This window comes from Zingiber officinale, chromosome 3A (genome assembly GCF_018446385.1).
Source record: "Zingiber officinale cultivar Zhangliang chromosome 3A, Zo_v1.1, whole genome shotgun sequence".
Taxonomy (NCBI): Eukaryota; Viridiplantae; Streptophyta; class Magnoliopsida; order Zingiberales; family Zingiberaceae; genus Zingiber; species Zingiber officinale.
Window position 1 is genome coordinate 127689914 of NC_055990.1, and position 72089 is coordinate 127762002.

The 72089-nt window shown below is 40.7% G+C and overlaps 3 protein-coding genes across 3 annotated transcripts in view; all 3 read left to right on the forward strand.

Moving 5' to 3' along the window:
- The first annotated feature begins 2023 nt into the window (after nt 1-2023).
- LOC122052411 (ribosome biogenesis protein NOP53-like) lies at nt 2024-10369 on the forward strand. The gene is made up of 12 exons (XM_042613907.1): nt 2024-2260; nt 3593-3765; nt 3839-3884; nt 3978-4003; nt 5113-5193; nt 5297-5407; nt 6819-6904; nt 8548-8667; nt 8748-8870; nt 9636-9702; nt 9781-9860; nt 10077-10369. The coding sequence occupies exons 1-12, from the start codon at nt 2080-2082 to the stop codon at nt 10087-10089; spliced, it is 1107 nt and encodes a 368-aa protein (XP_042469841.1). The 5' UTR covers nt 2024-2079; the 3' UTR covers nt 10090-10369.
- A 646-nt stretch (nt 10370-11015) lies between these two features.
- On the forward strand, nt 11016-45394 carry LOC122052412 (transport inhibitor response 1-like protein Os05g0150500). Its single transcript, XM_042613908.1, has 3 exons — nt 11016-11616; nt 43591-44083; nt 44435-45394. Exons 1-3 carry the CDS (start codon nt 11144-11146, stop codon nt 45209-45211), a joined length of 1743 nt encoding a protein of 580 aa, XP_042469842.1. The 5' UTR covers nt 11016-11143; the 3' UTR covers nt 45212-45394.
- Nucleotides 45395-70959: 25565 nt separating this feature from the next.
- The window catches only part of LOC122050645, a 13007-nt gene continuing 11877 nt past the window's right edge, over nt 70960-72089 (forward strand). Inside the window, exons 1-3 of the mRNA XM_042611536.1 lie at nt 70960-71499; nt 71576-71986; nt 72086-72089. The exon at nt 72086-72089 is cut by the window's right edge and continues 219 nt beyond it. Coding sequence (XP_042467470.1) covers nt 70960-71499; nt 71576-71986; nt 72086-72089 — 955 coding nt within the window. The remainder of the gene's footprint in view (nt 71500-71575; nt 71987-72085) is intronic.

Sequence of the window (72089 nt, forward strand, 5' to 3'; positions counted from 1 at the left end):
AAGAAGGAGGAGGAGGTCTCTTCACTTTGTATTCTTTAGTGGCCGAAAGCTTGGAAAAGAAGGAGAAGGTCGGGTGTCTTCGTCTTGGTAGATCATCGCCCACACGACGTCCAAAAAGAGGAGAGGAATACAACAGAAGATTAAGAGGTTTTTAAGATATAAAGAAAGGTATAACTAGTTAATTGTTTCCGCAGTGTACTAGTTTAGTTTTTCTTTGTATGGATCCTGAAATACCAACACAAGAGGTTAGCGATTTGTGTTTCGATTTTGTGCTTCGATTTTGTGTTTCGATCTTGTGCTTCGATTGAGGTATCTTTAGTTAAACCTAGGGTTTACTGTAAGGAGTTTAAATATTCAATTTCTTTGAAAGACTTTGTCTAGGAAGTGGTGGATGATCCCATAACCAAGAAGGCCGAGTGCCTCGCCAATGACTTGGAAGTCAATCCTTGAAATAGATATTTAATCAACTTCTGTAATATAGTTTAACTTCTGATGAACACATGGGTTAAACTTGGATTAATAATATTAAGTTTCGTTTGCAATCCAAGTTTAACTTCTGAAGATCACATGGGATGAACTTGGATTAATAATGTTAAGTTTCGTTTGCAATCCAAGTTTAACTTATGAAAAACACATGAGTTGCTAGGAAAAGTTTTGTGCTTGTACAAATTTTTCTACAGGGGAAACAGAACGAAATTCCGAGTAGCACCCAACACTTGTCACTTATAGAGCTATCTTATCTTAACCCAACTAGCTTGGGTTGTCAATAACTTCATCTTCCTAGTTGCTTGGAAGCTGCTCTGATTGCTCGTACACTGCGGTCACTTGGACCCTCCAAATCCAATTGTCGAGAGTTAACATTAGCTAGTCACCCCCAGACTCCACCCAGCTGCCTAAAATTGTCTAACATGCTTCCCTGCAATTGTTACACGTAATAAGTATGATATAGAATATAAAGTTACTTGCACTTACTTGATTAGATTTGACTTATCTAATTTAATTTTACCAAGTAATTAGCTGCCAGCTAATTCCACACACTTGAACTTTTTACCAAGCAACTAACTTTCATCTGATTCCACACACTTGGACTTGATTCACCTAACCTCTAGCAAGAAATTTGTTTGTCAAACCTTAATTATTTGGACTTGATTCACCTAGCATCCAAATAGGAATTTTGTTTGTCAAACCTTAATCACTTGGACTTGATTCACCTAGCATCTACATAGGAATTTTGTTTGTCAAACCTTAATCACTTGGACTTGATTCATCTAGCATCTAGTTAGAATTTTTATCCGCTTGGTATCCAACCAAGACTTAGGTGGCATTTGGTTAAATGATAGGAATAACTATGGGTATGAGTTTGATAGTAAGGTGGAATGAGAATGAGAATGGAAATGAAACTCACCTAGTTATATGAGGTTTGTTGATTCCCATAAATCTAGAAATCATTCTCAAATTGTCATTCTCAAATTGTCATTCTCAAATTCACAATTCAAATACTATCTTTTACTATCGTTTCATTCTCTCATTTCCAAAACCATCAACCAAACACTCCCTTAGCTCATGCCTGATTCCCAATTAGGACTTAGCTACTTAGATCCACTAAGACTTGATCACTGCCTAGTTTGCAATCAGAACTTTAACACCTGTCAAGTATTCTACACCTGCAAACTTAACTCAATTGGTTAGATCACAACTAACCTAACTATAACCTTAGTCATATATCAAAACTCTGGTTACATGTTGTGCACCCAATATTAACCTAAAATATTTTGTTGGGTATCCGACCTTCCTATATAAAAGGTCGCTATACTAGTATAAAATGTCTTCATAATTTATCTATTTATACCTTACCATTAAATTGATGATACTAGATCACTTGAATTGAACAATACAACCTTTTACTCTAACCATAGCCTTTCAAGTTGGTGACCATATTAATAAGTGTTTATTAAATTTAATGAGTTATTTTAAATATATTTATTTAATTAATTTTTATATATTAATTTTGTTTATAGGCCAACATTAGGTCACGCCGCCGCCCAAACCTCTTCGTAGCAGAGGTTGGCGAAGAAGGGAATGGGAAAGGCGGCGAAAGGATCGCGGAAGGGGAAGAAGGCATGGAGGGCCAACATCAGCACCAACGACATCGACGATTACTTCGACAAGTCCACCAAGGACTCCCTCACCGGCAAGGCCTCCGCCATCGCCTCCCTCCCCAGCGACTCCCTCTTCTATGTTGACACGAAATCTACTGACAGTAAGTGTCATCTACTTCTTCCTTTTTTGTTAGGCTAAATCCTGCCCAGTAGTCATGCTCTTGTTTGTCCCGTTTTACGCTCGTTCAAGGTCAATTGCGCTGGTCTTGGAGGAATGTGGACTGTAATGGAGCTGTAGGACATGATAATCATTTAGAAAAACGTGGTTCTGTTATGTGGATTGCTTGCAGAATTGGGCTATTTGAGGATCGAAATGATCTTACATTTAATTTAAATAGGTGGACACCATAGGTCGTTCGATAACGCGTTTTTTTGGGTAATGAGAAATTGTCCAATGCTACCTAAACCGAGTGATTGACTGATAGTGTTGTAACTGCACAGAGAAATAAAAATCCACGATCGCTTCTCACTTGTCAAGCTCAAGTATTTGACATTTTACTGGTGATGGTTGTTTTCACCTAGGGTACTAAACAGGTTTATACAGTACGGATTGTTAGCATCTTTTTTATTGTGAAGATCCAATCACATATATCAGATGATTATTAGGCATTATCGTGTCTATGTAAACTAATATCATTGGCGTCCCACTGGAAATATCAATAATGGTGAACAATCAGGTCTTATGTTGGATTTACTAAATTAACATCGTTTTTGTTTTCATTGTTAACACAGTATCCTATGTTTTTTTTAAGGTCACTAAATAGTCTATACTTCTCAAGATATTTGTCTGTGATATGCCAATAGTTCTCTAACCTCTGAGTAGAACGTGGCATATGTTGCTATTGTATTCCTTTAAATGAATATAATTTTTTTCCAATCAAGAACTAAAACTAATAGTTGTAGTTTGATGAGATGCTATTATAAGAGATGGAGAAGAAAATCTACTTTTCTTTCTTTTAGAATACAACATACAAAGTGTTGAAATTCCATCTCAAGTTTATAAGTTATGCTCCTTCCAAGTGTTTGATGGATAAACAAAAGAAAATTTATGGGATTATTTAAAAGCCAATATTTTACAGAAAGAACATTTATAGTTTCTGTTTTGTTAGCATCAATATAAAACACAAAAATGCATGCCAAACCTTCACATGTAGTTTTCATTGTGCACCATTCTGCCTTTCTAGTAATTAATTTGAGTAGCTTTAGTTGAGGTATGAAACAACTTGGAAAGCAACCCTTGAATGTTGCTTTTTTCTCTCTCTGTTCCATGTGAAATTCACATTCCAATTTGGCAGTAGCTTGGCCACATCTAGTGGATGCAATTGGTTTCTGCAGTCAGTAGCTGCATTTTTTTGGGTATTAGTTCTTTTACTAACTTCACTAGGTAGAATACCACATTATCGAGGTCTATTGATTGTTATTGACTGATGCAGAAATACCTGCTAAAAGAAAAATTGAGAAACACAGGGAAAAAGTTCTCCATTACGAGAGCTTGCTTCAGAAAAATCCTTTTGTCCAAGCTGTTCCATCTTCTTCTTCAAAAAAATCAAAGCGGAAAAAGAAACAAGTGAACACACAAATAATACAGACTGACAAGTCTTCACAGGCGAGCAATTTTTCTGAAGTTTTTTAATATAAAAGTTGACGATATGCATCTCTTATACTGTTTATGTCTTCAGGTAGATGATATGACTTCCACTCTAACTGACATATGGAATAATGAAGGTTCTTTGACTTCTCTACTGCTCATTTGGTCTATTGTATTGCTAAGTTGTAAAAATTGATTTCAACATCATAAGTTATCTTTAAATCTTGCAGGTGAAGCAACTGACAGGCCTAAAAAGGTGAGTTTTTCCATATTTAATCAATTTTTGGTAATAAGTCATTGGTACCCATGTGAATGTGTCTCAGATAATTGTTTGTTTCTTGAATTCATAATCTTGTAATGGATCCCAAGAAAAGTTTGGTAAATTTAAGACACTTGAATTTTCTATTTGTCTATTTGATTTTGTCTTTGGTCTAGTACAAGACATGATAACGTATCACCACTTCTATCTTGATTATTTCATTAGTTGAACCATTAATATTTGAAATGAGCATTTGCTCCTCCATTGAGATTGTAAATTGTGATGCAAAGCTGTATTTTGTGGTTGATATTGTTTAGTAGGACAAGTATGTGCTATCTAATGCCACTAAATTTTATACGAACAATCTTTTTTTTTTCTGCATTAGCCAACTCCACCTTATGGGATAAGGCTTGGTTGTTAGTGTGATGGTTGGTTTCTATATTTAAATGGTCCTATAAAAAATGCTGAATAGCTGCTATAGTATTTACCAACTAAGATAAAAAGTCCTTTTAAGATAATGTATAGAGAGCCAAATTATTCTATTTGATTATTCCAAACTGTTATGCGAATTAAATTAAAATATTTTGAGTGACAGAAGATAAAATCCACAAAATGCCTACCATTGAGCTAATCAATTTTTCATATTGTTCCATAAGCATATGATTGAAGGCAACCTTAGCACAATGGTAAAGTTATTGCCATGTGATTTAGAGGCCACGGGTTTGAGTCGTGGTAACAACCTCTTACAATGCAGGGTAAGACTGCGTACAATAGACCCGGGTCCTGCATTGGTGGGAGATTCGTAAGACTGCGTACAATAGACCCGGGTCCTGCATTCGTGGGAGATTCGTGCACCGGCTGTCTTTTTTTTTTACCATAAGCATATGATTAACAATGTTTTGCTTCATTGACAAGATGGATTATTTATTTATGATGGTGTTGGATCATGTTATGCCATATTTTCATAAGGTTGGACTAGGGGTTTTACTTTTAAGTGTCTGTTCCTTCCTCAATAAGCATATCAGTAGTTGAGAAGTTTCTCATTTCTCAACCACTTGATTTTAACTTATCTTTTTTAAAATTTCTTCGCATTTTCAATCTCGCAGAAACAGAAGTCTTCCATCATTCCAGCTGTTGAAGTGGAGCCACCAGGCTGTTCATTTAACCCTTCATTTGAGGCTCATCAAGTAAATATTCAAATCTTTATGCGCTATTGCTTTGGCATGCATAGTTATTCCCATTCTCCTTTGTAGAATCTCACTTTTGTGTTCTGTCCTACTGTCTATATAGGATTCATTGGCTCTAGCTGTTGCCAGTGAGATGCAGAAAATTTACAAAAAAGAATTGGGTCCTCAGCCTGTACCAGAAACAGTTCCAGGAGAAGCAATTGCGGATGAAGACGTGAGCATTACAAATCTCTCTTAATTGTTCTTATTATCAAAAAAATGATTTGTTGTTGAAGATATTTGATTTGTAGCAAAAAAAACTACTTCTTTGATGAGCCCTTGGTTATCTCTTTGCCATTTTTTTGAAGGGAAATTAGCTGCAGCCAAAACCATTCCGTTATCTTTAAATTAATGCACTGAAGCTGAAGGTTAAACCATCTCACCAAACATAGAAAGAAAGCAACATATATGCTTTTTTGTTTGCACTATAATAGATGAATTACATTATCAGAAACCAATAATTGGTGGCATTTGATAATACTAGTGTTGCTGCATCAAGTCAAAATAGCTATATATATATATATAAAGGTTGAAAAAAATGAAGAGAAGGAACATGCATACATTTGTTTAAGACTAAATACACAAATTGACATTGCTACCTAACAGTTATAAAGGTTGAATGTTTGCTAATCAATATATAAAAGGGCTATATATATATATATATACAAATGTATGCATGTTCCTCCGCTTCATTTTTTTTTAACTTTTAAAGAAACTTAAAAGGGTAAAGATATTAATCTGCTCCAAACTAAATAGCAGCATAAGACTAAAATAGACCACATTGGTATCTCACAAATTTTTAGAAAAAAATTAGGTGTTGGTTGTGTCAGTTAAAGTACAATCACCATTAAGAAAGAACTAAGATGGAAATCATCTGTAAGCTAGATTGCCTGGTTTTATGTCTTCCTTTGCTTCTCTCAAATATTACTCTTAGACATCAATATTAAGACTTCACCATGTGCAATTTTTATAATGTCAAACTAATCAGTTGGGCTCAAGTGTTAATTAAATTCGGCATTTTATAGTGTCAACAATCAGCTGGACGTAAGTGTTAACTAAAGTCAGGACACTGCATTCTATAACTCCAACCAATTAGTTGGGGCCTAAGTGTTATTTAAATTCAGTACACTGCATCTTTTAGCAGAACCAACCTAGGGCTGCATTCTGCCTTGCTGTATTTATAAAAACTAGCACTTTCTAAGACTTGGAGCCTAGGATTCATGCTAAGGCAAAAGGAACTTACTGAAATTCCGCTGGAAATGGAAGGCATTGTTTGAATTTTATTTAGTTGCCCTCAATTACACACGTTTCTTGATTTTTTTTTTCTAAAAACCTTCAAGAATTGTTGCTTTTTAAAAACAAAAAGGTATTTTACATTTGCTAGAGAATGAATTGTATTTGCCATGCATTTTCAGCTGTGTTTAAAATGTGCAAACTCAAGATGACTATATTTTTCTTCTTTTGTGCCTTTTGCAGTTATCGAGGTAGACAAAAATAGTTTATGAAAGTTTGCCTTTGATAAGGAAAATGTGTTAAAGGAAACTGGAAAATATTTTGCTCTAAAAAATGAATATTTTTTTTTTCAGAAATATTTTCTTGAGGCAGACAATGGAAGTGAAAGTGATATAGAAGAGGAAACAGATAATATTACTGATCAACAACCTCTGCCAAGGTAAGCCTTCTGGCATTCCCTCTTCTCCATTGCAAAAGCAAAACGTGGAACACTCCAAAACATGTTGATGTGAAGTTCAAGTTTGTATCTTGCTTCATTGCAGTTTGCTGTTTGCATAAGATGGTTACAAAGTTATAGTTCCTTGGAAACTATGATATGTTTGGTTTTTGAAGGATTTAACTGCTTATTATTACTTCTATCATGACATTTTCATTTGTCTGTTTACCACATCAAGTGAAGTCATTGACTGAAATACTTTCTTTATAGCAAATGATTACTTAGTATTGTAACTATAGTTTACTTAAATCTTTGTCTTTTAGTTCCTATCTTTTCCATTACTAGATGCATTTCTCATTCATATACACGATAAACCTTCTTGGTTGATGTTATTTGTCAACCATATCGTCCTAATTGATGAGAATTGATAAAGGGTAATTGATGAGGGTGTACATAGCTTAAAATTGGGCGAAAGACTTGAAAAACCAACACATCAAGGTAAGTAGAACTAAAATAAATAATATGAAAGAATGCCTAATAGCTCGTTCATTTATTGCCAATTGATATTTAAAATGGTGTGCTTGGAGTTAAAGAATTCAAATTTACCAGTCAAGTTGATCACTGTTTGATATGTTTCTATGTCTCATATGTTTGTACCATGAAAATTTAAGTTAAATGTTTATAGAATGTACCATGGTTTAAAAAATTGTATGCAAGTGGTATATACAAATTAATGTATTCCATCGAGCTTACTGCATATGCAGTATGTGTGTGTATATTCACTCAATACAAAAAATTTAAATTTATATATTGATAAAAATGGCTGGCCGACATACATACCAAAAAGTATATTTATCAACACATCCAATTCATTCTTCAACATAGAGAATTGTTAATCATAGGGATTCATTGTTACTTTGTTAGAAAATGTAATCTGATGAAATTGTTTACTTATTTGTCATTTGTTAACTCCAAAGAGCAGTCCCTTCACCCTTGAGTTCAACTACTAGATTTGCTAACCAAATCCTCATGGGGTCTTAAAATTGAATATATCGGAAAAGCTCTAGCTCCTGGTTTGTCGTATCTAAAAAAAAGGTGAAATAAAATTCAGTGAGTAAGAGAATGAGTTCAAGACTTGTTTCGAGTGAAGAGCTTGAAACATGTCTAAGCTCTTACTCAATTGACATCTACCCTGCCTTATCCAATCAATGATGCTGACTTTTCTTCTATTCTCTTCTTGCAACTAACAGGCCTATCAACCTAAATGTAAATATCCTATAATACTAGGGATTTACATGTAATTTTTTTACACAGTTGAATAATAAATATATTTATAGGGGAATATAATTTTTCCATTTCAAATGCTACTTTGGGGAAATAACCCTAGTAATTTTTTGATTTGTCTAAGTAGAATCTATTTTTGTTCAATAAGGTTGGTATGTTTGTCTATAATTTCTTTCCGGTAGGAAATCCTTTAATACTTCCATGTAATACAGTATTTTCTTTAATATTATCATAGTTATCGTTACCAATTCTTAAGACCTTGGCAAAAGGCTCTGATGAAGATTGTTGCCCAATTAACTTTCATGAAATCTGCAGTGTTAATCGTCTCAATTAGGAGCTTCGTTTTCTTTATTTTGCAACAGAAAGTCAAAAACAAAGAGGGTAACTCGTGTGGAATTAAATCGACGAGCCAGGCGCAAGGAGCAGCTAAAAACAGAACTACAAGCTGAGAAGATAAGCAAACTTTCCAAGGAAATTGATAGGTAACTAAAAGCATTCTCATTGACAAATGATCCTCTGGTTCCTTTCATGTTCAAGCTTAACGGCTGCATTTGCTCAACAGTTTACCAGATATAATGAAGGAAATAACTAAAGAGGATGAAGAGAAAAATAGAAGACTGATAAGGCGCACTGTGGCTAAGCAGGAGAGACTGAAATCTGCACCACCTCGTCTAGGAAAGTACAAGTAATGTCCTAAAACTTGTTTCTTGTCTCTGAATTTACTTCACCAGAATCATTATTGTTGATCAAAGAACATGATGTTCTGGTATGCATTCAGTGGCTGTTGGTAGTTTTAATCTGTCCAGCATTATTCAGACTATCAATAGTTCTAGATGGGTATTTCCAACAGGAAAATATATTTTTGTCCTAAATCCAAATGATCTATTGTTATTTTTGTTTAGGTAAAATATTAAAACTCTTATTTGCAGTCACTGTAAACTTTGTAGAATCTTTAGGACAAAATAAGCTCGTTCAAGCAACTTCTTTTTCCATCCGTTCAACCATGGCCTTATGAGCAGGTTTTATCTGAAATTATGTCGTGATGTGATTGTCTAGCTAAGCACGAAATGTTTTTCTATCGATATATCTAGGATTGAATTTTAATGATACCTCTTATGGAACATACACATTTAATTGTTGATATATATATCATACCCATGAGGAATTCACCACTAGAGCATCTTGTTTTATGTTGGGGATTTCAGCAGTTTTTGGCTTTTTAAGTTTGTGAAGGCATTGATGTTTTAATTATTGAGTAAACCAGCATTGAAGTAGCAATCAGTCATTTGACGATGTTATATAACCTTGTTTGGTATATCAGACCAAGATGCATATATTTGACCCAAAGAACAAAAATGGTTTGTTGTGTTTACGAAGCATCAATTCATTATAATTTTTGTCTGTTGGGATTTGGGAAATCTAATTACTCGTCTTTTCTGCCATATTATAGATTTGAGCCTGCCCCTGTGCAAGTTCTTTTAACAGAGGAGATTTCTGGATCCCTTAGGAAGCTGAAGGTGAGCAGCTTCAGTTTGAAGCTTGTTTAAATCAAACCTTTGTATCATATTTAATGTAATCTGAAATTTCGGTTACAGGGCTGTTGTACTCTTGTGAAGGATCGATACAAAAGTCTGGAGAAAAGGGGTCTGCTTGCTCCAAGAGCTAAAGGGAGCAGGTTACTTTAGATTGCTGAGCTATTGCTTTTTATTAGCTTATAAATGTTCTTGACATAAGTCTTCCTATTAAAGTGGAAGGGTATATAGAGACCTAGGATCTTATGCTTATTTATCTGCTATGAATATGGCCTGTGTGCAAGCCAAATCATAAAATTGCTTCAACTTTTCTTCCTCAAGCATCTTGGTCTAATATTGGGTTTCTCGCTTTTGATCAGGAAGAGGAAATAATATAACATCAATGATGGGTAGATCAAGATGAACGTCAGACTCCTCAGGAATGATTTTGTTGATCACTCCAAAAAATTTCTCCTTTTAAGTATGTTAATGATTCATAACTCCCAAGTTGTGGTCGTCAGACAGTTGTAGTTAGCTATACCTTGTTGAAGATGGATAAATATGATTTGTATCCTTTATATATCGAGAAGTATCGACATAAAAAATTTTATAATTTTGTATTATTTCTTTTGTCATCTTTTTCATAAAGGATTATGATATCTCCATTTCATTATCCTCTTGATTTAGGAATCATTGATTTATTGCTTCTTTTTCAGTCATTGTTTTCCAATTAGCAAGGATTTATTGGTGAGTAAAATAGAAACGTTTCCTTTTTAACGGAGTTTATGGGTAAATTATAATTATTTATTGTACATAACACAACAAATTATCTCTATGCACTTCTCAAGTTAAATAACAATTTTGAGATTGGCAATGTTCTGTGGAAGAAGGAAATTGATTCCATCGAATTTAAAATTTTAGTTTAGTTATTTTAAAATTTTGATTATTTTTAAATATCGTTTAATGGTTCGGTTTTAATTTTTTTTATTTGATTAACTTGAAAAAAATAAAATAAAAAATTAATTAGTAAAAAATTATTAGTATTATTTTTAATTAGAAAATTTTGATTTCTTCTCCGAATTATCTTTTTAATGATACTAATAAAAACAAGAAGTGACCTTTTGGTAATTCCGAAAGAGAAACAAAAGGTTCATGTTTCCAGTTTCCTGTTTCCCGTAACGTTCCCCTTGACGGATCTGAGATTCTGCGCATACGGACGCCGTCTCGTCGAGTCGAGGGGCCCATGGCATGTGGATAAGGACTCGGGACGCATCCGACGGTCCGCATCTCTCCCTGGCCGTGGTACCGCAGGCACTGGGTCTCTGCATCTCCAGATCCGAGCTCGCGTCAAATCCCAATCACGCTTCTCTTACTCTCCGCCCCTTTCCCCATCATGCTCTTCTCCCTCTGACGGCACCGGTGGCTCGTCTCAGATCTGGCGCCGGGGATGGACAGGGCCTTCTCTTGGGCGGCCTCCTTCCCCGACGAGGTGTGGGAGCACACTTTCTCTTTCCTCCCTACTGGCGCCGACCGCAATGCCGTTGCCCTGGTCTGCCGCTCCTGGCACCGGATAGAACGGCTGTCGAGGCGGAAGATCTTCGTGGGGAACTGCTACGCGGTGGCTCCGGCAACGGCGGTGCGGCGATTCCCGGAGGTCAGGTCGGCGACCATCAAGGGGAAGCCGCATTTCGCGGATTTCAACCTAGTGCCCGCCGACTGGGGCGGCGGGGCGGGGACGTGGATCCAGTCGATGGCTGAGGGGTGGCCGCTTCTCGAGGAGCTTCGCCTCAAGAGAATGGTGGTCTCTGATGATTGCCTCGAGCTTGTTGCCCGGTCCTTTAAGAACTTTAGGGTTCTGTCACTAGTCTCCTGCGAAGGGTTCAGCACTGCCGGGCTGGCCGCCATTGCGGCCAACTGCAGGTCGGAGTCTCTATTTTCTTTTCCTGTTGCCTGCCTACTTCTCTTTATTTTCACTTTCATTTTCATTTCTGGCCTTGGAGTTATAATTTGGTATTCTAATTCTAGAAAGATCAGTTGGTGTTACACCAAATTTGACCCTTCTTATTTTTAGTTCCCAATTTAAATTTTTAGTTCTATCTACTTTTTAACTGACCATTAACTGACGTCTAATGTTCTGGTTATTCGGATCCATTAACTTGATTACCTGAAACGAGTCAACTCCACATTGTTACTATGAGTTGCTTTGTACAGAGATATTTTCCCTTGATTTGAAGGGGAAAACCATTCATTCTCCCATTTCAGATTTAATTTGTCCTTTTATAAGCATCTTTTCTACTCCTTAAATTCAAGGAGCTTTTTGTTGGTTTGTATTGACTCTGATGGATAGGTAGCCTCACTTGTGTGTTAATTTGTGTATTTTATCCGCCAAAACTTAGTATTATTTACATATCCTCAGTTTAGCTGTTTGGTGCTTGATTAAGAGACTAGAGGTTTTGATTCTTTATGGATTTTTTTTTTCATGAAAAACATGTTACTATCACTATTATTATTATAGTGCTTCTCAATCAACAGTAGAACTCTCTTTTAATCCCATCATAATCCTATGTAACTAGTATATTTATGAGAGAGTTTTTTGTTGTCAACTTCGTAGCTTTTCATGATTGAAACATGTTAAAATCAAAGGCATGAAATACATGTGCACTCTGTAGTTAAATTTAATGAAACAGCAAGGGAATTCATATCAACCTCACTTTAAGAAAAATTGTCAGTATTATAAAAATTAGTTATGCGTTTTATCAGTGTTTTCAATTGTAATGATTCAGATAATGATGATCATTATAGAAATGCCACGAACAAGGTGTTAAACCAGCATTTGTTAGAATACTGGATCCCTACCTTCTTGCTTCATCTAGTCTAGACCATGGTTTAAAATCTCGACTCGTGTCAAGGTTTCGGTCCCAAATCTAAATGATATAGTTTTTAGGCCTGTTCAACCGGTCGGTTAACCGGTTTATCGGTTTATCGGTTCCGGTTAATTCCGGTTCATCATGATTTATTTAAAACCGGTTAACCGACCGGTATCTTATCGGTTCTACCGGTTTCGGTTGAACCGGTTCCGGTCGGTTAACCGGTTCCAACCGAGAACCGGTAAAGAAATTGTTACACAGTGACTCCCGTGTACGGCAAGGGCACCATGGAGTCCGCCACGAGCCGAACTCCTTGCGTCCACGCAACGTTTTGTCTCTACGCCTCCGGCGACGGACGCCGGGAGACTCCTTGGCGGACTTACGAGCTCGCCCTCGTTCGCCAGATGCGTGCCGCCCCGCAGCAAGGCGGAGCTATGGCGGAGCCTGCGCCAGGCAAGCACGGGTCCGACCTTCAACCATCAGCCCTGCCCCACGCTTCTTCATTCTTCTTGATGCCTTCCACTTCTCGTGAAAGCTACGGATTCACCAAGTCCCGCCTCGATTTGTCTCCACCTCGAATTTTTTTTTGTGTGTGTATTTCTTCCTTTTTTTCTTTCAAGTTTTGCTCGTGTTTATAAATCGAAGTCAACAGAATGGAAATTTCAAGGCCTCATGATTCATGAAAGCCTAAAATCAAATATTGGGGAAAAATAGAAGAATAAAAAAACTCTTTTTTTTTTAAGGCGATGGAGAAAAGAAAATTGGAGAAGTGAAAAAAATAAGAACTTTGCACGTCACCGGCTTCACTTCGTTTGTAGCCGGATGGCCCAGTAGCTCGCACCTATGCACTCTGTCTTGGTCCTCGAATTCCTCAAGTTGTCGGTCCCAGTTTTACCGGTTTACTGGTTAAACCGGTAAAAAAAATTCAAAACCGGGATCCAACCGGTAAACCGGTAAAAACCGGTTAACCGGAACCGGTTAACCGGAACCGGTTAAAACCGGTTAACCGGTTAAAACCGGTTAACCGGTAAACCGGAACCAGTAAACTATCGGTTCCGGTTCGATTTTCGGTTTCCCGGTTTTTTTGCACAGCCCTAATAGTTTTGGTACTATATTGTGCCATGTAGACATGGTATTGGTATTTTTTAAATCTAAAATATATTAATTAATTTTTTTTTTTTTTTGAAAATGGGATAATTTTATTAGACTTTAATAAAGTCTATTTAAATTATCTCAATCATAACTAGGAGTTGATTAAAATTATTAACCTAAAGTTTTTAATTAAACATAAGTCATGCTCCCATGTTCCCTTGTTTTGTGCTGCGTGCGGCCTCCCTCTAGGCCAACACAACGCCTCCAAAGGGGTTGTCGGACCCGCGCGACACCTCCAGAAGAGTCGCTGGACCTGCGCGACGCTTTCGGATGCGTCGCCGAGCCCACGTGATGCCTCTAGACACTTCGTCGGGCCCGCTTGATGCCTCCGGATGCGTCGCCGAACCTGCGTGACGTCTTTGGGCCTGGCGATGCGTCTGTGGGGCTTGGGGCGTGCCGGCACCAGCGCCAGTCCACGGGCAGAACGAAATGTTTCACCCATATAGGGCGAAACGAAATGAGATTTGAAATCATGGTCTATACAATAACATTGCCAATGATTTGACTGCTTTGATGTGCTCTCGTACGGAGAAAAGTGCTTGTTTGTTGAGATGATTTATGAAAACTAGAAAAGCTTTCTGATCCGGTGATAAGGACGGGGGACCCTCGTTGGCGGAGGGTCAACGGCACGTGGAGGTCAAAGGTCAAGGTAGTCAACCCGGAGACCGGCCGACCGGACGGAGCAGGCCTACCGACAGGGCCCCGCAGGCCGACCGACCGTGAATCCTCCGAACCGAACGAAAGACAACCCGACTGGGGGTCGGGTTTCCGATGCTCAAGGTAAAAAGGTTTCAAGGGTCGAGCGGGCTGTCTGTTCGGCCGGTGCACAAGGCAACACAGGCAGGAGCAGTCTCATCCGAGCATATGACCGATGCAGAAGTAATATGCCTGTCGAGCAACCTATCCGCTCGGCTCTTGAACAGACAAGGAATGCAAGAGGACAAAGGAGACAGGGGATAACATCATCCTCGAGACACCTGCCGCCGACAAGCAGCAGAGTTGGCGGTCGAGCCGTACACTGAATCATACGGTGGAAGCTTCCACCGTCACATCCGGGATATGCTCGGACGATTGCGGAATGGCGCTAGAGGTACTTTTCTGACACAGGCTCGTTAAGGTATGTTTGGGGAAGCGTGCATGCATCGGGAAGCGTGCTCGCGCTCCCCCGGGGTCCTATATAAAGACCCCCAGACGTCGACGAAGGTATGCACACATCTCTACTGTAGCCTCGTTACTCTGCCTCTCTCGTTGCCTGACTTGAGCGTCGGAGGGCCGTCGCCGGGAAACCCCTCCCGGCTCGGCTTCCTTGCAGGTTCGTCGTAGGGCTACACCACCAGTCGGAGACAGCTGAGCGTGCCACGTCCCCAGCCTCCGTCGACTCGGCGCTCGGACAGGATCAAATTGGTGGGCCGTGGAGCGTGCACAGATCCGAGCCTAGGAGATGGAAGAAGGCGGGCGTCGAGCGCCGCCGCGTCGGTGCTGCCGCTCCGCTTGATGAAGGCCGCGACGATCCGGCCCCAGCGCTCGTCGGGCAGGCCGACGACGGCGACTTCGGACACCGCCGGATGCAGGGACAGGCGGCTCTCGATATGGGGGTAGAACAAGGGCGTGACAGGGGGGCACCGCCCGCCCCAATACCTTTTCATCGGGGTCTATTCCAGACGCCCTCGGAAGTAGCACAGGCTAACCAAGACAAGGGATCTTCTTCGGACGAAGCACCCATCCGGGACGTCAGAAAAGGAAAGTCGCCCCGATCGGACGCGTCTCCCGAGCGGACCAGCCGGCAATTCTCAGATGCCATCCTTCGCGATCCCCTGCCGAGGCATTATGTGCCCCCTGCGATCGGGGAGTACAACGGGACAACCGACCCAGACGACCACCTGGGTAAATTCGACAGCACCGTCACTCTGCATCAGTACACAGATGGTGTGAAATGCCGAGTGTTCCTCACCACGCTTTCGAGATCGGCGCATCGGTGGTTTCGAAGACTGCCGGACGACTCCATCACAAGTTTCAAGGAATTCCGAACGATGTTCCTCCATCATTTTGCAAGCAGTAGGCGCCACCAGAAGACGAGCGTCAGCTTGTTTGCCATCAAGCAAGGCGCGAGGGAGCCGCTCCGAGCGTACATTCAGCGCTTCAATCAGGTGGCCATGGACATTCCAACGGTCACCTCGGAAACAATGGTGAATGCGTTCACGCAAGGGCTCGTGGACGGTGACTTCTTCCGCTCGCTCATCCGGAAGCCGCCCCGGGACTACGACCACATGCTGCATAAAGCTAACGAATACATCAATGTGGAGGAAACCCAGGCGGCGAGAAGAAAAGAAGCCCAGAGCGACCAACCAGCTCCCGCCGAGCGGAAGCAGCCCATCAGTCACCAACCACCTAGAGGACCGCGAGGCGAAGTCGCCCGTCCTCATCAACACACTCGGCCGCACGCCGTCCAGCAAGTCGCGGCTGATCGGCCCAAGCCCAAGGGGAAGGTATGGACCCCGATATTTTGTTCACTACATCAGTCGGCCACTCACAATACCCGCGACTGTCGGAGTCTGCCCCCCATCGCTCATCCTGCGCCAAGGAGCTATCGTCGCCGATCGCCTTCACCAGACCGGCAACATCAACAATGGAGCCCCGCGCTAAGGATAGAAAGGCGATCCCCCGAACGACATCATCGTTAGCAGCACGGAGCCCACCACCGAGCGTCAAATGAACGGCCTCGACCTTCCGCTCGGGAGGAGGAAAACAGGGGCAAAGCATCGCGGGGAGAGATCAACATCATCGTCGGGGGCCCAACCGGCGGAGATTCCAATAGAGCCAGAAAGGCACATGCAAGGCAGCTGAGGGTCCACGCGGTCGGCTGCAGCCAGGAAAGGGCGAGCGGACCCGAGATCAGCTTCGGGCCCAGGGACCTCCAAGGAGTTGAAGTCCCACACGATGACACCCTGATCATTCGAGCGGTAATAGCCAATTATACTATTCACCGCATTTTCATTGACACAGGCAGCTCGGTCAACATAATCTTCAAGAAGGCCTTCGACCAACTACAAATTGACCGAGCCGAGCTACTATCAATGACGACCCCCCTCTACGGATTCACGGGGAACGAAGTCTTGTCGGTCAGTCAAGTCCGACTAGCTATCTCGTTGGGCGAGGAGCCGCTCAGAAGGACAAGGACCACCACCTTCATCGTGGTTGATGCTCCTTCTGCATACAACGTCATCTTGGGGCGACCGACTCTCAACGAGTTCCGGGCGGTCGTCTCTACCTTCTGCCAGAAGATCAAATTGCCGGTGGAGGATCAAGTGGGGGAGGTGCGGGGAGACCAGCTGGCCGCTCGAAGATGCTACGTGGAGATGGTCCGAGCCGAAGCCAAGTCCGCTCGGAAAGTGCCGCGGGTCGAGGTACATACTATTACTGAAAAGCCACCTTCTTTAATTTATGAAGAAAAGGAGGAGGTGCAGATTGACCCTTCCCGACCGGAGGCCACCATCTTCATAGCATCCGATCTGGAGAAGCAGAAGGAGAAGTTGATCAAATGCTTGCGGCGAAATTGCGACGTCTTCGCCTGGTCGACCCATGAGCTGCCTGGGGTCTCGCCGAGCGTAGCGCAACATGAACTTCATATCCGGTCGGACGCTCGTCCGGTGAAGCAAAGGAAGAGGGAATTCAGCGCGGAGCAAAATGTAATCATCTGGGCGGAGATAGAGAAGCTTCTGGAAGCCGGCCACATAAGGGAAGTACAATTCCCGAGTTGGCTTGCAAATGTGGTCCTGATTTCCAAGCCGGGCAATAAGTGGAGACTTGAGATTTGAACAAGGCGTGCAGAAGGACTTCTACCCCTTCCGGATCGATCGGTGGTGGACTCCGGGTCGGGTCGGTGATATCATCTTTGGATCGTACGAGGCTACCATCAAGTGCCGCTCGCCCGAGAAGACCAAGAGAAGGTCACCTTCATCACGGCGGACGACACCTACTGCTACAATGTAATGTCGTTCAGGCTGAAAAACGCGGGAGCCACCTACCAGCGTCTGATGAACAAGGTCTTCCGGAAGTAGATCGGACGTAACTTGGAAGTGTACGTGGACGACATACTTATTAAGTCCTTCCGGGCGACATATCTCTACGCGGACATGGAGGAGACCTTCCAAACGTTGAGAAGGTATGACGTCAAACTTAACCCTCAGAAGTGCCTGTTCGGGGCAATAGGCGGGCGCTTCCTGGGCTACATTGTGACCGAGCAGGGTATAGAGGCGAACCCCAGCAAGATAAAGGCATTGCAGGACATGCCGCCTCCCAGAAATCTCCGAGAGGTACAACGTCTCACCGATCGGATAACGGCGCTGTCAAGGTTCATTTCTAAGACCGCCGACCGGAGCTTGTCATTTTTCAAGATTCTCTGTAAAGCCACCAAGTTCCAATGGGACGAGGAGTGCGATCGGGCATTCGAGGAATTGAAGACTTATCTGAATTCCTTACCCGTGTTGGCGAAACCAGCCGAAGGTGAGTCGCTCCGCATATATTTATCTTCAACTGAGCATGCTGTGGGCTCAGCATTAGTAAGACCGAGCGGTGAGGAACAACCAGTGTACTTTTTAAGCCATATCTTAAAAGATGCTGAGTCTCGCTATACCGGTCTTGAGAAGTTGGCTTTTGCCTTGGTACTCGCCGCTCGGAGGTTGCGCCCTTACTTTTTGGCGCACACCATTATTGTGATGACAAATAGCCCGCTCGCAAGAGTACTCCTGAACCCTGAAGTATCTGGACTGCTCATCAAGTGGACAACGGAACTTAGCGAATTCGACATCCAATACCAACCCCGCTCGGCGATCAAAGCGCAGTCCTTGGCAGATTTCGTGACCGAAGTACAAAAGCCCGAGCCCGAAGCTACATGGAAAATATATGTGGACGGATCGTCCACTCGGCTCGGAAGCGGAATTGGGATCATGCTATTGTCGCTTCAGGGAGAGCGGATGCATTTATCCGTCCGGCTAGATTATCGAGCAACCAATAATGAGGCGGAATACGAAGCCCTCATAGCCGGATTACAAGCCGCACGGCATGTTGGAGCCAGTCGGGTCGTGATCCACTCGGATTCCTAGCTTGCCGCTCAGCAACTCATGGGCGCTTTTGAGATAAACAATGCAAGACTCAGATTGTACGCAGAGGCCTTTGAGAAACTCAAGACCGGCTTCATCGAGGTAGTGGTCCAGAAGATACCCCGAGCGGAGAACCAGGCGGCAGATGAATTAGCCAAGCTCGCAAGCTCGATATCGCCGGTCGTCATCCAGCAACCAGTCGAACAGGTATCCTTGGTAGCGCATATAGACCGGATGGAAGGCCTCACATTCCCAAGCGATTGGAGAACAGTCATCATGGAGTTTCTGCGCTTAGGGGCCTCACTGTCCGATCGGAATGAATTTCAGCTACTAAGGAGGAGGGTCGGCCAATTCACTCTCATCGGAGATCAACTTTACAAAAAGGCTTTCTCCCGACCGCTGCTAAAATGCGTCAGCTCAGAAGACGCAGAGTACATTCTCCAGGAGGTACACCAAGGATCTTGCGGAGGTCATCCGAGCGGCCGATCTTTGGCAGGAAAAGGGCTAGGAAGATCCTGCTGGCCGGATACTTTTGGCCGACGCTACATGAGGACGCCGCTCGGACCGTCGCAACGTGTCTCTCCTGTCAGAAGTACCATTATTTCTCGCATAAGCCGACGGAGGAAATGAAAGCGTCCACCGTGTCTTGCCCGTTCGATCAGTGGGGCATAGACATCGTAGGACCCTTCCCTATGGCGACCGGACAAAGGAAGTTTCTATTGGTGGCAGTAGATTACTTCTCCAAGTGGATAGGGGTGGGCATCATCCGGTTTTGTCCGGTTTTACCCTACTACGATTTTATTTTTCCGATTTCAGTTTTAAAGATTTTTGATCCAAAACCAAACCATTTTATTACGGTTCGGTTCGGTTTTTATGTAATACGATCCGATTTATACGGTCGGTTATATACGGTTTATACAATGAATTAAATTGATTTTGTGCTACTACAAATATTAGTTTAGAGACAAAGAAAAAGTATCAATTTATTAAAATAATTATGAATTTAAAGTAATATTAAAATTTTGTTATCCGGTAACAATAAGTAAATATAAATATATAATTTGATTATGCTATTATATTATAAATAATTAGAAATTAATCCACTTGTATGATCAAATATCTATAAAAATAATGTTTTAAGTATAATACGGTCGGTTTGGTTTTTTCGGTTTTTTGGGAGTCAAAACCGGAAACCGAACCGAATAACCGAATTTTAAAAAACTTAAACCGAAACCGGCCGAAACACCGAAAAAACCGAACAAAAAAAACCGAAATTTTTCGGTTCGGTCGGTTTTTCCGGTTTGAACCGAATTATGCCCACCCCTACAAGTGGGTAGAGGCTGAGCCATTGGCCAAGATAACTGAGCACATGGTCAAAAAATTCATCTGGCAAAACATCATCTGTCGGTTCGGCATTTCGCATCGGCTCGTGTCGGACAACGGGCGACAGTTCGTCGGAAATCAGCTTGAGGAATGGTGCAAGGGATATGGCATTGAGCAACACTTCACGTCGGTGGTGTATCCCCAAAGCAATGATCAAGCCGAAGTAGCCAACCGGTAGATACTCCGAATTCTTCGGGCTCGGCTCGACAACATGGGAGGAAGCGGGTAGACGAGTTGCCGGGAGTCTTATGGGTCATCCGCACGACTCCTAAAGAGGGAACGGGAGTAACACCTTTCCATCTGGTGTATGGAGGCGAGGCGGTCGTCCCAGTCGAAGTCGGCGTAGAGTCTGCCCGGATCCAGAACTACGACGAAGGTAATACCGATCGGTAGCAGCTAGAATTGGACTTGATCGACGAAGAGCGAGCCAAGGCGTCCGTCCGGCTGATGGCCTACAGGCAGAGAATGAAGCAGAACTACAACCGTCGCGTGATTCCTCGAGCATTCCAGGTGGGCGACTTGGTCTGGAAGAAAGTCAAGCTGGTCGGGGACGTAGGCAAGTTGGAGGCTCCCTGGGCGGGACCGTTCAAAGTCATCGAGAAGCTCCGATTGGGAGCCTACTACTTGGAAGATGAGGATGGACGAAGGCTAGAAAGGCCATGGAGCGCAAACCACCTCCAGCCCTATCGGGCTGGATGACAGGTGCGCTGATGTAATATATTTTAAATATTTTGTTCGGATGTATTATTTGGTTGCAGGAATGAAAGCTATAAGAACAAAGCAAAGGCATGATTCGGGCGCACAAAGCGGGTAGCAGAATGATGTCGTGGTAGAGACCCCGTGCCGTTCGGCCGGAGGTATATTATCCGAGCCGTAGGCTCGATGGCGAAGACCCCGTGCCGTTCGGACGTGCGTATATTATCTGAACTAAAAACTCCTTCTTGAAGACCGTCGAGCTCCGACGTTAAACACTAGAGTCGGATCGGCGACTATAAACCCCCCGGCTTGAAGACCGTCGAGCGGCGATGTTAAACTCTAGAGTCGGACCGACGATTATAAATCCCCCGGCTTGAAGACCGTCGAGCTCCGACGTTAAACCTTAGAGTCGGACCGGCGACTATAAACCCCCCGGCTTGAAGACCGTCGAGTGGCGACGTTAAACTCTAGAGTCGGACCGGCGCCGCTTGAAGACCGTCGAGCTTCGACGTTAAACCCTAGAGTCGGACCGGTGACTATAAACCCCCCGGCTTGAAGACCGTCGAGCGGCGACGTTAAACTCTAGAGTCGAACCGGCGACTATAAACCCCCCGGCTTGAAGACCGTCGAGCGGCGACGTTAAACTCTAGAGTCGAACCGGCGACTATAAACCCCCCCGGCTTGAAGACCGTCGAGCGGCGACGTTAAACTCTAGAGTCGGACCGGCGACTATAAACCCCTCGGCTTGAAGACCGTCGAGCGGCGACGTTAAACCTTGGAGTCGAACCGGCGACTATAAACCCTCCGGCCGGGAAAAGATAATAAAAAGGTCGACCCATGAGGTGAATGGCCGATCGGTCGAGTTACCAAAGGTACTTCGCGACCATCTAACGAGAATTCTATTATAAGTGGGGGTGTCCAGTCGAGCGTCCTAGTTATAAAGAATACTTCGTTAAAAATTCCTTGGGAAGGCCGGGCAAGACGAGAAACGATTAACGAAAAAGAGGGAGGAGACGTGAACGATTGTAGTTCACGGTCTGATCGGAGGACACAAGTATTGACAAAGTAAGTTAATAACAAGACGGGATATATCCATTAAAAGTTCGGCCCTTAGAGCCGGTCGGAAGAGTTACAAAAAACACTACAAGAAAATCATAAACGCTCCTCACTCCAGGGGCTCGAAGATGGGTTCCGGAACGGATTCCAGTAGGCCGGCCATGTCTCGGGGAGGGATGGAGGTATCCTCTGGGAGATGGCCTTTGGCCTTCAAGTAAGCAGTGGTCGCCCGGATAGCCTCTTCGAAGGACAGAACTAACCGATCGCTAAACTTTTCACCAAATGCGTCCGATCGAAGGTAGTTCTGTCTCATCACCTTGAAGCGGTCAGCTTCTCCGTCCTGGTATTCCTTGAGCGCCGCTCGAGAGGAGTCGAGAGCTCCTTGGAGCTCTTCCTTATCTGCCTGCAGTTTAGCTTCAAGGGCAGCGCGGCTCTCTTTCTCAGTAGATAGCAGGTCGGTCAATTCTGTAACGCGTTGATCCAGCGCTCGGACCTGCACCTTCATTGTATCCAGATCGGCAACGACCCTATTTTTTCTGTTGGTGGCCATGGTGGTCGTGGGACTTGACTTGGACTTCGAGTCCAGCTACCCTGGTTTCCAGGCCGGAAGACTTGTGCCGTTCGGCCGTTAGCAGTTTTTCTGCTTGGGTCAGCTCGGACCTCAGCGTAGCATACGAGGGCCCTTCAGCCGGCGCCCCTCCAGAAATTTAGAGTTTCTTCAACTCCTCCTCCAGTTCGGTCAAACGATTGCTGACCGCGATGTTCTCCACCCATTGCTGCGTTCGGATGGGATAATGTTAGGAACCTGGTGAAGTCGTCATAATAGCATGTTAAGAAACATACCTCGGTGGCTTGCTGCATATGGCTGTCCGCCAGCTGACCGGGAGTTAATAATACTGAACAGGTTACAAGCCTTGTCAAGCAGCTGGAAGGGTTAACCTTGGGAAAAACAAGGGCAACAAAGAAGGAGCCTTTTTACGTATATCAAGATCCTTTGAAGATATACAAAAAGGAGAAAGAAAAATTGAATGGCAACAAGGAATAGACCGATAATTTCTGAACGATCTATTACTGAAACAACTGAACCTGTAACATCAACACAGGAAGATCAAATACGGAGTTACAGAAGAATGGCAAGACTCCGATATGAAGCACAACGAAGGCTGAGTAACTCAAGGGGAACAAGGACTCTGGAAAGTCAGTTAAACCCAGAAGCAGAACTGGAGTTATCCCAGAGACAACGAGCCTCATTAGTACTAGCTGAAACCTTGTATTCAACAAACTGGTCTGAACCAAGACACAGGGTATATCAGCACTATTCAGAAACTAGAGTATTAGTCACCGGTGGACAACAGAATCTTCCCCTAATCAACCAGGAAAGCTATACAAGACTGCGGCAGGAAGGTATGCAATTAATCCACCTTGGATTAGTTATGATTCGAATACATGCCTTGCACTGCAAGAATGCTGGAGTAAATGCTCTTGTAGTCCTTCGGGATACAAGATGGAGAGATGACAGGTCTATCATCGGTACCATGGAAGTTGATCTTTCAGGAGGTACGCAATTAGTCTATATAGCCCCAAATATGCTAATCAGCATAGAAGATTTCTACCATCATATTGAATTAGCCATTCAAACACATGGCTATGAAGAATGGAATTATGCATAATCAAACTTATTAATTACCAGGGGGCTTATTGGTAGACTAACTAATACAAGTTATGCTGGCTTTAGATATAATGTGCAGAATGTGGCAGATTATTTAGCTAGCACAGGAATACATGCTGTGGCAGCATCCCCCAGAACAATTACTGAGTTGCAAGGGATGAGATGGATTTTACAACCACCTGCTAACTCACAAATCAGAAATCCACAAGAGGTAAGAACCTCAATCTTAATGGATGGTTCAATTGCATTAGCATTCCAGGGATATCAATCAGCTAAAAAACCAGAAGCAAGGAGAATGAGCAACTTTGATATTGAAAGAATTGATAACGAGGGAGAAGAAAATTCGCTGGGGTATTTATAGATAATGACAACAGATGGGAAGATTTAGGACAGCCTGATACGAATCCCAGATGGGATACTTTAGGAGAACCCAGTGGAAGGTATAATTTCTATGTTAATTATGCTGCACCTCCTCCTGCTCCTTTTATCCCTCCTACCAGGCCCTGCTGGGATGATGATGATGATGATGAAGATAAGAAGGATGATGAAGCTGTTTTTCCCAGTATCTGGGAAGATACGCCTTGGGAGGATGATCCATATTTTAACCTGGAAGACTTACCAGTACCACCAGAGGAGGAATATCTAGAAGAAGATGAAGAGGAACGTGAAGCTTATTTTCTTGGGTTAGAAAACTTAGAAAATGATTACCGGAGTAAGCAACCGATTATATAATATGGAGGTTATTCTACAAATACCAGGAGTAAGCAACACCAAAATTCAGGCAATTCTGGATACAGGGGCAACAACTTGCTGTATATGTAAAAATGCGATGCCAAAAGAAGCATTTGAGGAAATTAATTATAAGGTCTTATTCTCCGGTATAAATTCTCAACAAGAGTCCTCAAAGAAGCTGAAGAATGGATACATGACTATTGATATTCACAAGTTCAGAATCCCCTTTATATATCAGTTGGAAATGAACTTAAAGGATGGTATTCAAATGCTTATCGGGTGTAATTTTATTAAATCCATGGCAGGAGGCCTTAGGATTGAAGGAACTGAGGTAACATTTTACAAGGAGATTACTACAATTAATACATCACCCGATGTCTTTATTTCAACTAAAGCTATACCTGAACTGGAATTAAATGAAGATGAATACCTGAATATTTATGAAGAATGTGCACCACAGCATGCTATGATGAATATTGATTTTAAATCTCGGTATTTCTCTACATCTCAAAGACTCAAGGAAGCAGGTTATATTGGGGATGATCCGCTCAAATATTGGTCCAAAAATAAGGTATTTTGTACCTTAGAAATTATTAATCCTGATTTAACAATACAGGGCAAACCTTTAAAACATATTACTCCTGCAATGGAGTCATCATTCAAATTTCATGTAGATTCTTTACTCAAATTAAAGGTTATTCGTCCTAGTACCAGTAGACATAGAACTATGGCTTTTATTGTTCAATCAGGAACAACTGTTGATCCAGTAACAGGACGAGAAAAGAAAGGAAAGGAGCGTCTGGTTTTTAATTATAAGTCCTTAAATGACAACACTTATAAAGACCAATATTCTTTACCTGGGATTAACCTTATTCTGAAAAAGATCGGCAATAGCAAAATCATTTCAAAATTTGATTTAAAATCTGGATTTCATCAAGTAATGATGGCAGAAGAGTCAATACCATGGACGACGTTTCTCGTTCCACAAGGATTATACGAATGGCTTGTAATGCCATTCGGTTTGAAAAATGCACCAGCTATCTTTCAGAGGAAGATGGACGAATGTTTTAAAGGCTGTGAAGATTTTTTAGTAGTTTATATTGATGATATTTTAATTTTCTCTGAAACTGAGGAACAACATTGCACCCATCTGAACAAGTTGATCAACATTTGTCAAAAGGAAGGGTTAATTCTTTCTCCTACAAAAATGAAGGTGGCGCAACCTGAGATAGAATTTTTGGGAATCATTATTGGTAATCGAAAGATCAGGGAACATATTATTAAAAAAATCATTGATTTTGATGAGAAATCCCTAAGAACCCTAAAAGGGTTACGGTGTTTCTTAGGGATTCTAAACTATGCCAGATCACACATACCAAACTTAAGCAAGATTCTTGGGCCACTCTACTCAAAGACATCGCCGCATGGAGATAGGCGATTCAAAGCTTCAGACTGGAAGATAATAAGGGGGATTAAGTCCCTAGTACAAACTCTCCCAGATCTTGAATTACCCCCTGAACATGCTTACATAGTTATTGAAACAGATGGAAGCATGGAGGGATGGGGAGGGGTTTGTAAATGGAAGATGGCGAAGTATGATTCTCGAAGAACAGAAAAGGTATGCGCTTATTCTAGTGGTAAATTTGCTGTAATCAAATCCACTATTGATGCAGAAATATACGCATGCATGCAGGCTTTGTCCGCTATGAAAATCCACTACCTAGACAAGAAGGAGATAACTTTGAGAACTGATTGCCACGCTATTATCAAATTCTTCAATAAATCAGCAAGCAATAAGCCCTCGCGTGTCAGGTGGATAGCATTCACTGATTATATTACAGGAACTGGGGTCAATATTGAATTTGAACATATTGAAGGAGCCAATAATGAATTGGCGGATGCCTTATCAAGAATAGTTCATCACGTTGTGGATAAAGTAACTTTGCCAAAGCACCAACTTCAATTATTGAGTCAAGTCTGTGACTCAATAGAAGAGACACAAGATGCCAATGACAGCACTAAAGATATTCTGGGAAGGACAATCAAAATCTTATTTTCAAAAGCGTTACTCACTAACGAAAGGAATTGAGCCTCGGGGAGCCGTTCCTTTTAAAAGTTTGGAATCTCTATAATGGAGTCTGTCTTGTCTATGTCAATAATGGAGTCTGTCTTAATGGAGTCTGTTTTGTAAAAAGGTTTGTAATGGCCGACAAAGGCCAATAATGGGGCAAGTAGATAGAAAAGACAATCAAGTGATAAGATTCGAAGGGAAAATGAATACCCAGCTTCGATCTTATCCCTTAGATTCATTTTCTATAAATAGCACCCTCTCGGCAGCTTAGAAGCACAAGCGAGCATCACTCGAAGTACTACTAAGCCTTAAGCCTTTCAGTCCGGTCCAGTGTGTAAGAGTGTATTGTAATTCCATCTATAAATATTTCCTAGGTTCAAGTACCCTTTGGGGTCTAGACTCAGGTTTTCCTCTTGTTAAAACTATGTTTCCCTTAAGCCTTTCAGTCCGATCCAGTGTGTAAGAGTGTATTGTAATTCCATCTATAAAAATTTCCTGGGTTCAAGTACCCTTTGGGATCTAAACTCAGGTGATACCAAAAGGGAAACGTAGTTTTAACAAGAGGAAAACCTGAGTCTAGACCCCATTGGGTACTTGAACCTAGGAAATTTTTATGTATGAAATTACAATACACTCTTACACACTGGACTGGACTGGACTGAAAGGCTTAAGGCTTAGTAGTACTTCGAGTGATGCTCGCTTGCGCTTCTAAGTTGCTAAGCGGGTGCTATTTATAGAAAATGAATCTAAGGGATAAGATCGAAGCTGGGTATTCATTTTCCCTTCGAATCTTATCACTTGATCGTCTTTTCTATCTACTTGCCCCATTATTGGCCTTTGTCGGCCATTACAACCTTTTTACAAGACAGACTTTATTACAGACAAGACGGACTCCATTATAAAGATTCCGAACTTTTAAAAGGAACGGCTCCCCGAGGCTCAATTCCTTTCGTTGATGAGTAATGCTTTTGAAAATAAGATTTTTTTTGTTCTTTCTTTATATCTTTAGTGTCAGTCATCATCTCTCTTTCTTCTATTTCTATCGAGTGCATCAATCAAAAGTCAGCTAATTTGCTTATTTGCTTATAAACGCGATGAACTATTCTTGATATGCAGGCCTGAAGCAATTCATTATATTCTCAAATCATATATTCTTCATTTCATGAACCCGGTCGTGAATATAACCTGAATGCTATCCAAGCGACACGCTGGCGCTTATTGGCAATTTTATTATCAAGAATTTTTGATAATATAACCGCCTCAAAGGATTTTCATAGCGGACAAAGCCTGCATGCATGCGTATATTTCTGCATCAATAGTGGATTTGATTACAGCAAATTTACCACTAGAATAAGCGCATACCTTTTCTGTTCTTCGAGAATCATACTTCGCCATCTTCCATTTACAAACCCCTCCCCATCCTTCCATGCTTCCATCTGTTTCAATAACTATGTAAGCATGTTCAGGGGGTAATTCAAGATCTGGGAGAGTTTGTACTAGGGACTTAATCCCCCTTATTATCTTCCAGTCCGAAGCTTTGAATCGCCTATCTCCATGCGGCGATGTCTTTGAGTAGAGTGGCCCAAGAATCTTGCTTAAGTTTGGGATGTGTGATCTGGCATAGTTTAGAATCCCTAAGAAACACCGTAACCCTTTTAGGGTTCTTAGGGATTTCTCATCAAAATCAATGATTTTTTTAATAATATGTTCCTGTAGCCTGATCTTTCGATTACCAATAACGACTCCCAAAAATTCTATCTCAGGTTGCGCCACCTTCATTTTTGTAGGAGAAAGAATTAACCCTTCCTTTTGACAAATGTTGATCAACTTGTTCAGATGGGTGCAATGTTGTTGCTCAGTTTCAGAGAAAATTAAAATATCATCAATATAGACTACTAAAAAGTCTTCACAGCCTTTAAAACATTCATCCATCTTTCTCTGAAAGATAGCTGGTGCATTTTTCAGACCGAATGGCATTACAAGCCATTTGTATAATCCTTGTGGAACGAGAAACGCCGTCCATGGTATTGACTCTTCTGCCATCATTACTTGATGGAATCCAGATTTTAAATCAAATTTTGAAAAGATTTTGCTATTGCCAATCTTTTTCAGAATAAGGTTAATTCCAGGTAGAGAATATTGGTCCTTATAAGTGTTGTCATTTAAGGACTTATAATTAAAAACCAGACGCTCCTTTCCTTTCTTTTCTCGTCCTATTACTGGATCAACAGTTGTTCCTGATTGAACAATAAAAGCCATGGTTCTATGTCTACTGGTACTAGGACGAATAACCTTTAATTTGAGTAAAGAATTTCCATTGCAGGAGTAATATGCTTTAAAGGTTTGCCCTGTATTGTTAGATCAGGATTAATAACTTCTAAGGTACAAAATACCTTATTTTTGGACCAATATTTGAGCGGATCATCCCCAATATATCCTGCTTCCTTGAGTCTTTGAAATGTAGAGAAATACCGAGATTTAAAATCAATATTCATCATAACATTCTGTGGTGCACATTCTTCATAGATATTCAGGTATTCATCTTCATTTAATTCCAGTTCAGGTATAGCTTTAACTGAAATAAAGACTTCGGGTGATGTATTAATTGTAGTAATCTCCTTGTAAAATGTTACCTCAGTTCCTTCAATCCTAAGGCCTCCTGCCATGGATTTAATAAAATTACACCCGATAAGCATTTGAATACCATCCTTTAAGTTCATTTCCAGCTGATATGTAAAGGGGATTCTGAACTTGTGAATACCAATAGTCATGTATCCATTCTTCAGCTTCTTTGAGGACTCTTGTTGAGAATTTATACCGGAGAATAAAACCTTATAATTAATTTCCTCAAATGCTTCTTTTGGCATCACATTTTTGCATATACAGCAAGTTGTTGCCCCTGTATTCAGAATTGCCTGAATTTTGGTGTTGCTTACTCCTGGTATTTGCAGAATAACCTCCATATTATATAATCGGTTGATTAATGATCTTTTGAAGGCCGAAAAAACCAACTCCTGACTCGGTTCAGAGTCATGACTAGGTTCAGGGTTATTTCTGTCAGTTGACCCGAAAGAACCAATTCCCCGTTCTGTTTCTTCAAGTTCATTTACCTCTAGTACCAGAGGTGTCATGATCTTCTCAAAGATCAATTGGGCTATAGAACTCCCATGTGCAAGAGATTAGGTAAATGTAGAAAAATTATGAATAAGTATGCATACCTCTCCCCGGAAATCTGAATCAATGACACCTGCATTGATTTCATAATTTAATCGAAAAGCCGCACCTGATCGTGGTGCAATACGAGCTTAATACCCTTCAGAGAATTCCAAGCTAATGCCTGTTTTGGCTAGACATTGCTGATGTGAAAGTATATGAATTTCCTCATCCAAAAATATATCATATCCTGCTGCTCCTTTGGTGCGTCGAACAGGTAATTTAGCAGTACCAGTTAACCTCCTTACTTTCAGAAGTTGTACATCTTCTTGTCGAATGACTGGTGTTCTGTCAATAATATTTCGTAAGTAAGTTGTATAATCCAAAAGTTCTTGGATTACCTTTTATTCCTTATGATAAGGAGGTATAACTTCAGTCTTCTTGAGCTTTAACGTTTTGTTAAGATAGAAAGGTCCGCATGCTGGGCATACTGTCATTTTACAAATTAAGCAATGTATTCTCATTGTATCAGTAGTTACCAGTTTGCATAATGTACAGCAGAGGTACTTGCTATCAGTGATTATTTGATTTTCTTCCCACTGGTGCTGATAGTTTTTCATTTTTTCTCCTACGAATACCTGGCTTCGCCATCCACAGTTTTCTGCGCCCAGCATATATATAGTATCCTGTATCCATGGTGTATCATCTAGGACCAGATTAATATAACTTGGACCAGCTTCTCCTTCAGAGAATGAACATATTGCATCAGAATCTGCTTCATTAAGATCAACAGAAATAACATCATAGTCAGAGGGTAGATCTAGCTGATCTAAAATTGATGCCCTAGCAATATTGCTTGTTTGTTTCTTACAGTCACGGGCAAAGTGTCCTGGTTCTCCACAAATAAAACACTTACACTTCTTTTGTTGATCAGCTTTCTTTTTCTTAAAAACCCGCACATGAGAATCATGGGATTTACCTTTATAGGTTTTAGCTTTTCTCAACCCAAACTTCTTTTGTTTGTTGTAGTATCCCAGTATGGGAATTTTGCTGCAGAAGGCTAGATCCTTCACACTCTTCTGGATTGCCGCCTTTTTACAGATTTTTGCCAAATATTGATAAGTAAAATGTATACGTGGAATTACACCAACCTGATTTGTTGGATACTTGGCTTTGAATGTTGCTTCAACTTCATTACCTATAATAGGTGGCATTTTTCTGAATAATTTGTCAGATAGTTCAGTACTAATAAACATACGCCCTGATTTCGCAGCCAATATTTTATAATCATTCAAATAATTAAATATATCCTTCATACTGTGGCATGTTAAGCGTTCTATATCAATGTAGGCCTGGTCCTGTTCTACTGTTGAACCCTGATATGGGTCCTCTAATAGAATTGACCTTCTAATTGCAGAGAGTATATTCTGCGTTTCACCGGCCATCTGAATCAGAGCTTCATACTCTGCGGCGTATGCCATACGCCATTGTATCCACATCTTTTTCTCATTTTCTCCTAAGAGATTTTCAATAAATTGGACCTTCTGGTTATTATCTAGCCATGTTTTCTGATTCACTAAGTTATTCGTTATTGATTCCCAACGAGAAATTACCTCAGTACCAATATCTTCTGGTAAAACAAGTATGTCACCATCATTGGTTTATGCAGATGGAAGAGTCCATGGCTGGTGATTGAATCCCCGTGGTTTAAATTTGCCATTAATTACTGGTGCCTCCACTTGGTCAATTCTATTACTGATCTGTGTTGGTGGATAATTTACCTGCCCCATCAAAGGTTCTTGTGGGGGGTTATATCTGGATATAGCGCTACTACTTGCCAGTATATTTTCATTAGTAGCCTGTTCCACTATACTTCTTAATATAGGATACTCCATTGATTCCAACTGCTCTAATAAAGAATTAGAGCCCATATGGGATGCTTCATCATTATGAGCTGCATAAGGTAACCAATCATTAGGTTCATTACCTTCATGTGAAGTTGTATCATCCTGAATAGAAAGCTCCTGAATTCCATTTACTGTATTCTGTACTTCTGGCCGTTGTTCCTCTGCTTGCTGTACTAGTTCCACAACATTTTGCCAATAGACGTCAGCTTCTTCATCACTATCATCCCACTGAGTAGTTGGATGTTCTTCCTGTAAAACAGAGGTAGGAGAAGTAATTGGGTAATCATTTTCTAAGTTTTCTAACCCAAGAAAATAAGTTTCTCGTTCCTCTTCATCTTCTTCTAGATATTCTTCCTCTGGTGGTACTGGTAAGTCTTCCAGGTTAAAATATGGATCATCCTCCCAAGGTGTATCTTCCCAGATACTGGGAAAAACAGCTTCATCATCCTTCTTATCTTCATCATCATCATCCCAGCAGGGCCTGGTAGGAGGGATAAAAGGAGCAGGAGGAGGTGCAGCATAATTAATATAGAAATTATACCTTCCACTGGGTTCTCCTAAAGTATCCCATCTGGGATTTGTATTAGGCTGTCCTAAATCTTCCCATCTGTTGTCATTATCTATAAATACCCCAGCGAATTCTTCTTCTCCATCGTTATCAATTCTTTCAATATCAAAGTTGCTCATTCTCCTTGCTTCTGATTTTTTAGCTGATTGATATCCCTGGAATGCTAATGCAATTGAACCATCCATTAAGGTTGAGGCTCTTACCTCTTGTGGATTTCTGATTTGTGAGTTAGCAGGTGGTTGTAAAATCCATCTCATCCCTTGCAACTCAGTAATTGTTCTGGGGGATGCTGCCACAGCATGTATTCATGTGCTAGCTAAATAATCTTCCACATTCTGCACATTATATCTAAAGCCAGCATAACTTGTATTAGTTAGTCTACCAATAAGCCCCCTGGTAATTAATAAGTTTGATTCTGCAGAATTCCATTCTTCATAGCCATGTGTTTGAATGACTAATTCAATATGATGGTAGAAATCTTCTATGCTGATTAGCATATTTGGGGCTATATAGACTAATTGCGTACCTCCTGAAAGATCAACTTCCATGGTACCGATGATAGACCTATCATCTCTCCATCTTGTATCCCGAAGGACTACAAGAGCATTTACTCCAGCATTCCTGCGGTGTAAGGCATGTATTTGAATCATAACTAATCCAAGGTGGATTAATTGCATACCTTCCTGCCGCAATCTTGTATAGCTTTCCTGGTTGATTAGGGGAAGATTCTGTTGTCCACCGGTGACTAATACTCTAGTTTCTGAATAGTGCTGATATACCCTGTGTCTTGGTTCAGATCAGTTTGTTGAATACAAGGTTTCAGCTGGTACCAATGAGGCTCGTTGTCTCTGGGATAACTCCAGTTCTGCTTCTGGGTTTAACTGACTTTCCAGAGTCCTTGTTCCCCTTGAGTTACTCAGCCTTCGTTGTGCTTCATATCGGAGTCTTGCCATTCTTCTGTAACTCCGTATTTGATCTTCCTGTGTTGATGTTACAGGTTCAGTTGTTTCAGTAATAGATCGTTCAGAAATTACCGGTCTATTCCTTGTTGCCATTCAACTTTTCTTTCTCCTTTTTGTATATCTTCAAAGGATCTTGATATACGTAAAAAGGCTCCTTCTTTGTTGCCCTTGTTTTTCCCAAGGTTAACCCTTCCAGCTGCTTGACAAGGCTTGTAACCTGTTCAGTATTATTGGAAATAGGCTTCTGCAAAAGCTGGTCAAGCTTCAAATTAATTTTGATAAGCAAGTCTATTATGGTATTATTTTGCCTGTTGATATCTTTATTTGTTGCGTCTTTCACTACAACAAAACCGGCTGCAGGTGAACTTATCTCGTCTGTGTTGTTTAAAGCATCATCATAGTCTTTAGTTTTTGATGAGGAGGGAAAGTTCATGATGTTGGTGCAACCTTAGGTCAAGGTTGACCTGGTTGACCTGACTCGAGTTGACCTGACTCGAGTTGTATTTTGATGTTTGACTTAGGAAGATTGTCGGTGCAACCTTAGGTCAAGGTTGACCTAGTTGAGTTGCATGTTGATGTTTGACACTCGTGGAAGAGTTGTATTCTTGATATGGGACAAGAATAGATGTTTGGGAGATTGTTGGTGCAACCTTAGGTCAAGGTTGACCTGGTTGACCTGGTTGACCTGATTCGGGAAAAAGTCCAAGTATGGGGACTTGGCACTGGAAAAGTTCAAACAGGAGCTTGGCACGCGAAAAGTCCAAGTATGGAGACTTGGCACGGGAAAAGTCCAAGTATGGAGACTTGGCTTGGAGATGGCACGAAAAGTCGGAGAGGGATGTTAGGCGTTGTGGACTGTGGTCAGAGAGGGCTCGGTGGGAAAGTTCCATGAGGAGAATCCAGGTAAAAGTCCCAGTGAGTGAAGCCGGGCAGGAAATCCTGGTGAGTGAATCCGGTGAAAATCCTAGTGAGTGAAGCTAGGTGAAGGTGAAAGTCACGGTGAGTGAAGCCGGGCAGTTGGGAAAACCTGGTGAGTGAAGCGGTGAAAACCTAGTGAGTGAAGCTAGGTGAATGAGAAAGTCCTAGCTGGATGTTAGGCGGTTGAAAAGTCTGGTGAGTGAAGCTAGGTGAGTGAAATCAGGCAGGAGAAAACCTAGTGAGTGAAGCTAGGTGAAAGTCACGGTGAGTGAAGCAGGAAAATCCAGATGGATCGAGGGTGATCGGACATCCGGTGATGGGAAGTCCAAGTAGGTCATGGAGTGATCGGATACTTGGTGCGGAGAGAAAAGTCTAAGTGGGTAAAGGTTGGCCGGACACTTGGCGGGAGTCTAGCAGTCGAGGGTGGCGGATGCTGGGTCTGATGTACCAACAGTCGAGATTGACGGATGTTGGTTTGGACTTGGTTTGGCGAAAACCATGATGGATCGATCGGTGATCGATCCGGTGATCTGAAATATTCGATCGATGCGGTGGCCGTCGATACATCGATGGCATCTTGTGTGTTAAGCGATCGATGCGTGGCCGATCGAGTCGATCGAAGCGAGCGAGGCGCGAGGGCGATCGGTGCGGGGACCGATCGGCCTGGCTGATCGGTCCCGGACCGATCAGAAGTCTGATCGGTCCGTGGACCGATCGGGGCGAACGGCGAGGGAGGAATGGAGTCCGTGGACCGATCACATTGATCGGTCCACGATCGGGCACTAACCGTTTGCGACGGCAGATTTCTTCTGTGTTTCTTCGTTTTCTTCGCAGGTTATAAAAGGAGGGCTGCTGCTGCGAGCCTCACTCTCTCTTCTTCCTCCTTCTTCCTGTTCTTGGTGCTGCTAAGCTTGCTATTGAGCTTTGTTGAGCCGCTTTGAAGCTTCGCGTGAGCTTCCTGCTGGGTCACCTGCTGGAGCGGCTGCTTCTTCCATCGAAGAGAAGGCAAGAAAGTTTACATTTGTATTGTACTTTATTTCTTGTTTTCCTTGTACTCTTTTCTTGCTGTTGCAAGAAGTTTCTGTGGTTTCTCCACCCGGAAGGAGAGTTTTATTAGCCGGTTTTCAGGGGACTCATCCGACGGATTGATTGGGTTCGTCCACCTTACGGACCCGAGGAGTAGGAGCATCATCTCAGAACCACGTTCGTTGTGTTAAGGTTTGATATTCTTCCTTTCGTTTCTAGTTTATTTTTCCATTGCTAACGAATTGTAGGAAGAAGCGAGTGATTTGGGCGGCTATTCACCCCCCTCCCCAGTTCGTGGGATCTAACAAGTGGTATCGAGCAGGTCGTTCTGATTTGGGAAACACCCGAGGGAGCACAAGCTAGAGATGGATCGACTCGGAGAGGACATCACGATTCCACCCTTCTACGATTGCGGCGACTTGGCGTTTTGGAAGGTAAGAATGAAATATTTTCTTATGACTAATCTTGAGAATTGGAGGTGTGTGCAGTAGGTTTCTCCTTCGGAGGATGAAGAAGGAAAACCTCTCGAGAAGAAGAGGTGGACGAAGGAGCAAATCCACAAATCAACCATCAACGATGAGGTAATGAAAATCATTGAATTTTCTTTACCTAATGATGTTTTGTGAGGATAGGTGGGTATAACGATGCGAGGTTGTGGAATAACTTGGCAGCTCCGAGGAGAACTCCACTTGAGTCGTGAAGAGGGTCGAGTGAGCCAAGGAGCTCACTTCATGAAGGAATGATTTAGAAGTTGAGGGCCACTCGACATCTAAAGAAGAAGAGGAGGAGAGTTCTTCTTGAGTTCGGAGCAAGAAGAAGAAGCGTCTACCTCAGGAAGGGATGAAGAAGAGAGTTTTCCACCCTCAAACCTAGGTAACTCAAGCATTTTAATTTCTAGCAAATTACACATAATGTGCTTTGAGTGTGGGAGTATGGACATTACAAGAGTAAATGTCGAAGAGTAGAAAGACTCCACGGCGCCAAGGTCGAGGAAGGCGGAGTCCCAACGCAAGGGCAAGGAGCACGTGGTGTGCTTCCAATCCAAGCGAAGGGGACATTATACGATGTCCGAGGGGAGGCAATCTCACAAGGACAAGAGATCGAGCACATGTATAGGGGGAGCTAGGCGAACCCTAAGGTAATCTCTAAGGCACGTTCTTGCAATTCTAGTAGGATGCGTGCTAGTAGCCTTATTGCTATTGTCAAGAATGATAAGCATGTTAATTATAGAAATCGATACACATGCTTAGGTGCCAAACATGTGAGCCTAGATAAGGATAACACTAGGAAAGCCAACCCTAGAATTAGCCCATCTAAGGCTAAGGAAAACCTAGGTAGGAATCCAAAATCATCTAGACATATGCCTAGGAATACCTCAAAGAAAAATGATAAATTAAAGCTTGAGGTATTAGAGAAAGAAAATCAAGTCTTGAGGTCAAGACTTGACTCTCTAGAAAAGGCTCTTGAGGATTTGACTCTAGGGTCTAGGGGTCAAAAACCCAAGTCCAAGGACAAGAAAGGTTTGGGTCACAAACCTAAGTCCCAAATGGTCAAGCCCACTTACCACAATGTTCCATTCGATTATGGAACAAAACCTAGGGCTAGGAAGACCATTACCAAGGTTACAAGGGGAGTCACCCTATAGTTGACCTTGACGAGACCCAAACGACCAAGGCTTAAAGCCTAAGAGGGTCATTAGGAGGGTTGCTAGGAAGTCATCCCTAGTGAATATTTAGTGAACCCAATGAGCTCGAATAGGTATTGGGTTCTAGGAGCATCTTCTCTACCCATAAATGGGTTGAGAGTGTCAACTCCGATAAGAAGGGTAGTTAACCCAACTTTGAGGAAATTGACACTCGAGGAGCATTCAAGGTTTTGTGAACCTTTGAAAATGAAAAGGAATTACCGTTTACTCCTTGAAGAGTAAATTGTGCCATATTTGAAAAATATCGATTTTAATCTTATTTGGCACAATTTAAGAAAACCTAGAGAAATACCATAATTGGGATTTTGGTTTTCTCTTAGGGATATATGGGCAATCTAGGGTTAGATTTTAAGTTAGCTAAGGCTAAGGATACTTAGATAGGGAATTTAGGTATTTTATTTGTGCTAACTTGCCATGATTGGTTGCCATATGCCATGCCATGACATCATATTTATTTTATTATCATTTGAAATGTCATGATAATGCTTAGGTTATCTATATGTCATGTTTATTTAAGTTTTCAAACTTTATGTCATGACATCATTACATTGGCACATGTTTTTACTTATGATATCATGCCATGTCATCATCTCTTGCATTAATAATCAATGAAATTGATTTAAGGATGAAAAACACATTTTGATATTGAGATCAAATTTGTGTTTAGAAAATGCATGAGACCTTAGTCTAAGATACCTAAACCCATATCTCACATCAACATTGACTTGGATGTGTTTGATACACTTTAGATGTATGTGAGATATTAGGATCATGAGTTAGGATCAAGGTGCATAGTTTTTGTACCTAGATGAGCCTAATTCAAGAAATGGAGGATCATAGGGAAAGCTTGTGTACAAGTCATGTACATTTAGCCCTAAGATTATGGTCCTAAATTAAAAGGTTTAAAATCATTTTAAAATTGATTTGAAAAACCTTGATGAAGCTTTCCTAGTGATAGCATTCATCATTGAACATTGTGATACAAAGTTGAGTTAAACTTGAACTATTTCAAAGTTTTAGAACTTTGTATCAAGATTGAAAAATGGAAGTTATTTTCATAGAAAACTATTTTTCCATGATAGTATATGTTATGAGGAATGTATCCTCAAAATTTCACAATTTTTCGAATTTTCTGGAATTTTCTAGGAGTTTCTGAATTTCGGGAAGGAAATTTCAGAAATCTGCCTATTAGAGTCTGGATCGGTCTGGGGACCGATCCAGGTAAGTCCTGATCGGTCTGTGGACCGATCCAGTGAAGCATGGATCGGTCTGCAGACCGATCCAGTAAGAACCAGAGAGCTTGGTGCGATCTGGTGAAGGCCTGATTAGGGATCCTGATCGGTCAGGGGACCGATCAGCGCGTGCCACTTTTGATTTTCAACTGTTTTGTCGAAATTTCAGTTTGGAAATGGTGTTTTGGATTTCTAAAGGTTTGGAACTCTTGAAGACATTGTTGGTGCAATGGTCGGGGAGTTGACCTTTAGGGGAGTTTACCTAATTGTCGAGGGGAGTTGACTTTTAGGGAGTTTTACTCCTTAAGACTTTTGAGGATTAGTGATATGGGATTATCACTAAGTTGATTATTGAGTTTAGTATCGAGGAAATTAGAGTTTCGATGAAAGGAATGAGACTTTCATTAGGAAGAAACTCTTGACCTTGATACCCTCTTTTCTTTTGATGTGTGTTAAAAAGGGAGAGTGTTCATTGGAGAATTATTGGAGAACCCGAGTTAGGTTATCGGGTTAACCTAAGCTAGGGAAGAATGTTCGAGGAAGAACATTGAAATTCTTTTGATGTGTGTCAAAGGGAGAATTATTGGAGAACCCAAGTTGGGTTATCGGGTTAACCTAAGGGAGAATGTCAGGAGAATGTTCAAGAAAGAACATTGGACATTGGAAGATGATTGGAAAACCTAAGTTGGGTTATCGGGTTAACCTAACATGATTATGGGTTTTGTCGAACATCGGGGAGAGTTGTGCAACCTTAGGTCAAGGTTGACTGGTTGACTGACTCGAGTTGTATTTTGATGTTTGACTTAGGAAGATTGTCGGTGCAACCTTAGGTCGAGGTTGACCTAGTTGAGTTGCATGTTGATGTTTGACACTCGTAGAAGAGTTGTATTCTTGATATGGGACAAGAATAGATGTTTGGGAGATTGTTGGTGCGACCCTTGGGTCAAGGTTGACTGGTTGACCTGGTTGACCTGATTCGGGAAAAGTCCAAGTATGGGGACTTGGCATGGAAAAGTCAAGGAGCTTGGCACGCGAAAAGTCAAGTATGGAGACTTGGCACGGAAAAGTCCAAGTATGGAGACTTGTCTAGAAGTCCAGTATGGAGACTTGGCACGGAAAAGTCCTAACTGGGATGTTAGGCGGTTGGAAAGTCCCGGTGAGTGAAGCCGGCAAGGGGAAATCCGTGAGTGAATCCGGTGAAAATCCTAGTGAGTGAAGCTAGGTGAAGGTGAAAGTCACGGTGAGTGAAGCCGGGCATTGGAAAATCTGGTGAGTGAAGCCGGTGAAAATCCTAGTGAGTGAAGCTAGGTGAATGAAAATCCTAGGGATGTTAGGCGGTGAAAGTCCCAGTGAGTGAAGCCGGGCAATGGGAAATCCAGTGGGTGAGGCAGGAGAAAACCCTAGTGAGTGAAGCTAGGTGAAAGTCACGGTGAGTGAAGCCAGGCGAGGAAAATCCAGATGGATCGAGGGTGATCGGACATCCGGTGATGGAAGTCCAAGTAGGTCATGGGAGTGATCGGATACTTGGTGCGGAGAGAAAAGTCTAAGTGGGTAAAGGGATTGACCGGACACTTGGCGGGGAGTCCTAGCAGTCAAGGGTGACCGGATGCTAGGTCTGATGTACCAACAGTCAAGATTGACCGGATGTTGGTTTGGACTTGGTTTGGGCGAAAACCATGAGTGGATCGATCGGTGATCGATCCGGTGATCTGAAAATATTCTGATCGGTCGGTGGCCGATCGATAACATCGATAGCATCATGTGTGTTAACCGATCGATCGGTGACCGATCGAGTCGATCGAAGCGAGCGAGGCGAGAGGGGCTGATCGATGCGGGACCGATCAGTACCTCCTGATCGGTCCCGGACCGATCAGAGGTTCTGATCGGTCCATGGACCGATCGGGGAAACAGAGGATCGGTCATGGGACCGATCACGGAAGACTTGATCGGTCCATGACCGATCAGGGAAGAGCCACAACGGCTAGATTTCTTCTGTGTTTCTTCGTTTTCTTCACAGGTTATAAAAGGAGGGCTGCTGCTGCGAGCCTCACTCTCTCTTCTTCCTCCTTCTTCCTGTTCTTGGTGCTGCTAAGCTTGCTATTGAGCTTTGTTGAGCTGCTTTGAAGCTTCGCGTGAGCTTCCGGCTGGGTCACCTGCTGTTGTAGGCGCTTGGGAGCGGCTGCTTCTTCCAGTCGAAGAGAAGGCAAGAAAGTTTACATTTGTATTGTACTTTATTTCTTGTTTTCCTTGTACTCTTTTCTTGCTGTTGCAAGAAGTTTCTGTGGTGAGGTTTCTCCACCCAGAAGGAGAGTTTTTATTAGCCGGTTTTCCGGGGACTCATCCACCGACGGATTGATTGGGTTCGTCCACCTTACGGACACGCCGAGGAGTAGGAGCATCATCTCCGAACCTCGTACATCGCTGTGTTAAGGTTTGATATTCTTCCTTTCGTTTCTAGTTTATTTTTCCGCTGCGCTAACGAATTGTAGGAAGAAACGAGTGATTTGGGGCGGCTATTCACACCCCCCTCTCTAGCCGAGTACGTAGGATCCTAACACATGAGACTTGCCTTTTGATCTCTTGTACTGCTTCTTTAATCTGAGTTATTTCTAAGAGTAATTCCTTTACGTCCTTTTTTGTTAAAGGTTTCTGTAGCAACACTTCCTTCTGAAGTTGAAGAACAACTTCTGGATCTTCTTCTGCTCCTGAGAAATTTTTATAATTTCCAACTGATTTTGTTTTATTATATCAAGCAGAGATCTGTATTCAGATATCGAAACTTTGGAATGTAATAAAAGCCTGTCGTAGATTACTCCAATATTATTAGAAATACCCCTTAAAGATTCTTTGGTTTCAAGATCAAGATATTCTAGCTTCGTAGTTCTTGAGTTTTGGTACCAATTTTTAACAGATTGCTCAAATCTTTCAAACATATTTTACTAAATAAATTTCAAGAAATTCCTTACCCCTCAAGCTTACCATAAAATTCTTTTTCAGACCCATAATCGGGCTCCCTGCCCCTTTTATGATCCTACTGAGACCTTCTATGGCTCCATATGGGGTTTGGACGTAACTTGAATTTATCCAGAAAATAGTATGAAATATATGTGCTAATATGTTATTAATTAGACCATACCTCTTGAAGCTACTCCTACGTAGGTACGCTTACTCGTTTTTCATTCTCGCCTTTTACCTTTCGTCCTTTTACTGTTCTTCTGGGGAAAAAGTATCTGACTTGAGCGTTGGAGGGCCTGACCTTGGTTCTTGGTCTCTAACGCAGAGGCGGCTTGTCTGAGTGTGCGCAGAGCCCTCGCATCGTCATCGTCGTCATCACCCTCCGTCATCCGCCCGTGGGAACCTTTCCAGGAGGTACCAGGTCACCTAGGCGCTTCCACGACTTTCCGTCAACACCGGCGACAGCGCGGCCAGTCTCTGTCCGACTCAGCTTCCGGACGGGATCAAAGGATCAAGATCAAGTAGTCCTAAATGGTGATTTGAAGAGAATAGCCTAGTGGGATATACTACCCCTAGGAAGCGATTTCTATCAAGTATAGGTAAGTATGATCTCACTAACATATATGCCCTTACACAAGTATACAAGTATACTACATATGATATCAATAACCTGTAGGTAAAAGCCTACGTATATAATCATATTATAATATAAATGCATAAATAAAAGTTTATAACTAGACTATGGTCTGGTAATGTCATGCATATATATAACCAACCTAATCATGAATAACAATTGAGACAGACTATGTAGATATCCAATAGATCAAAATATAAGGACAAGCAATACAATATCAAACTCAAGAATCAATTTAGAGTAGAGTCAAGGTGAGTAAATCAGTACTACCAAATTTATAAAATAGATCATGTACTAAAGTTAAAGATCTAAAGAAATAAGTCCAGAAGAACCCGTCTTTATCTGTCGATCGTGCTAAACAATTTCACGTCGAGATGCTTGTCTTGAATCAACATCCTGCATCAACATATTTTATTTAGCTAATTTCATCTGAATTAAATAGCTAAATAAAATTCCCAAAACTAATTAAGGAAAATTCAATCTAACGATCAAGCTCGATTCATCTAATCTGTTTGATTGAGTCAGGTCTAATCCAACATTATCACTTCCTTAATTGATCACACATACCTATTTCATCTGATATCTCAATTAATTATCTAACTATTTCACAACTTCATTAGATTGGGTTTATACATGCATCACCTCTAAAACCCTCCCAAGCAATTTAGATTTAATCATAATTAAATATCACAATCCATCGCTAACTCATCTTTTAATTTCGTCAATTCAGAATGAACTCAATTTCTTATTAATCCCATAACCAAAAACTAAAATTAGATCTTGATTATTACCTAATCTACCTTGAGATGGTGGCTGTGATGGCCGGAGATGAAACAGAGAGGCTCTTCGAGAGGGACTCGAAGTTGCTACTGGACATGTAAAGAAGAAACAACTGGCTGGCTGAAATGCTCACCAACAGGGATGGCCGGAGTTACATCAATCTGTCAACCAACTTAGCACAAACGCCCCCAACAGAAAATGGGATTCAGATCTCTGCCAATCTAATACAAAGCATATCTTATCTATTTCTGTGCCGGCAGCTCCCTCTTGACGGAGACCAAACGGAAGACTGCTGACGAGATGGATGAAGAGGAAACCGACAGTTGTATCCTGGTATTAGAGCATAGAAGGGTGAGAGACCCGTCTGCTAGCGGCCCTTGGGTGTCCGTGGCCAGAAGTGGAAGACCAACGACCGATCAAAGCTTGGGTGACCGACATCGTCGCAAGTGCAGTGCTAGGGCACGACGATAGCGACACTTTGTTCTTCGACAAAGCTAATCATATCTGAGTTTGCCTGAATTGGAGACGGTAGAGGGGCGTGGGCGGAGCACCAACGGTGGCATCACTGCGCTGGCTGCTTCGACGGCGAGGGAGAATTGCGAGAAGGGAGGGCACAAATTGAAAATAGGGCTTGGTTTCCCCTCTTGGCCGATGACCAACTTGCGCAGCGGCGACTCAGAGAGGATGGAAAAGAGGCAGACAACGGCGACGATCGGGCGTCGTCCGTGGTGGTCAGCAGCGGCGAGATCGCGAGGGAGGGCGTTGTCTGGATCTAGAAGAAATCAAAGAGAGGAGTCGGCGGTCGCCGAATGGGAATAAAACTTAGGTTTTAATTTCTTATACGTAGGTTAAACAAAACAATTAAATCCAACTTAATTGGGTATTCTAAATAGGCTTTCTCTAAGCCCGATAGCTCTATCCCTTCAAAATATGTCATATGAGCTCCAATTAAATCTAAGAAAATTTCTAAAAATTTTCAAAAATTTCAATAAGATTATTTCTCCAATAATATTTATTATTTTATTATTATTTATCATCGTATCTAACAGTTTAGCTGTCGTCTCAATGTTAAAGTGTTTGTCAAAGTACTCCAGCCTAGCTGATTTAACAATTGGCAAGTGAAAAGAATTTTCCTAAGCTAATTTAGATATTTAATTTTATATTAAAAGATTACGTCTGCATGTGACCATTATCTTGAACATATTGGTAGTCAATTCTCTTAACATTGTTTAGCAAATGAAAACTCAATAGGATTTACTACTCCTTTTACTAACCAGTATCCTTTTTCTGCTTGGATTTATTATGGTGATTTTTTTTTCTCCGTAACAGGAATCTGAAGGCACTTGATCTGCATGAAAATGAAGTGGAGGAGAATTGTATAAACTGGATATCTCATTTTCCAGAATCCTTTACTTCCCTGGTTACTCTTAACATTTCATGCCTGGATGGTGAGATGAATGTATCTATTCTTGAGCGCCTTATTAGCAGATGTCCCAATCTCAAAACCCTTAGACTCAATCATGTCACTCCTCTAGAAAAACTTGTCGGCCTTCTACACGTGGCTCCACAGCTGGTAGACCTTGGAATTGGCATGCTCATAGGAGAAGGTCATCCAGGACTTTTCTCCAAGCTTGAATCTGCTTTTGCTCACTTAAAACATCTGAAGAACCTATCTGGTATATGGGAAGCTGGACCATTATACTTCCCAGCAATATATTCAATTTGTGAAGGTCTTACAGCACTGCACCTCTGTGATTCTGGCATACAAACACCGGAGCTCTCAAAAGTGGTTAGCCGGTGTAAAAATCTTCAACAGCTATGGGTATATCTTCATGGCCTCGTCTAATTAATATCGTTTTCTTCATTTGGAACAATTTCATCTTTTTGATATGCTATCCAGCTATTGCAGTGATAGGATCTTACTTTTACTTACATATGCATGGTTTTTTATTCCTTATTTATAGTTTGTCTTTTCTCAGTGTACATCTTTTCATACAATTCACAATTGGCAGACTCTTAAATCGTTATTGTTGGTTTTATTTTTTTCTGCAGGAATGAATTTTATTAGTAGTGTCACTACTCACCAAAAAGTCTATATGATGGTTTTATTTCCCTGATACTATGTTGTGCTTCTGTTTGTGTATGCATATTAACAAGGGACATACTTTGTCAGGCTATGGACTTAATCGAGGATGATGGGCTTATTGCTGTGGCATCATCTTGCAAACTCCTCCGAGAATTGCGAATATTTCCTTCTGATCCACATGGTTTGGCGCAACCTGTCTCTCTCACAGAATATGGCCTTATTGCTGTCTCTTCTGGTTGCGTTATGCTTGAGTCTATTCTCTATTTTTGCCGGCAAATGACTAATTCTGCCCTCCTTAGTATTGCTAATAATCGCCCCAATCTCACATGCTTCCGGCTCTGCATCATCGAGCCTTGCACCCCTGATTATATTACTCTAGAACCTCTAGATGCTGGCTTTGGGGCTATTGTTGAATCCTGCAAGGACCTCCGACGTCTCTCCATATCTGGTCTTCTTACTGATCATGTGTTCAAAACCATTGGGGCTTCAGCAAATCATCTTGAGATGCTCTCTGTTGCTTTTGCTGGTAATAGTGATGCAGGTCTTCATTACATTCTATCTGGTTGTAAGAAATTACGCAAGCTGGAAATTAGGGACTGCCCATTTGGGGATAAGGCACTGTTGGACAATGCAGATAAACTGGAGACAATGCGATCCCTTTGGATGTCATCATGCTCTGTGTCACTGGGGGCATGCAGATTATTAGCTAAGAAGATGCCACGGCTTAACGTGGAGGTTATTGATGAGAATGGAGGAGGGTCGTTGGAGTCATGGTCTGATGATTGCCTTGTGGAAAAACTTTACATTTACAGAACTATTACTGGCCCGAGAACTGATGCCCCACCTTTTGTTTTGACTGTTTAAGGTGAAATCAGGTATTAAGGAAGTGATATTATCTTTATCTTGTTTATCAACCTAATTGGCTTTCCAGTAGTCAAACTCATTTTTTTTAAATGATGGGAAAGCAGTCTGTTTATAGTATCAAGTGCAGCATGATTATGGTTTTAGATTTCAATCACTGAAAGTTATCATGAATTTTACTTTTGATTGTCACTTATCAATGAGTTGTGGGACTATATGAGTTATATATGGTTTAATATATTGAGGATAATATGTCACCACCAAATAGTGCACTCGCAACATCATGCAGAACAACTCTTTTAGCCCTGTATTTAACTCTCCTTTAGCAGTGGCAATTTGTTGTATTTATAAGAAATCTTGAAATTCCTAATAAAAAACAATCATGTCATGTGATCTCACTTTGGTGTAGATTATTATTGTTGCAGAACCTTAGAAAATGTTTTGCATTTACAACTTGACGAAATGATCTTGCAAGGTACATTTAGATCATCGATTTTAACAATGGACGTCATATGTATTCTTCCACTGAGAAAATGCGTTCATTTATTAGTCTTAATTGTCAAGAAAATGCTCAAGTTTGAATAAGTGATAGTTTATTTATTTAAATTTATATTCTCTTACTAACTAGTTCATGATATTTTTAGGTTGACCCAATCAGAATGATATTATTAGTTGATATTATGTTAAGCCTGTAAGGTTCAATGATGTTTTTATTATCGTACAAGTTCATTTTGAAATACTAAATCACGTCTAAAATTACATCTATTGTAATGAAATGCGGTGATTCATATACAAAATAGATTAAGATATTACATAGAATGCATCTACTACGGAAAACTTTGAATTCCTTTCTTGCATTGTTTAAGTTCATTGTTTAGGCTTATTAGTACTCACAAAGCAGTAACTTTTGTTACAGGCATTTGTCTCTTGTCGAAACATTTGATTCAATTTTGAAAATTATTTTGATTTCTTGCATTGTTTATATGATTATATGGAAATAGAAGTACGATTCTGTTCAATTTTTTTCGTCTGGAAAATAATTAAAATACTCCTTTTTCCGGAAACCATATTATTTGATATCTTTATAAATGTCGTTGTATAAAGGTTGTTTTTGACCATTTTATGCTCACGTTGTGGTTTTTTAATTTCCTGAGTTTATAATCCATGTAGTAGATTTGCCAAAACTACTACATGCTATTCTACATCAATCGACAAAAACATCAATTTGTTTATGTAACAGCTTTGCTCAAACTACTACATAAATCAAAACTTTACTAATTTAATAAATAAACACTCATATTTGTAGAAGATCAATGGATGTTGATCCACAAACTAGAGGGTGTGAATAACATTCTGACTTGCAAAAACAAACTTTGCTTTCTTTTGCACTTATGCCAGACTAAAAAATTTATCATCAATTGGTTCTACTTTATAATATAGAATTTATAAAATAACATGTTGCTGAGTTTGTAGAAGCAGCTGTCGGACAACACTTGTCATTTATCTTAGTGGCAAAAGGTTTTTCGATTCAAATAATCAGCCTCATTGTCATTTATAGAGAGATTTTAAATGATTTTTTGTTTTTTAAAGAGTGACCATTGTATGAAGAGGGTAGAAATCTGACAAGTATTTCGCTGTCAAGAATTCATCTCTAAATTTTTTTTATGACAACATTCTATGCAATGGCTATTTGTCCATCCCGTGAGGACTTTGGTCTCATTTATCTCGACCAAACAGAACAAGAATGTTGGCATGAATATCATGTGCAAGGTTATCAAAAAGCACAGTCGCTCCTAGGTAATGTTGTAATAATTAGATTTTTCAATTATACCTAAGGGATTTAAGCTTTGAATCTCACTTACATACCGTAAGAGATTTTTTTTTTCTAGTGAAAAATGAGCCTAAGAATATTAACTATTTAGATGAACCTCCATTAGTGCTTCTTGATTTATCTTAGTTGTCAGTAGGAAATTTCTTTGGAGCTGAATTAGTCGCTTCTAGAATTAGTTGGTTCGAAGAGTTGAATATCTGGATTATCAGAAAAAGGACACAGTTAATATCAACTATTTAATTTATACCAATTAATTTTGGGAGTGATTGGTCTGATTTCATAAAAAAATTTTATCGGTTATTAAGATAAATTATAAAGCGCTTTCAGCGGACAATCCATTAGTTTAGTATTGTTAGATCAATTTTTTATTAAAAAAAATTTTACTCGTTAATTTTCTAAAATTAATATTTCGGTCTATAGATGCCTAGGAACTGAATAGACTCATATGAGAGCTGAGGAGGAAGAGATCATGCATTTTAAATATGTCGTCTAGCAAATTTTCTTTCCATAACGATACTTAAAGTTTCTTTCCTGTGACTTTCAATGCAATTAAGGCCTCGTATGATAAATTTTAATACAGTCTGACTCCAGCTTAGGCGGCGTAGAATACATTTTAATATAGTCTAACTCCCTCTAATCTGTACATTGGCCGAAGTTTGGTGAAATGCCTTAATATTTTGAATTAAATTAAAATATGATTAAATCATTATTTAATGATCAAATTATAACTTTATTATTAATTTAGTCGTTAAACCATAATTTTCTTACAATACACACTTATAAATCAATCTCTAAAATATTTTATCTTTATTAAAATTCAACCTCATCTTAGTATTTATTCTTCTAAATGCTTTACTAGTCCACACTAGTGAAAGTCCAACTTTTATACACCTTAGCACTATTTTTGAAAAACAGATGACTAAAATTTGTAGAGACTAAATCTAAGCATTCCCTTCTTTCACCGTCTGGAAAAACAATTACAAAATAAACAAAATGAAAGTGACAAGAAATTTACTATTTGGTAAATCGGACCAATAGAACCAATAGAAAAGTAGTTCAAATATGGATCTCTAAGTCTAATTTAATTAATCAAATTGGATTTGATCAATATTAAATTTTCAAGGATCAAATCTACTCTCTTGATAGACCTTATTGAAGTTATGATCCAGGGCTTCATTATTCGATAGATTTACTTGATACTTGATTTACTATTTTCTTTATTTTTGCATAGATTAGGACGGATAAATAAGGATTTAGGCTTGATTGATACTTGACTAGTTAGATCTAGGATTTTCAGAAAAAAAAAATTAATATTCATTTTCCTTAAAAGACTTTGTTCAGAAGTTATTGTTTCTCCAATACCTAAGAAGGTCTCATGCCTCGCCATATCCTAGAAATTGATTATTGAAATAGATTCTTAATCGACTAACTGTTAAACTTAAATCTAATTCAAATATAAATCAATCCATGGAATTTAATTTAAATTGATGAAAATTAATTTAGAAAATCTAAAACGGATGAGATTGATTTAAGTTAAAAAATGAGAATTAATCTAACCTAATTCAAACTAAACCTAATCAAACTTAAACATAAATCAAACCAATCAAATTTAAAATTAATTTCAAAACTTAATTTCAAAATTTAATTAATTTTAAAACTTAATTTTAAATTTTAATTAATTTCAAATTTTAATTTTAAATTTTAATTAATTTAAAAACTTAATTATTTTCAAAAATCTTAATTAATTTTAAATTTTAAATTAATCTCAAAATCTTCATTTTCAAATCTTAATTAATTTCAAAATCCTAATTAATTTCAAAATTTTAATTAATTTCAAAATATTCATTTTCAAATCTTAATTAATTTCAAAATATTAATTAATATTAAATTTTTAATTAATTTAAAAATCTTAATTAATTTCAAAATGAGACAATCAAGTGAGAGGAAGGAGGGGCGGCGACTCGGACAGGTCGAGAAGGAGGCAGACGATAGCGACGATCGGGGCGTCCACCGTGGTGGTCGGCAGCGACGAGATCGCGAGGGAGAGGGGTGAAGAGGGAATCGGGAGGAGAGGAAGAGAAACCTAGGTTTAAATTTTATACCTTAGGTTAATTAATTAAACTTAAGATTAAATCAATTAAAAGCTAAGTTAATTCCTGGATCAAACTCTCACTTAATTGATTCTCTAAACAGGTTTTCTCTAAGCTTAATAAATCCATCCTATTAAAATATATCATACAGACTCCATTTAAATCCCGAAATTTTTTTAAAAATTTCTGAAAAATCTAATAAGTTTACTACTCCAATAACACTTATGATTGAATTTGCCGTATCTTATATTCTCCCCCGTTAATAAAAATTTGGTCTCCAAATTTACTGTTCAATTTAAGTATCCTCATCTAAAGGGTAACAACAAAGCAACATATTCATATACCACTCCATCCAAGTATCATATACAAATCTCCAACCGTGAGGGATTAAAGTTCCCTTATAAAACTACAGGATGATCCATTTCTAAATAGATAGTGGTGGCTCTATAGGTTATGAGCCCGCCCTGTTTCCGTTATTCCCACACTGTTGTCTAGCCCATTGAGGGTAAGATCTACTAGTCATAAATGGTCCTCACAACTACCCCTGATATCGATATCACATACTATCAACAAATCCTCCAACAACTAAATAGTGCGCTCAGACTGTTCATCTGTCTAATGGTAGAAAATTGTACTAAAATAGAACTCTATACTCATGGTATGCTATAAAATCTGCCAAAAACTGTAATATGAATCACGGATCTCCATACGATATAATACTCAGAGATATAACATGAGGTGTCATAATCTCTCTATTGTATAACCCTGTTAATTGATCTAAAGAATCCGTCCTACTGATCGATAGAAAGGAAACAAATTAATCAATCAATCAATGATTATCCAAATCTCATCATATCCTCCGTGTCCTGGGTAATCCCACAACAAAATCTATCGTCATTTGCTCCCAATTCCACTCTAGTATCTGAATCTACTGGAACAATCTTTCTAGTCACTAATGTTCAGCCTCCACTTGCTGACATACTAGAAATCGAGCTACAAAATCTGCGATGTCTTTCCTCATATCATTCCACTAATAGGAACGCTTTAACTCTCTGTACATTGGGTACCACCCGGAGGTATCACAAATCTAGAACGGTGTGCTGTCTGGAGTAACTCCTCTTGGACCGGATGTGACTTAGGAACACACATAATCTCCCATGTAATGAATCTTGTATAAATGATGTCACCATATTTTCAACATGAAAACAGTAACTACAAACTCCAAAATCATGAGTCAAATAATTCTTCTCATGATCTTTCAACTATCGAGAAGAATATGGAACTACTCAACCATGTTGCTACAGAACTGTACCTAACTCATAGTACAATACATCTATTTAGAGTACAAATTCGTCTATACTAGAAGGTGAATCTAAGACGAATGCAACAATTAGTTTTCGTTTCAGCTCCTAAAATTAATCTTGCAAGTCTTTGTCCAAACTTTTCCTAAACAGTCCAGTTAATGACATAACAACGCTGGAGAAACCCTCAACTAATCTCCGGTAATATCCAGCTAAACTAATGAAGCTACAAACTTCCTATACTATTTTCGGCTGCTCCCGATTTGTAATAGCCTCTATTTTTCTGTGGGTCAACTGATATACCTCTGCTACAGACAATAGGTCCCTAAAAATCCCATAGAAGACAATCAAAATGTGAACTACTGAACTTTACGTAGAGATGTTCTCATCGAAGCATCTCCAAACCTATGTGAAGATGGTGTTTGTAATCCCCCTCAGATCGAGAATATATATCACCATATTGTCAATAAAGACAATGCCAACCGATCCAAATTCCCTAGAAATATCATATTCATCGAGTCCATGAAAACATCAAAGACACTGGTAAACCTAAATGGCAATACCAAACACTCATAATATCCGTACATCAGGCACACTCAACTGTAAAATCACTAATAATGAGTCTATAATATGATTATCAATTACAAATCATCAAATCTATAAATATCACACATGACACTCCCTATGTCATCATCAACAATAAACACTAAATAATAGATCATCAAATCAAATATCTACCAATAGATAATCCAAAAGACAACATATCACCACATCTGATCTTACAATATCCACCAACCTTAATTATCCTTAACATCAATCAAATCTAATAGCTTCCTGCACCATGATAGAGAAAAAGGAAGGCATCCAACCTTCAACACCCACTTCCTACAAATATCAAGATATTTACCTTGGTTCAACATTGCATGTCTATGTTGTACCACTATAGGGAATATATATAGTGGAGAAGTTTATTATCATATAATTTTTAGTGAGACGAGTCAGCCATGTGCTCACAAATCTAACTTCCCAATTAACATCATGATGTACTATCAAAATGTAAAAATATATCATCATCCCATCAAAAGTATATGACTACAAAAGTCCAAGGGATATCTCTTGACTTTTTGATCGATAATCATCAACTCTCCAAATGGTAGAGATACGGTTAATCCCTGAGATATGAGTATAAAAACTCTACTAATCTTATCCAAAAAATTTCTAAAGAGGATGTCAAATCTTATCCTTTCAAATACTCAAATATCCATAGTAAAGGAATGACAATCCAAAATCCAAAGGGTCACTCAACCTCCTGACTGAGAGTCTATCCATCGAGAGGATATCTCCACAACTCTCATAATCTTGTTTGTAAATGTCCCTCGACAAATATCGATAAAAGATCAAACCCTCTGATCTGAGATATAGACTTCAAGACCTTAAGTAAATAGTCATGTGGGCAAGGTCTTAAGCAACTTGATAAAGACAATGTTAGTTGAGTCGCCTAACCATTGTCTTGTAAACATCCATACTACGATTGCTCCACCTGAGGTTCAGTAACCTCTAGTGACAAGACATGCATACAAGGATAGAGGAGCATTATAACTAAATAGCTAGTGGAAATATCTGTCAATCGACGTTGTACCCCTCGAAGATCATCATCTGATATTTCCACTCAGTAACAGTGGAATTTTATAGGTGTTAATCAACTAACACCACCTCTTCCACATTATTACTGGTCGTATAACTCTAGATATCATCAAAGTTATCTAATCATATTTGATCAGTCTATGTGTTAGGATCTCCCATAGAACAACGTTAGGCGAGTCGACTGACCATCGCCTTATAAATCATCATGTCACTAAAGGAGATAAAGAAATACTCTCTCTCCAAACACCTTAGGGCGCGTTTGGTTCAAGATTATCGCTGATAATCTTGGTAGGTTATCAATAAAAATCTTGTTTGGTTTAGGTAATGAGTGATTCTTGGTAATGAGTGATTCCCGCCACGTCAGTAATTTGGGAATACAACCAGAAATCAGAAAACCTTGAAAGCCTAAGGTTTTCTATGTTTCCGGGGTTATCATATTTTTTTTCCAAAATTACCCACCCAGACCAGCAACTTGCCCTTTCCTCTCCTCGCCTGGCACTCACGGCCTTCGCTTCCTCTTAACTCTCCCTTTCCTCCTTCGTTCCTTTCTTCTACAGATTAAACACGCCACCTTTCGATGGAGTCAACAACCTTGGTTTTTTGTTGTCAACGCCAACATGCTGAGCACCTTCTTCAGATTAACTCTCCCTTTCCTCCTTCTGCAGATTAACTCTCCCTTTCCTCCTTCGTTCCTCTTTGCCCTTCTTCTTCGGCATGTTCCACCTTCCACCCACAACCCTCGACATCACCAACAATGACAGATTCAGATCTAACGACAGGTTCCTATCGGAGCTAGCCACGAAGGAGGAGGATGCTGCCTTTGCGACACCAATCGTGGTCGTGTTTCCATTTATCATGCCTCAAATCATATTATAATGTGATTTTTATTTTTTAAATTTTAAATTAATTGATTAATCAATTCCTAATTTAATAGAATAATTTAAATATTTTTTTTCAACGCTAATATTATTAAGGATAATATAGTAAATATAAAATTAGGTTATATCATTAACTAGATTGAACCAAACAACACTAAGGTTATATTTTATTCCCTATAACCTTGGTTTTGTGATTACTAAGTAATCATATAACCAAGATTATACACGATGACTTGAACCAAACACGCCCTTAAAGTAATCACCAAGTGATACCTCGATCTCAAAAATCACCTTCTGCATCTTCCTTCACGCGGTGCCTAGCCACACAAAGGATAAGTAACTAACTTCAATTTTCTCGCACCAGTACAAATCATATATCTGAATATACTCTTCAATTCATACACCCTATAACGGTTGTATCTCATAAGTGTTAAGTAACTAGCCATACACTTTTCCACATCAGTAGGGGTCACCTATCCGAATATACCTTCTAGGTTATCCAACCAAACACCTACAGTCCATGGTCAAAGTTCTCATGGAATAAGATACATCGATCCTCTATAGACTGATCGAGTTGATAATAGCATACATCCAATTTAATCCTTACTATGTTTGTACAAGTCATGTACTCAAACGTACCTTCTAGGTAACCAAGCACAAGTAACCCAAGGGTCAAAATCTCTAGAAAATATAGTAAGTCGGTCCCCTACTGATCGAACCAACAAAAGTAAGTTGATCCTCTACTAACTAAACCAACAAGAGTAAATCAATCCTCTACTGACCAAATCAACTAGGTTAAATCGGTAATCTACCAACCGAACCAACAAGAGTAAATCGATCAAGAATGAATCAGTACTCTACTGACTCAATACGAGTAAATTGATACTCTACTGGCTGAGCCAACACGAGTATACAGGTACTATCCACTACCTAGATAATAATGGCCGAGGTGGTATGTGACTCAAACTCTCAACCAACTAATAGTATGAGAAATTAGTAATACCGGTGGTATGGTATAAGGAATCCTTTGAGACTGTAATCCCTGATCTCCAATAGGATTAGGTAGACCTAAACAATAACTGACCCACACATGTTATACACACTACAAATAATTGAACAAGTAACAACAGAAGTGTATGATAACAGTATACAAGCATACCTCCTATAGCTTGGAGATGTCCTATAGTTGTCTGGTCCTAAAACATCAAAAAGTCACATCGAGAAAACAAAACATGAAATCCAAAACGTAGGAAATAAATCTCATAACCTTGTAGCTCTGATACCAATAAATTCTCACACCCCAAAGGATTCTCTGCCCGATAAACAGACAACATCTCCCCTGTAACAGTGACAAATGGAACATGAATACAATGCACAGGGTTACTTACAAGCTCTAATCAATAGCCCATATGGCTGGAACATACACAACCATGCAGTTATATACACAACCCACTCGGCTGGAACAAAATGATCACAACCATACAGTTATATAATAAACAACTCACACGGTTGTACTAAAAACATAGTGAAAAAAAGGAAAGCTCATAAACCAAAACGACACACTACTAGCCGACTAGGTTTTACACCATAACCATTAGAAACATTAAAAGTAGTCACAATGATACAATGTCAAGTATATAAAAACCAAAGAAATGCAATAAAAGCATAAAGAAAAGCAAAGACCGTTCTCCGATATGACGTGGGACAAGCAGACAGGATACTCCAAGCTACTTTATAATCACTATCTGCTATCTGAGGAAAAAGAGAATACACAAATACGGTGGTGAGTGCAAGTCACTCAACATATAATAGATAAGATAGTGCATGGTCTATATAAAATATGGAGATCAAAGTATATAATCTCAGTAGGGAAATAAGAACATGATCATATACGACATAATCAATGCGCATAACCATAACTGACATAATAAATGAACATAACCATAACTAACATACGAATACACATACCAAATCTGGAACCAACACATACGGTATAGTGATCAATAAAGTCACTAGGGATCAACAACAGATCTGCTCGTAATACCTGAGCAATATAGACAATAGTATATATATGTACGATAATGAATATGTATGAAGCATGACAACCATATGCAACAATTATATCTCAATCAAATGCAGCATATCATAATTACATGTAGCTAATATCTATTAGATATATGTGCAAATATATTTCCAAGAGATGCACCGCACATCATATGCATATACATGTATACGCCACTCCTACACACCACTCACAACCGCCACTACATCTAAGTGACCTAACGGGCAGGGTTGTGACAACTGCTCGCTTCTCCAAGCTACCACTACATCAATGTGGCTGAGACGGGCAGGATGCAAAGTAACTATCTAGCTACATAACAACGAGAGTCACTATCTGCATGACTCGATGCCACCACTACACAGAGTGGTCGAGCAGGCACGACAGGATAAGCTCCACTCCATACCACCACTCCTCCCCTGAGTGGTCGAATGGTCAGCTAGAAATGACTGACAACTAGCTCATACCATAAAAGAGCAATGGTCAGTGCAATGATGAGCATGATATGAATAATCATGATATAGAGTCCGTCATTATCAATGCAACGACTTCATCATCATAAGTACCTCCAAATCCATCTAACACCTATATATAGGTATGGATAGATCCAACTAGTGTATACTAAATAACAAATACAATAAGTAGCAATACCAGACACGTACATACCATACACACATACAACCTACAACTTAGGTATAATCAACAAGATATCTCTAACATCACAATAGATACATATGATTATCCACATAGGTATTATCGATATAATTTATTCAATAGTACTACCAGACACGTATGCACTCAACCACATAGATATAATCAACAAGAAACCTCCAATAACCACACTAGATACATGTACACAGAACATAGATACAATTAACATGATTCTTCTAGTAGTACACATCATACACGCACGTACTCAACTACATGTAAATGCACGTTCAACATGATAACACCTATAACACATACCAAACATGTGTACGTTCAACATCATATGCATAATCATCATGCTAACTCAGTCAACAAGACATACCCTACAATACATACTCTATATGTGTATACACAACAGAGTATAATTTTTCAAAGCTAAGACTGTATATAAAATAATTAGATCATCTCAAAGGTCAAGTACAAGTATCAAGCAGGATAATAATACAAATAGATTTAAGATAAAGCAACATAATCCATCAAATAATAACTATACACTAAGTTCAAAGAACTATATAGATGCCAAGAAAGAAATATCCGCCTTTAACTATAGATCGTGTTGGGTTGTCTCCACTTTGGAATACTTGTCTCATATCAGTGACCTGCAATAAATCATATGATTACAACAAAATCCCCTCTTATATCAAATATCTACCTAAATTCAAATCCAATCAGGAAACCCTAATTGACTCCACCCAATCCATCCACTTCCTAAAGGTTAATCAACCTATTTTAACAATCTGATTCCAATGACATCATCAAACTAATGCTTCAATCTATCATGTAAGCGGATCTACAAAGTTGTCCGAGATTAACCGATTTCAATTATCCCCATTCCACAATCAACCATTATTTTACTCAATCAACTCCATATAAAAATTGATACACAAGCATACATACCCCAATACTGATTGCTCCCCTATCAATTCACTATCATGAAAGCTTGCCATCAGAAATTGGTGGTCGAAGCAAGATAAAACTAATGATCTCCCAATCAAGCATCCTAAATTACAATCAACACATCCACATCCAAGTATCAACCAAAACACTGATCAAATAACTTCCTAAACAAGAGATTTTACCCATGTATGTGCCAACAAATTCAATTCCTGTAGAGACCAACTTCTAGCAGCTAGGCAGCAGGTTATGCCATCAAGGTTGAAGGCAACATCGATGAGCAAAAGGAGTCGACGATCTACTCAGGATGGAATGGATGATGTAGAAGGCGCTCTGATGGTGGCACATGTCGGGGCCACGACTGGCGGTGGTTGTTGCTGTGGTGCTGAGCCAAGGTAGAGACGAGCAATGACGACATTAGGGCACTGACTCGAAGAAGCTCGGGAGAAGAAAAGAAAGGATCAACATTGGTTGATAACTGAGGTGTTAGCGGTTGGAAATTGGGAGCAGAAAGGGTCTCACGGCAATAGGGAGAAAGGAAGAGAGTGATGGAGGGGCTCTGCGACTCTCCCAATGGCCCATGGCGTCGCCTCCAGCAATGGCTGTGGCTGCTGCATCTCGGAATCAGACGGCGACTAGAAAGGGGTAGCGACATCAATTCCTCCCTTCTGGCGACTATGACATCAGGCGGTGGGTAGCGTCGTCTGCGACAATCAAGTGAGAGGAAGGAGGGGCGGCGACTCGAACAGGTCGAGGAGCCAGATGACAACGTCGATCGAGGTGTCGGCCATGGTGGTTGACAGCGACGAGATCGCGAGGGAGAGGGAGGGGTGAAGAGGGAATCGGGAGGAAAGGAAGAGAAACCTAGGTTTATAATTTTATACCTTAGGTTAATTAAACTTAAGATTAAATCAATTAAAAGTTAATTTAATTCCTCAATCAACTCCCATTTAATTGATTTTCTAAATAGACTTTCTCTAAGTTCAATAAATCTATCCCCTTAAAACATATCATACGGACTCCATTTAAATCTCAAAAAAATTCTGAAAAATCTAATAAAGTTATTACTCCAATAACACTTATTATTGAATTTGTCGTATCTTACATTAACAGTTTTCAAAATTCAAATATAATCATTGAAACTTAAATGTTTCTCAAAATTTAAATTCAATTATTTTTTTTCAAATGTTAAATCGAATTATTTTTTAAAACTTAATTAATGTTTTTAATTAATTTCTCAACCTAATTATTTTTTAAAATTTAATAAACTTAAGATTAAAATCAACTTAAAAGTTAAGATTAACTTAATTCCATCTTATACAAACTCATAAGTTTAACATTTTTTATAACATAAAATGAGTGAGATGGAAAATCAGGAAAGTAAGTGATTATTTTAAAACTTATTTTTGCATGCTTGGACTCTATGGATGATAATTATGCCATTAATTTTACCTAATTTTAAAGTTAACTGTCCTCTCAAACTTAAAGCACTTATTTTAAAAAATATATTTTTTTAAGACATAAATCAAGGAGGAGAAAAAGAGCGTTAAAAGTTAGGTATTTTTAAAAATTAAACCATTTTGAAAAAAATTGTTATAAAAAAATTAAGTGTTGTTTTCAAAAGGAAAGTGAAGGCTTTCAAAATCAAATACCTTTTCAAAACTTAAAGTCAAAGTCCTTTTCCAAGATTCTTTTTAAAGTTAAGTATTTAACTAATTATTATTGAAAAAAAAATTTATTAAATGTAAGTATTTAACTAAGTATTTTTTTCAAGAAAAGAAGAAAAGCTAAGGGTGCGTTTGGTTTGTACCGTTTTCATTTTCATTTTCTGGAAAACGCGCGTTTTCTAGAAAACAGAAAATGACTTTTTATCATTCTCTATTTTTCTAGAAAACGATAGTCAATTTTTTAGAAAACGCGCGCGGAAAACGCAAACCAAACACCATTTTTCAGAAAACGCGCGTTTTCCAGAAAATGAAAATGGAAAACGCGCGTACCAAACGCCCCCTAAGTATTTTTATTCGAAAAGAAAGTTAAGTGATATGTTTTGGGGGAGCTAAAAGTAAAAATTTTTTAGAAAAAAATTAAAAGTTAGTTTTTCAAATTTAGATATTATTTTTTAAAAGTTAACAACTTTTTTCTTTACTTAGTTTTTTTAATATATATGTCGAAGGGGGAAGAAATGTGTTAAAAATAAAATAAAAAGTTTTATTTTGAAAGAGTAGCATTTAAGGGGGAGTGGATAACATTTAAATTTATTTCTTTTTGACTTGAAAAATGTTACTTGAAAACTTACTTATTATTTATTATTTTTTCTACATTTCTTACTATTTTGAATGTTTTTACTTAACTTTGAACTATATTATCATAAATAAAAAAGGGAGAGATTGTTTATGCTAGAAGAACTAGCTAATCAAACTTATGTTTTGATATTGGTAAAGGTTCAAGATTGGACTTTAAAGGGTATTTTAATTTTTGTAATTTAATTTAATTTTTAACAAAAAAAAATGGCAAATAGTATAGTTCTTGTTTTTTTTTTTTCTGTTTCTATTTATTTAGGTTTTTTGTTTTTTATTTTTAATAAAAAAATAAAAATAAAAAGAAAAAAAGGAAATATAAATAAAAAGTATTTATTATTTTCTATTTTTGAATAACTAATTGAAATAAAAGAAAAGGGGAAAAATAGAAAGAAAGAAAAAATAAAAATAATAAAAAATACCTTGGTACATTTTTGAGTTTGTGCCTTTCCTTTTTGAGTAACGATGAAATCGACATAGCAAGGATCGATTTAGATAAGGATTCAGCTACGCAATTGATGGAAATGGAGGCAGGCAGTACGTCAGCATCCTCAGGAGGAACGCAAGTGCACTACCACCCACCACTACAGTCTAGAGGTAAATGTTTTCCCCTTACCACCGACGAATTTTGTGTTGTGCAATTACGTTGAGGGATTATCTGTTCACGCACTAGGATTTTCCTTCAACTGCAATCTATTGAACTTATTTAACTACGAATTCTTTATTTTTGTTTAAATTTATCTGTATAATTGTAATCTATTTCGAGATCTTTATTTAACTATCTTTTATCATCAGATCAGTCCTCTAAATTATCTAAATTTTTACTTAACATTTGAGATCTCAGGACTTTCACTTGGTATTCTCGATCCTAGAATTTTCTTTCTGGTGTCTGCAACTCCAAGATTTTCATCTAGTGTCCTCGACCCTAAGATTTTGTCCAATGTCCTTGGCCTACCAAGTCTTTGCCCAATTTCACGGATCAGGACTTCGTTACCTAACCGCATTTAGGACTTTTCCATATTTTGTCTAGCCTCAACTAGGACTTTCACTTTGCCTAAGATCACTTAGGACTTTCCTACACACTTAGTTTAACTCGTTAGATTACAATATGACTTAACTTTGAACATTTGCTAATATTAAAATACATATTTGATTAACTAGTGCTTCCAGCACCAATAATTTTTCCCTTTTTTATTTATGATAATCTAGTTCAAAGTTAAGTAAAAATATTCAAAATAATATAGTAAGATCCGTAGAATAAATAACAAATAACAAGTAAGTTTTCAAATAATATTTTTCAAGGCAAAAAGAAATAATAAGTTTAAATGTTACTCACTCCCTCTTAAATGTTACTCTTTCTCAAAATAATTTTTTTTTACTTTATTTTTAACACATTTCTCCTCCTTTGACATGTATCAAAAAATGTCTCGCCACCAAGCAAGCGACTGAGAGAAAATTACAGCTTGTCTGTTAAGTATAAATATGATCATTGATCGAGCGGCTAAATACAGTAAAATCAACTGAGTGGGAACGCTAAGCGGACGATTGAGTACCATTTCTGTAAAGGCACGTAGAATGATGTACATAACTTGTTGAGAAGTGGTCCTTTGGCCAGTGAGTGCAAATGTCTACGATAAACATATGACCATATGGTCGTTAAGCCCAAGGAACCCTGCTCATAACTTGGTCATAAGGCGCAAGAGTCTAGGACCTTGATTTGAGCAGACAGTCGTTGGACACAAGGAACTCCGCATATAACTTGGCCATAAGGCACAAGAGTCTAGGATCTTGATATGACTGGACGATCATTGGGTACGGGGACCCCCACTTATAATTTGGTTGTAAGGTGTAAGAGTTTGGGATCTTGATCCGACCAGTGATTGGGCATAGGGGCCCCCGCTTATAACTTAGCCGTAAGGCGTAAGAATCTGGAACTTTGATTCGACCAGATGGTCTTTGGGCATGGGAAACCCCGTTTATAACTTGGTTGTAAGGCGTAAGAGTTTGGGACTTTGATCCGACTGGACGATCATTGTGCATGGGGAACTCCGCTTATAACTTGGCCATAAGGTGCAAGAGTCTGTGACTTTGATATGATCAGACAGTCATTGGGCACGGGGAACTCCGCTTATAACTTGGTTGTAAGGTACAAGAGTTTGGGACCTTAATCCCATTGGACGGTCATTGGGCACCGAAAACCCCGTTTATAACTTGGTTGTAAGGTGCAAGAGTTTGGGATCTTGATTTGACCAAATAGCCATTCGACACAGGGAACCACGCTTATAACTTGGCCCTAAGGCACAAGAGTCTGGAATTGTGAACCGACCGGATGGTCATTGGAATCTCGATTATAACTTGACCCTAAGGCACAAGAGTCTGGAATCTTGATCCGACTGGACAGTTGTTGGGCACGAGGAACTCCGCTTATAACTTGGCCCTAAGGTACAAGACTCTGGAATTGTAAATCGGCCGGATAATCATTGGGTATGAGAAACTCCACTTATAACTTGGCCTTAAGGCTCAAGAGTTTAGAATTGTCAACCGACTGGATGGTCATTGGGCACAGGGAACCCCATTTATAACTTGACCCTTAAGACACAAGAGTCTGAAATTGTCAACCGACGGGATGATCCTTGGGCACGAGAAACCCCGCTTATAACTTAGCCATAAAGCATAAGAGTATGGAATTGTTAACCGATCGGATGGTTGTTGGGCACGGAGAACCCCGCTTATAACTTGGTCACAAGGCACAATAGTCTGGGACTTTGATCCGGTCGGAGGCTCGTTGGGCACATGGAACCCCGCTTATAACTTGGCTGTAAGGTGCAAGAGTTTGGGACTTTGATCTGATCAGACAGTCGTTGAGCACAAGGAACCCTGCTTATAATTTGGTTGTAAGGCATAAGAGTGTAGGGCTTTGATCCAACCAGATGGTCATTGAACATGGGAAACTCTGCTTATAACTTAGACATAAGGCGTAAGAGTCTAGGACTTTGATCCGATAGGACGGTCATTGGGCACAGGGAACCACACTTACAACTTGGTCGTAAGGAGCAAGAGTTTGAGACCTTGATCCGACCGGATAGTCATTGGGTATGAGGAACCATGCTTATAATTTGGCTATAAGGTGTAAGAGTCTGGGACCTTGATCCGATCGGATGGCCGTTAGGCACGAGGAACCCTACTTATAAATTGGCCTTAAAGCATAAGAGTCTGGATTTGTGAATCGATTGGATGGTCATTGAGCACATGGAACCCCATTTATAACTTGGCAAAAAAACACTTGTTACTTATATAAATTATAGTAAAAGGTGATTACACTCACCCCAAGTGCCCCTCACAATCCGTCCCCAGGTTATGTGAGTGGAAGTAAATCACGGAGTCAATTTATAGCCAACAACCAAGTGATTAGGAGGCGGGAGGAGTTTTTCTCCGAGGCATGCGTCTGTCGGGATTTGATCCCTATCCTATTATAATAAATCAGTCACCATCTAATTAATTGGACACCCCATGAAGACACTCATTACTTATATAAAGAAAGTCTCACATGATTGCCCAATATCGATTATTCAAACTTGCTCATTCGATTGAAATCAACTTCACTTGACTCAAATTTAAATAATTTAAGTAAAAGAGTCGTTGATATGATCTTACAAGTAGTTTAGTCGAGTTGAATTTTGTTCAGTCGACTAAACCGCTTTGTCAGTTGATTCAAGCTCAATAGGAGCATTCGATTTGTATTCGATTTTATACACCCACTTGCAATAACTAATTGACTTCTTTCCTTCATGTAAAGAAGTAGCGTCCATGTCCCATTTTCTTCTAATGCTTGAATTTTTAAACTCATGGTCTCTCGTCACTGCAAATATGTTAGGTTGCACAAGGCTAGAGATACGAGTGAGTGATGATGAGAAAAGATAAATTTTTTATCATATAAAATTTGCTAAATGATAACAGATCTCCTTACCTGACTTTGCCATTGAAGATTATGAGCAGCAAGAGGAAAGCAACCTAGTTCGAGAGCAATGAAAATCAAGAAAAAAAAAAAGACAAGGGATGAGTCATTTTCATTATTTTAACATTTATTATAGTAAGAAACAAAAAGAAAAGATCGTAGGTTGCTTGTAAGAATTAATATCTTTTCAAAATAATGTTTGGAATATTCCAACTCCCAAAATACAACCAGTTAAATTTGGCTGCGTTCAAATTTATTTATTTAGTTATCGAATTTATTTTTTTAAAAAAACTTCTAAGCTTTAGTTTTTTAAGTTCAACTAATATTATTATTATCCTTATATTATCCTCATAAATTAGGTTAAAACCATTGTCAATATATGATAATTATATTATTCTCTCATTTTTAATTACTTCTTATTTTTAATTTATTATGAATAATTTAAAATTATAAAAATTAATAATTATTTATGTATTTGAATAAAAAAAATAAAACTTAAGTTATACTTAAATTATATACGAGTTAATAAATTAGTTTATTCATAAATGATCATGATCCAAGTTTATTAGTATTTTTATTTTATATTTTTTACAATTGAATGAACAGTATTATTGAATTGAACACTAAATTAGTTTATAAATGTTCAATTCATTTACAACTTTGAATCAATTTTTTTGGTAGGCAAGTAAGGAATTTAGGTAGATTCAACAAAAAAAAAGGCAAAGAACACTAAATAGAGTGTTTGTATGCTAAATTTAAAAAAAAAAGAAAGAAAATGAAAGAGCATCCCTAATTATTTATCTCATTGAAAAGATTTTTTAAAAATTTTGAAATAGTGTCTCTCTTATAATATTATATTCAAATATTATTTTGTGCTCTATCTTAGAATAACTTTCATTAAAACTATACTAATTTATAATCAAAACTATACCATTTGAAGGTTGTTGGATTAAAATTGTAGCATTTTAAAATAATTTTGATTAAAACTACATTACCAATCAAAACTCTATTATTATGAACTAAAATTGATCATTATATTATGGATGAAATATTACTTTGACAATTAAAAGAATACACTCTTTCTAACCACACTAATATTAGGGATTTTTGTCATTAAAAAATACCGTTTTATAATTCAATAAAGAAATCCTAATATTATGATGTTAGGCTTTAGTTAGGATCCATCTGTATATTTTTAATTTATCCTCAATAGTTAGTAGAAAATTTTAATAAAATTAATAAATTAATAAAAATTAAATATCTTTATTATATATAAAAACCTCTAATAATCTCCCATCCCTTAGAACCGATGTCAATTTATTTGTCCATTTAAAAATCGTGTCGAAATTTTGTTCCCGATGCTGACTTCAATCGGTTACTTACTGACGTATTCTTTTTTATTTTTTAAACATCGCTTTATTTTTTCCCCAAATTATCCTGATCAAATAGTATTGATTATTATTATTTTTTATTTATGTTAGATACTCAATAAATTTTTTAAACGGAGATTTCCTCATTTCCCTAGTTGATTTTGCTGATTATCCAAAACGTAAAGTTATTTTTGAATGGACTAGTCACGTATTATTTCCCATTCTCATTTCCATGATACTCCTTTTTTTTTCTAGTTCATCCGAATAAAAAAAGTTTGAAGCGCTTTATTTTTCCTCTAAAAAACCTATTCTCTCAATCCTCCTCCTTGATCTTCATCTCAATGACTTTTCTCCATCGTCTCTTCACCTCCCCTCAACCGTACAAAGAGATACGGTAAGTCGGCGATAATTTGAGATCAAGATTAAAGCTTCACTATCAATTCGTGGTGGGCTCTGGGAATCAATGGTATTTCTCATTGAGATTTGGAAGAAAGTGAATGGCATGGAAGCCGTGGAGAGCTACGTCAAGAACATTGAGTTGCAACTTGGTCTGCCTTTAATGTGTCAGAGAAGCCGATCTCAATGGGTGAAAAATGAGCATTTTCAGAGGATGAGATTGATTTCGTCGATTCTTCACCAAAGGACGACTCTAGTGGTCACAGAAGTGTCGGTGTGTCCTTGGTATCAAACTAAGTGTTTGATTTTGGATTAACAATGTGAACTTTGTGTATTATAGAATGGTTTTGTTTTTTTTTATCGGTAGTTGTTTGATAAAATATCAAGGTGTAACTAAAAGCGGAGATGGAGGCGGACACCGCCTGGTTGTTTGTGAATGTTAGCATCGAGGGAGCTCTTTACTTGAGGAAGATTGACCTCAAGATTTACAAGAGGTACAAGGGAACTGTGAGAGAGGACTTGGATAACATGTTCAAATGATTTTTTTTTTCTAGATAAGCATGCATGACTTAATTGTGGCTATCATTATTGATCCTGTCCCAACGCTGAGTCGGACGGAGGCTGGTCGCGGTGGCCTGGTTGTTGACGGAAAGTCGTGGGCGATTCGGCTCCCACGGGCGGCTGACGCCGCTACAGGACCCTGCACACACTCAGACGATCTCCCTCCCTCACGTTAGAGACTAGAACCCAGGGAAAAAGTCCCCGGATCAGGCCCTCCGACGCTCAAGTCAGGTCCTTTTTCCCCAGAAAAAGCAGAGAGACTAAAAACGAAAAGTTGTGGAAAAATCACCAGAGAGCGCGTACCCGCGTACGAGGAATCTCCTCCTTTTTATGCACCCGCCTTGCTTCCAGAACCTGCCATCCTGTCAGAAAACGTTAGACGCTGGACTTTGTCGTATATCCCCGACACCTGTCGTGCTACTATTGGTCGTGAAGGCATCTTCTTGTTTAGGAACCTTCGCCTTTACACAGGGGTTTTGTCTCGTAGTGAGGGACATCTGTCAGGCTGCCATTGGTTATGAGAGCATCCTCTCGCTTAGGAACCTCCGCCTCCGCACATCTCCCTGGTATGCAATGATTACCCTTGACGGACAGTTGTGATCCTCCGACTCCTGCACAGCTTAGCTCGTCCTACTTATCGCGGTCTGCATCTACCTCACATCCTCGACCAGATCCCGCCTCTAAGCGTTATCTGCCAGTCGGGCTGACTCCGACCAGCTCTGCTGCTTCCGACCTGTGAGTCGTGACTTGCACTTCCGGGCCTTCAAATCGCAGGCCTGTAAATCGGGCTGCCTCTACCCAGCTCTGCCGCTGCTGACCCATGAGTACTTGCTGGCCCTCGACCGTAAGCCCGTAGATCGGGCTGTCTTTGCACAGCTCTGACGCTTCTGATCTATGATTTGTGACTTGCGCTTCCGGGCCTTCAAATCGCAGGCCTGTAAATCGGGCTGCCTCTACCCAGCTCTGCCGCTCCCGACCTATACCCGGTGTTCCGCCTGTCGTTTCCCCTTGTCTTTCAACTACTTTGCCTCTTTGATCAACAAGTCTGCCTGACCTCTGACTACCCCACATGCTTGCCTCTGACTGCCTAGTCAGCCTGACCATTGACTGCTGAATCACCCTGACTATTGACCGCCACGTCCTCTTGATTTTTGACCGCTATATGGCCTTGAGCTTTCTAACCCTTTCCTCTTGGGCCTCTCCCTTGCCAACCGTATCACAAGCCTCCCTCACAAGTCTAGTCGAAGGAGGACGAAAGTCTGACTGACTAGACCTCAGCACATCTCTGAGATCTCAGCATATCTCTGTGACCTCAGCCTATCTCTGTGTCTCTACCTCAGCATATCTCTGTGCGCTCTGCTTCTTGTCTTACGCATCAACCTTTGTGTCGCGTCGCCTGGGATACCATGCCTCCTTAATTGCTTTTCCAGTCGCTTGGGGTACCGTGCCCACACAGTTGCTTTGACTTGGCCACCCATCCTCTTTATAAAGAGCCTTACGGTCGTTTCTTTATTCTATCTTCTCCCGCCACGCCTTCCCACTTTCTTTTGCTAACCTGCGTTACACCACCTTCTTCCCCGCGATGCATTCTCCTTTTTCTGAGGAGGTTGATCAACCACCTTCCCAAACGCGAATAGATCAGCTCACCTTACAACTTGCCGAGAAAGAACGTGAACTGGAGCGAGTATCCAAGGATCGAGCTCGTCAGCTAGCTGCCCTGCGCTCCATGGAAGCCCAGTATCGTGTCGCGAAATCTTGCGTTCATGCTGAGAAGGCGAGAAAGAGGAATGCCCAGGCTAGCCTGCAGCGCCAACTCAGCCTTCAGGAACGCTTGAAACAAGAGCATGAAACGGAGCTATCTCTCCTCCGTGCGTATCTAGACGACAAGCAAGACACGATCGCCCGGCAACAAACAATCATCAGCTCCCTACATGCGCAGCTGGCTCGAGCCTTGAACGCCCCAGGGGCTTCTGAGTCCCCAGACATTTCTTCACACGGCAGTGCTCATTCTCCATGACCAATCCTTTCCCCGAGTTAAAATTAGTTCAGGCCATAGTTGTCTCAGTGGCTCCTTTGCCGCAAAGCGTTCCCTCCTGTGGCCTTAGCTGTATCGCCTGCTAATTGAACTGTGCTGCTGTACTTGTATATCTATCCTTTTCCGGCCTAGTCTTTCCTGCTCAATTTTCATCTAGCAAGCATTTTTAGAAACTGGCTTGTATGTAAGAGCTAAGAGTTGCATCATGACTCCTCTTTATGTATGAATTTTGGATAATAAAACCAACATGGTGCTTGAAAATTAAAACTGCAATAAACATGCAAAACCTGATTCCGCAGTTAACATCGATGTTTTAGGGGTAGGGTGGGTGGCCTCCCGTACTCCGTACCTTGCTTGTTTGCTGCATATTTGCAATTTGCATAAAAGAGCTAAAATGAAGTCAGATGTAGCTGACTTGATTATTTGGAAACACTCCGCTCAATGTAAGGCATATCCCTCTGAAAGGTAGTTAGGCGTGGGCGCCGAGTTCACATATGCTTTTCGCAGGGGAGTTGATTTTTGATTCCCGCATGAGGGCCGACCTGAAAGGTCGTTGGGCGTGAGGACAGAGCTCACTTTTAACTCGCACTGGGAACCGACCTAAGAGGTCGTTGGGCGTGAGCACAAAGCTCACTTTTAATTCTCGCATGGGAGCCGACCTGAAAGGTCGTTGGGCGTGAGAACAGAGCTCACTTATAACTCGCACTGGGGCGAGAGTCTGGAGATACCGACCTAAAAGGTCGTTGGGCGTGAGCGCAAGGCTCACTTTTAATTCTCGCATGGGAGCCGACCTGAAAGGTCGTTGGGCGTGAGAACAGAGCTCACTTATAACTCGCACTGGGCGAGCATGGGAGCCGACCTAAAGGTGGTTGGGCGTGAGCACAAGACTCACTTTTAATTCTCGCATGGGACCTGAAAGGTCGTTGGGCGTGAGAACAGAGCTCACTTATAACTCGTGACCGGGCGAGAGTTCGAGATACCGACCTAAAGGTGGTTGGAGCGCAAGGCTCACTTTAATTCTCGATGGGAGCCGACCTGAAGGTCGTGGCGTGAGAACAGAGCTCACTTATAACTCGTGACCGGGCGAGAGTTCTGAGATACCGACCTAAAGGTCGCTTGGAGCACAAGACTCACTTTAATTCTCAGATGGGAGCCGACCGAAGGTCGTCGTGAGAACAGAGCTCACTTATAACTCGTCTGGGCGAGAGTCTGGAATACCGACCTAAAAGGTCGTTGGGCGTGAGCACAAGGCTCACTTTTAATTCTCGCATGGGAGCCGACCTGAAGGTCGTTGGGCGTGAGAACAGAGCTCACTTATAACTCGTGACCGGGCGAGAGTGCTGAGATACCGACCTGTGGTCGCATGGAGCGCAAGGCTCACTTTAATTTCGATGGGAGCCGACCTGAAAGGTCGTTGGGCGTGAGAACAGAGCTCACTTATAACTCGCACTGGGGCGAGAGTCTGGGACTACCGACCTAAAAGGTCGTTGGGCGTGAGCACAAGGCTCACTTTTAATTCTCGTATGGGAGCCGACCTGAAAGGTCGTTGGGCGTGAGAACAGAGCTCACTTATAACTCGCACTGGGGTGAGAGTCTGGGATACTTCGGTCTGAGACCGGTGGCGATGGCGCTGGTCCGAGACCAGTAATGATACTCCGGGCCGAGACCGGTGGTGATGGCGCTGGTCCGAGACTAGTAATAATACTCCGGTCCGAGACCGGTGGCGATGGTGCTGGTCTGAGACTAGTAAGGATACTCCGGCTCGAGACCGGTGGCGATGGTGCTGGTCCGAGACCAGTAATGATACTCCGGTCCGAGACCGGTGGCGATGGCGCTGGTCCGAGACCAGTAATGATACTCCAAACGGCGAAGGCATAGACGCATTGCTCTTCTCCGCCTTCATCCGTCTCGCCTATACCGACCTCATTGCTGTGGTTGATTTGGTCGTTATCGCTAGCTTTGGGCTTACTCATTTGCGTCGCGTTTCTCCCTGCAATTGCATTATGCGCGATATAGAATTAAGGATAGAGGAGGGAGTGTAAAAACCTTACTCAACCCTTGGGCCACAGTGCCCTTGCAGCTTATGATGACCCTGCAGTTCTCGCGATGCGCCTGGTTAGCTGCTCAGATCAAGGGCTGTCTAGGCAGAGATACTTGCTCGGATGGTCCGAGCAAGCAACACCCCACAGGCCCGCTTGATACTCTTCTGATCTGACATTCACTTCTGCTGACCTGCTTTGTCTCATTCACGACCCTTTTGAATTGCCTGGCGTCTGTAGCTTTATGAAACTTCCCGCCTAGCCTTGAGCCTTTCACGAAGAATGCTTCTTTTTTGAGGCCACGCCCTTTCATGATTACCTTGCCTTGTCGATCTTTAATGCGTTTCTGCTCGCGATGACACCTGTCCGACGCCTTTACTGCGCACGCCTCCTGACGCCAGCCTCTGACCCTTTTTTGCACCCTTCGGCGCTTATTTCCCATCAGACGGCGCTGGTTCGCGTTACCCCAAAAGATACTCGGCTCGATCCTCGATGTTTCCTAGGAATGAATGGGCTTTATAAACCCTAAAGGCAGTCCGCTTTCCTTACTTCGACGCTTCGCTATCCTCCTCCCTTCGTTCGCGGCCGTTTCTGGCAGTGCAACTCCTCGTTCTCCTGCTTGCGCCCGACCTGTGACCCCTCTTGTCTTCATCCCCCTTGCCTACTTGCTCCTCATAATCATGGATGGTAAGGAACTCTTCTGGTATTCACGTTACATCTCTGATTTAGACCATCACGACCTGTCTTCACTGCAATCCAACTTGGGGCTAGGCGCCGCATATGAGTTTCGTCTTCCCTCGCCAGATGAACATTCTTCTTCTCCTCCCGAAGGGTTTATCACTGTTTTTAGGGATCAAATCTTAGGCGGTCTTCGCTTTCCTTTGCATCCTTTTTTCTCCGAGTTGAGTCAGTATTGCGGTATTGGTATCTCTCAGTTTGCCCCCAATGTATTCCGAGCGGTCTGCGGAACCATCATCTTGTGCCGCATTTATCAAATTCCCTTGACTGCTAGACTATTCCATCACTTCTATTCCTTCCGGCGAGCCGAGGCGGGGGTATTCAACGTTCAAGCCAAGCCGGGCCATAAGTTTTTTGATGACCTACCTTCTTCCAATAAAGGCTGGAGATCTCACTTTTTCTTCCTCAAGCCCCCCGTCCCCTTAGCCGGGCCTTCCCAATGGCATCCCATCCTTGCTTCAGACTTCCCTTTGCACATTCATGAGCCTGTCTGCTCCGCGGCTGTGGCCAAGCTGAGCGGTGTTGTTGTTCGTTTGTCTGTATTGATGCTGGAAGGCATTCTGTACGCTTTTGGTCTTAGTCCTATCCCCACAGAAATCGGAGCTCCTTTTGGTAAGTTGTTGCTTTTTTATATGCCGCTCTTCGCTAACTGATGTGCGTTTTCCTCTTATTCTTGTAGTGGCTGCCATCCTCCACTCTTTTGCCAGTCAGGAGACACCCTCGGTGGCCGTTCTGCAAGCTCTGAATGAGGAGCTAACACAAGGCCTATCCTCTGACCCCCGCTGTTTCCGCCGGTCCACAGCCCTCGGGACACCAAACCTCCGAGACGGTAGCTGCCTCGGCGCTTATTGAGCCACCAGCCCCCAACCCTGCAGACTCAGTCATACCCCGCCTCTCTGATCAACCCGCACCCGAGCCGTCGCCAGCAGGGCAAGTGCCTTCGCTCCCTCCTACTATGAAGCTGCGCCTTACGCGTAAGGGCAAGAGAACGACCCCAGTCACCGCAACTTCTCCTCCACCTCCTCGCCGTCAACGCGTAGTGAGCATCTCTTCCCCCACCAGGTCCTCGGACACGAGCTCGACCCAGGAGACAAGCTTGGCCCGGGAGAAGGCCTCTGATCTGGAGGTGGCAGACCCGCCATTGGACTTGACCGCTCCGGTGCCAATCCAGAGTGTATTACCTACCCCGCCTTCGTCCTCTGGCGATCAGCCCCCGGACTCGCTGGCTCCCTCCGCCTCTCCTCTTCTTGGGCCTCCGAGCTCGGCCCTGCCGACTCTGAACCTGCCTTCTGCAGACCTGGCCTTTGAAGCTTCCTGGAAGCTCCCTTCAGAGACCGACCCGGCCTATGTGCCCGCTGCCGACCTATCGCCTATCTTTGGTAGGGTCGACTTCTATGGGGACTTGGCCATCTCCTGGCAATCAGCCAATCGGCAGTTCTGGGAGAGCAGTTCCCCTTTGGAGGAGTTTGATCAAATTGCTCGCTCCCTGGTAGCGGTAAGCTCTTTCTCTTCTTCTTCCTGGTATCCGTGTGTTTCTGTAACTTCCTTTCTCTTCTTCCGGCTACTGGCAGACCTGCTCTGCGAGTCTGAGCGCCGTGCAACGAGCGACCGAGCTTCAACGAGAGAACGCGGCGCTCAAGGCACGTCTTAAGGAACTAGAGCACCCTGCGGTTTCCTCAGCTCTTCCTGAGCCCTCCCTTGGAAGCCTGGATGCTTATCTGCGTGCCGCCGGGGAATCTGCGGCCTCTGCTCGGGCTATTTCCCATGCCGCCTTCGATAAACTTCAACAGTTGGAGGCGGCTTTGAAGGCCAGTGAGTCCTCCTTGGCTTCTAAAGCGGATCGTCATCAAGCGACAGTCTCTGAGCTGAAAGCTGAGCTGAAAGCCAAAGAGGCAGAGCTGCTCTCCCAATCAGAGGAGTTGACGCTGCTACGGCAAGGTCAGGAGCTCTTGCAAATGGGGTTGGCCGATGCCCAGGCCCTGGCTAGTGCCGCCGCCAGCCGGGAAGCAACCATGCGGACTCAGTGGGAAACTTGCCAAGCCCTTCTCCAATCCTTACAAGCGGAGTTATCGAAGGCCTAGGAAG

Bases quoted from the DNA above. Each gene is read 5' to 3' on its own strand.
- LOC122052411 (XM_042613907.1), top strand. From the start codon at position 2,080: ATGGGAAAGGCGGCGAAAGGATCGCGGAAGGGGAAGAAGGCATGGAGG. The intron at 6,905-8,547 runs GTAAGCCTTCTG...ATTTTGCAACAG, and splicing joins GATCAACAACCTCTGCCAAG to AAAGTCAAAAACAAAGAGGG. The intron at 9,703-9,780 runs GTGAGCAGCTTC...TTTCGGTTACAG, and splicing joins GATCCCTTAGGAAGCTGAAG to GGCTGTTGTACTCTTGTGAA.
- LOC122052412 (XM_042613908.1), top strand. From the start codon at position 11,144: ATGGACAGGGCCTTCTCTTGGGCGGCCTCCTTCCCCGACGAGGTGTGG. The intron at 11,617-43,590 runs GTCGGAGTCTCT...TCTCCGTAACAG, and splicing joins GCCATTGCGGCCAACTGCAG to GAATCTGAAGGCACTTGATC. The intron at 44,084-44,434 runs GTATATCTTCAT...ATACTTTGTCAG, and splicing joins AAAATCTTCAACAGCTATGG to GCTATGGACTTAATCGAGGA.